General features: G+C 43.6%; 2 protein-coding genes and 1 long non-coding RNA gene across 3 annotated transcripts; 1 reads left to right on the forward strand and 2 right to left on the reverse strand.

Moving 5' to 3' along the window:
- Positions 1-33,569: 33,569 nt before the first annotated feature.
- On the reverse strand, positions 33,570-36,525 carry LOC123147613 (serine/threonine-protein kinase-like protein CCR4). Its single transcript, XM_044566877.1, has one exon. The coding sequence runs from the start codon at positions 36,325-36,327 to the stop codon at positions 33,769-33,771; it is 2,559 nt and encodes an 852-aa protein (XP_044422812.1). The 5' UTR covers positions 36,328-36,525; the 3' UTR covers positions 33,570-33,768.
- Positions 36,526-38,096: 1,571 nt separating this feature from the next.
- Positions 38,097-48,739, reverse strand: LOC123147614 (bromodomain-containing protein 4). Its single transcript, XM_044566878.1, has 8 exons — positions 48,528-48,739; positions 47,593-48,423; positions 47,405-47,482; positions 46,490-46,727; positions 45,936-46,014; positions 40,019-40,151; positions 39,276-39,560; positions 38,097-38,826 (listed from the first exon to the last, which is right to left on the reverse strand). The coding sequence occupies exons 2-8, from the start codon at positions 48,307-48,309 to the stop codon at positions 38,614-38,616; spliced, it is 1,743 nt and encodes a 580-aa protein (XP_044422813.1). The 5' UTR covers positions 48,310-48,423; positions 48,528-48,739; the 3' UTR covers positions 38,097-38,613.
- LOC123147615 (uncharacterized) lies at positions 42,730-45,186 on the forward strand. Its single transcript, XR_006473343.1, has 4 exons — positions 42,730-43,057; positions 44,165-44,277; positions 44,557-44,610; positions 44,921-45,186. It is a non-coding gene; the product is annotated as an uncharacterized lncRNA (long non-coding RNA).
- Positions 48,740-72,089: the final 23,350 nt, after the last annotated feature.

The following is a 72,089-nucleotide window of genomic DNA, read 5'->3' on the forward strand; positions in this document are numbered from 1 at the left end:
CATCAACAGGGTATATCTTCACAAATTCTTCAAGAAGACTGCATATGAACTCCTCACTGACAAGAAACCCAATGTGAGTTATTTCAAAGTCTTCGATGCTAAATGCTGGATTAGAGATCCTCATCACAGTTCTAAATTTGCACCAAAAGCACATGAAGGTTTTATGCTCGATTATGGTAAGGACTCACACACCTACAGAGTCTTCAACACCTACCACCACAAGGTTGTTGAAACTATAGATGTGTGGTTCGATGAAACTAATGGCTCGCAAAGAGAGCACCTACCTCCTGTGACAAATGAAATACCTCCTGAGGAATCTATTAAGTTCAAGGCTACTGAGGATGTCATTCCTACTGAAGAATCTGCTGAAGAAGTCGTTCCAAAACGTGAAGAACGTCATGCTGATGCACCTGAGGAAAATGGTGCTGAAGAAAATGCTGATCAAATTCCTCAACGACAACCCGCTCATCCTCGCGTTGCAAACAAAGTGCAGATTAAGAAAATCATCAGCGACATCAACATTCTAGGTCCTCTCACACGCTCTAGAGCTTCACATTTATCTAACTTTTGTGGGCACTTTGCTTTTGTCTCTATCACAGAGCCCACTAAGGTAGATGAAGCATTTCTTGAGCCTGAGTGGATTCAAGCTATGCAAGAGGAATTACATCAATTTGAGCTCAACAACGTCTGGGAACTGGTCAAACATTCAGATCCTCGCAAGCACAATATCATTGGCACAAAGTGGATCTACTGCAACAAGCAAGATGAAAATGGCCTTGTGGTGAGGAATAAGGCACGGCTTGTAGCTCAAGGCTACACACAGGTTGAAGGAATTGACTTTGATGAAACTTTTGCACCTGTTGCTAGACTTGAAGCTATTCGCATATTACTTGCTTATGCTAACCATCATGATACCATCTTATATCAAATGGATGTGAAAATTGCATTCCTTAATGGTAAGCTTGAGGAAGAAGTATATGTTGCTCAACCCCCAGGTTTTGAAGATCCAAAGCATCCTGACAAAGTCTTCAGACTCAATAAGGCCCTCTATGGCCTCAAGCAGGCCCCTTGGGCGTGGTATGATACTTTGAAGGAATTCCTCATGAAGAAAGGCTTCAAAACTGGTTCACTTGACCCAACTCTTTTCACTAAATCTTATGATGGTGAATTGTTTGTGTGCCAAATTTATGTTGATGATATCATTTTTGGCTGTACTGACCAACGTTACAGTGATTAATTTGCCTATATGATGAGTGAAGAATACCAAATGTCTATGATGGGAGAATTGAAATTCTTCTTAGGTCTTCAAATTCATCAACAATGCAATTGCATATTCATATCTTAGGAGAAATACCTCAAGGATGTATTGAGGAAATTCGGCATGCAAGATTGCAAAGGTGTCAAAATCCCTATGCCCACAAATGGCCATCTATGCACTGATGAAAATGGTATTGACTTTGATCAAAAGGTATACCGCTCCATGATTGGTTCTTTATTGTACTTATGTGCATCTAAGCCAGATATTATGCTTAGTGTTTGCATGTGTGCCCGATTTCAAGCTACACCGAAGGAATCACACCATAAGGCTGTAAAGCATATTCTTCGATATCTAGCTCACACACCAACACTTGGATTATGGTACCCCAAGGGCTCGGCTTTTGATCTCATTGGATATTCAGACTCAGACTATGCTGGTGATCGTGTGGACCGCAAGTCAACATCTCGCACATGCCATTTCCTCGGACGATCCTTGGTATGTTGGTCCTCGAAGAAACAGAACTGTGTATCACTGTCTACTGCTGAAGCTGAGTACATTGCTGCTGGTTCTTGTTGTGCTCAACTGCTATAGATGAAGCAAACTCTCAAGGACTACCGCGTCAATGTGAAGAATGTGCCACTCTACTGTAACAATGAGAGTGCCATCAAGATTGCTCATAACCTAGTTCAGCACTCGAAGACAAAGCACATTCAGATTCGTCATCATTTTCTTCGTGATCATGTGTTGAAGGGCGACATCTCTATTGAGCATGTGAAGACTGAAGAACAGCTAGCCAATATCTTCACTAAGCCCTTGTATGAGAAGAGATTTAGCAAGTTGCGGTGTGAGCTAAATATCTTAGAATCTTCAAATGTTCTTTGAAAATGACACTCATCCTAACACTTATGCAAAATTTATGACTTAGATGTGCAACACATGAAGAAATGTTTTTCTTCAATCAATGAAGACTAACACTCTAAGTGTGAAGAAATTAATGAAGAATTTGATTCTCAGAACCCTACGACAATTGTATGCGGTGTTTGAAATCATCATTCTTATACGGTGGGTCACACCACCACCAAAAGTTGAAAATCTTCAATTTGAGTTTTTCCTCAGTTTTTGAAATTCCTCAGTTGTTCAATTTCTTCAACTTTGCAATGACTTCACCATTTCCGTCATTTTTCTTCATTGGCTATATATTTACATGAGTTTATGTCCTCTACAGCATTCACTTATTGCTATTTCTTCATGTTGCCTTTTCTGCTAAGTGAATGTGATCGGACCCTTCCCCCTCTATGCTAAACTCAACCTGTTCTATTCACAAATTCTTCATGTGCGTTCTATTTGAAACTCGTTCAAAATCTTCACTATGTCCTTGTCAGCTGAAGAAATTGCGAACGGAACTTTAAAACATATATTATCTAAATTTTCGACTTTGCCGCTCAAACCGTTCCGCATTCTGTGAAATGTTTATATATTCACCCATGATTTCACAGGATCGCCACCTCTCGGTATGTGGGTGACACATGTCAAGCGAATGAGAAGGGTCAGGGGCACGTTCGTCCAATTTCTTCGGGCGAACAGTTTTTCACTTCGACTATAAATACCCCTCCCCTTCCTCACTTCGTTTTTACTCCGCTCGACCTCTCTCCTGCTCGAGCTTCCCAAAACCTAGCACCACCGCTACTTCATCGTCGCCGGTGAGGAAGAGCTTCACTGCCTCGACCTTGTCGTCGTCGTACTCGCGCTGGTTGTGGATTTCTTCACTCTGTTGCCGCCGTAGATGTCTTCCTCTGCCAAGTTAGGGCGTGGAAGATCTGAACCGACGAGCTTCACATCTACACTTCCCAGTTCGTCGTGTTCTTTGTCTAGGGTAATTAAAACTTACTTTTACTGCCCTCTTTGATTCAAACGTTTTCTACAAAATCTTCAAAAGGTGTTTATTCTTAAAATCTTCACACACTGGACACCTCCCATAACATCTGTTCTTGATCTGTTTCCCTAAGCAACATTTTTCTTCAAGATTCCTCAGTTTGTTGATTTTTCAATCTGTACAACTCTGGAACCTAAGTCAAAGAACGCTTAATGAAATTCTTCAAGACTCATCTGGTCAAATTCCTCAAACTTGCTCTTATTGCAAAACCTTCTGAGAACGCATATGACCTCTCCAAATTCCTCACAACTATACTTTGTTCACAGGTACACATGTCCGCTGCTGAATCACTAGGTTCTCATCAACTTAACTCATTTGCAGCGTTCCTTGAAGAAAAGTTGCACACCTCTTCAGAGAATTCCATTACTCAAATTCCTCAGCTAAAGAAAATGGCTGACGGTAAGAAGCCACATAAGGGAGGAAAGAGGCCTGAGGTCAATACTGCTTTCGAGATCCCTGATGACATATACAAGGATTATTGCACTCCTGATGAGGCCAAATTTGGCAAGGAGGACAAAAATCAGCGCAAGGTGCGTATACAAAGGATAGAGAGGAGATGGGCACGGGAATGGAGGGAGTGCAGATATGTTACTCCCAAGTATATGAAGAAATTCGCTCTTAATCCTCCATGCCCAAAACCTCCATAGGCACCTGGCCAAGAAGCTGATCCCACCAGCCTCAAACGTGATGAGGACTATCCTGATGAATGGGCCAAGCAGCAGGCCAAGCTAGCCAAAATAGCTAAGGAAGCAGTGAGGAAATTTAATGAAGACTCTACTGCTGCTACCACTCCTGAGGCCTGTGCAAGCAAGCCAAAGAAGGCCATGGCAAAGAAGCATGTTGTGACGCCCCGAGACCGTTGCGCCAGGTGTCTTCCAGTTATCCGTTGTTGTTGCCTTGTCATTCACTTGCGTGTTGCATCTTACCATGTCATCATGTGCATTGCATCTGCATGTTTTCAAAACTTGCATCCGTCCGGGTTCCCCCAGTCCTCTCTCTTGTCCGTTCTGAGCCTAGACACACTTGCAGGCACCCGCGGCATGTCCGAAATATTATTTTATAAGTGGCCGGAAGATGTTCTCGGAATGGGACAAAAGTTGGCGCGTGGTCTTATTATAGTGTAGATAGACTGCCTGTCAATTTTCGTCGCATTCGGAGCTCGTTTGAGAGCCCAACTGTTAAACATATAGCAGCACTATAGCCGGTCATACGTCGGACGTTTTCGGTCTCCGGAAACAGTTGCCGGGCTGCACTCCTTCCCTAGGACCGCTTTGCCTTCTTTGACCATTACAAACCAATCGGGTTCTAGCTTCCCTCTTGACCATGACCGCCTAACCCCCTTTGCGTGTGTGTCCGAAACTTCCCCGAACCTGACCCGGACAGTCATCACCATTGGATTCAGATCATGCCCAAACATCCCCTAAATATCTCTGTTTTATTATTTGGACTCCCTATGTATTTATTCTCAACCGTTCGATTTCGATCGGATGGACGGATTAACCCCTAACCTAATCCCCTACCTATATAAACCGTCCTGACCTAACCCTAGACCAACTCCCTCATTTTCCTCACCCGCCACTCTCTCCATCGGGATCCACAACCAGCCAACCCCCTCCCTCCTCTTTCAGCCACCTTCCAAATCCATCGATCCCTCCAACCACGCGTCTTGCTCCTGCTCGATCCCCTCGCGCCCGAGCCTTCCCTTGTCTAGGAGGTAGGAGCCCCAGCTCCTCGATCCCTCCTCGCCGGAAGTCCCTCGCCGGAGCACGCCGCCGCTAGCGTCCTTGACCACCAGGCCGTGCCCCTACTCCTTTCCCCGTTCCCTTTTCGCTGAAGCCCCCTCTCTTCTTCCCTCACGATCTCTCTCTCTCTCTGTTGTCTTCGCAGCACCACCACGGATGGCCTCCCGCACCTCCGCCAGGTCGATCCCTCTTGGGACTTCGCTGTTGCTCCTCCCGATGGAGCCCTCCCGCGCCGCCAAGTTTCTCGTCGGAGGACACCGTGGCCGTCGCCCTGTCAAGACCCGTCGCCATACCCCGTGGAACTCTGTCCGGCTGGATTTGTCGGGCCCGCTCGCGCCGGAGACCATCAGCGCTTCGACCTCCATCTCCCTGCATGGCTCTATCGCCGCGCCTGCATCGCCCCGAACGGCCGAGCTGCTGCCATGTTGACCGTAGCTGTAGCTCACGCCCTGCCAAGCCACCGCCTCGAACCTCTCCTGCCGCTCCGCCCAGCTGCCACAGTCCTTCTTCTTCCCAGCGAGAGCCACGCCTCTGCCTCGTCCAATTTGAGCGAACGAGACGACCAGCGCTGCCCCACATGTTGACTCGGTCCAGCGCCAGCCTGCGCAAGCCCTCCTCTGCCTCGCCTTCGCTGTGGGCGGCCACCAGATCCTTCGGCCTAACCTCTCGGCCCAGATCCGCCAGCCCAAGCCGGCCTGTTGGCCCAGTGTGAGCTTCCACCCAGCCCTTGGACCGTGCATTGTTGGGCCAGCCTGCAGATTCGGCCCACATGTGTTTTTTCCTTCTGCGAATTTAGCATTTAATCCCGAGACAACAGTTTTACAGAAAAGTCCCTAGACTTCATGCATATCATAACTCACAAATCATGCATCTTATGTAAAAACTTTAATATGAAAAATGCTTAGAATTTCATCTAGATTAATAATATCCAACTTTCAATCATGTTTAACATGTTGTTTGTGTTTATTTTGCATAATGCCATCCTAAAATGCTTTATTTCATAACTTAATAACTGTAGCTCCATTTTAGATAAACTTTATATGTAAATGGGGTAGAAAAATTCCTAGTTTAACATGGTGCACTCATCTTGCATGTTTAACAACTCTAAAATATGCTTTAGGACATAATAGTACCAAACCAAAAATATGAACATGAGGATTTTTCGGACTTGTTGCTTGTTATTCCGGCCTCATTTAAACTTGCCTAGATAGGTAGTTTTATTATGATTCATCTCTTGCCATGTTTAACAACATTTAATATTGTTGGGTACATAAACGAGAGAGAACTAAATAATTCATGTGGTGTTTCGTCAATATGCAACTCGTTCCGTATTGAGCTCCACTTAATTTGTAGTATTGTTTGTGCACTTTGCCATGCCATGCCTCATTAAACCGGACATGCATCATACTTGGTTGTGCATCATGCCATGCTTATGTGATGGTTGTTTACTATGTTGCTTGTTTCTTTCCGGGTTGCTTCTTTCGTTAGCTTCGGTTCTGTACTTGGTTGTGCATCATGCCATGCTTTTGTGATGATTGTTTACTATGTTGCTTGTTTCTTTCCGGGTTGCTTCTTTCGTTAGCTTCGGTTCCGTTCCGGTTGTGAGGATTCGTTCGACTACGCCCGTTTGTCTTCTTCATGGACTCGTTCTTCTTCCTTGCGGGGTCTCAGGCAAGATGACCATACCCTTGAAATCACTTCTATGTTTGCTTGCTAGTTGTTCGTTCTACCGTTATGTCGCGCTACCTACCACTTGTTATATCATGCCTCCCATATTGCCATGTCAAGCCTCTAACCCACCTTCCTAGAAAACCATTGTTTGGCTATGTTGCCGCTTTTGCTCAACCCCTCTTATAGCGTTGTTAGTTGCAGGGGAAGCTGAAGTTTGTTCCATGTTGGAACATGGATATGTTGGGATATCACAATATCCATTATTTTAATTAATGCATATATATATACTTGGTAAAGGGTGGAAGGCTCGACCTTATGCCTGGTGTTTTGTTCCACTCTTGCCGCCCTAGTTTCCGTCATACCGGTGTTATGTTCCTTGATTTTGCGTCTCTTACGCGGTTGGGTGTTATGGAACCCCTTGACAGTTTGCTTTGAATAGAACTCCTTCAACAAGGGCCAACCTTGGTTTTACATTTTCCTAACAACCTATTACCTTTCCCTTGGGTCGGCCAACCCGAGGGTCATCTTTATTTTATCCCCCCGGGACCAATGCTTCTCTAAGTGTTGGTCCGAACCGAGCTGCTTGCGGGGCCACCTCGGGGAAACTTGAGGTTTGATTTTACTCGTAGCTAGTCTCACCCGGTGTTGCCCTGAGAATGAGATACGTGTGACTCCTATCGGGATTGTCGGCACATCGGGTGGCTTTGTTGGTCTTGTTTTACCATTGTCGAAATGTCTTGTAACCGGGATTCCGAGACTGACCGGGTCTTCCCGGGAGAAGGAATATCCTTCGTTGACCGTGAGAGCTTGTGATGGGCTAAGTTGGGACACCCCTGCAGGGTATAAACTTTTGAGAGTCGTGCCTGCGGTTATGTGGCAGATGGGAATTTGTTAATATCCGGTTGTAGAGAACTTGACACTTGACTTAATTAAAATGCATCAACCGCGTGTGTATCCGTGATGATCTCTTTTCAGCGGTGTCCGGGAAGTGAACACGGTTCTTGTGTTATGCTTGAACGTAAGTAGTTTCAGGATCACTTCTTGATCACTTCTAGCTTCTCGACCATTGCGTTGCTTCTCTTCTCGCTCTTATTTGTGTATGCAAGCCACCATATATGCTTAGTGCTTGCTGCAGCTCCACCTCACTACCTTCTCCTACCCATAAGCTTAAATAGTCTTGATCTCGCGGGTGTGAGATTGTTGAGTCCTCGTGACTCACGGTTACTTCCAAATAGTTGCAGGTGCCGATGATACCAGTGCAGGTGACGCAACCGAGCTCAAGTGGGAGCTCGATGAAGATCTTGTTCGTTGTGTTGTGTCTTTTTTGGTTGATCAGTAGTGGTGCCCAGTTGGGACGATCGGGGATGTAGCATATGGGGTCGTCTTCTTTTATTTTGGTTCCGTAGTCGGACCTTGTTTGTACTATGGATGATGTATGTTTAACATGTTATTTGTGTGAAGTGGTGATTGTAAGCCAACTCTTTATCCCTTTCTTATTCAGTACATGGGATTGTGTGAAGATTACCCCTCTTGCGACAAAACTACCATGCGGCTATACCTCTAGGTCGTGGCCTAACACATAGGAGATATAGCCGCATTGTGGGTGTTACAAGTTGGTATCAGAGCCATCCCCGACTTAGGAGCCCCCTGCTTGATCAAATCGCTGACGTTGTCGAGTCTAGAACAAAATGTTTTGAGTCTTAGGATTATATATATCAGAGAGTAGGATTATTTTTACTCCTTAGTCCCTTCGTTGCTCTGGTGAGGCCTCCTGACATAGAAGTTTTGACTTTTCTCTCCTCAAACTTCATGAAAAAAAGATTTAGGATCACGCGGGTATCTTGGAATCGTTCTGATAGTCTTGTGACGAGAATATTGTTCTTGGTGCCTCCTGACATTTAGGGGTTGTGGTAATGTCCCGGGGAGTTGAGCTCCGAGGTGTTGTCGTCACAATTTTATCATTGCAGTTCTGGAATACCTGAGTTCGCCGACATCGAAAATCTCTTTTATGCAGTTGTTGGTGAGATAACCTCGACGCCACCCAGTACTGGGGCGGGAGTTCGGGAGTATTGCCATAACTCATATAATGGATGCTTTTCAAAGGTTGAGGTACATGATTTCCGAAGGTTTCTTGGTTATGTGTTGAGGGGTGGATACAGCTAGATGTAAGGATTGTTAGTTTGGGTGATATATTATGCTTCCCCTGTATCCCCAACACCTGATTGCATAACCAGGAAGTTTTGGGAGTTTATAGATGGGAATTCAAGTATCACGTAGGAATTCTTTCCAACACACACATGATACGATATTGGGATCTATCATATGTTTGTTTCCGGCTGATTCTGCAAGCCAATCCTTTGTTTTGTTTTGGTTTGTGGTATTCGAGTTGCTTCAATGTCAAGTGTTGATTCCATACCTTTCCTAAGCGGTATTCTCATATTTCTATGTGAATACTAATCCTTCATGATAATCAAGATTGTCATATCAATCCTTTTTTAACCGGCGTGTTTCTCCTCAAGTGGATCCAACCATTTTCCCCATTCGCAAGATAACTTCTCGGTTTTTTTTCCAACGGTGTTTGTTTCATCCATCCCCAAGTTGCCTTTGTTTTCCCGCCCTCCCAGCCATTTTTCTTCAAGGACTCAAATTTCTTAATCAATTATCCTCTTATCGATGGGAAGTCTCTCCATTCTTTTCCGTTAATGTTCTTATCTGGCGATTCTCATGAAGATGCTAAAGGAAGCTTCAAGTTATCATTCTTTGTTCTCTTATCTTCTCCGATGAACTAATTTCGAGCTTACAATGTTGATCATATTCCTTTCCTCGTGTCAAATGCCTTCTCATGTCGGTGCACCTCTTAATCATTCACCTCTCACTATTCAATTGTTCCGGAGTGCTGAAGACATCTCAGAAGATTCGCGTTTCTGTTGCTAATTCGTTCAAGATATCTCGAGGTGTTATCTCTTTCGAGCCATTTAATTCAACCGGCGCAATCTATCTTTTAAATCATTCCAACGGTGTTCCTCTTGAGTGGGCCCTAACCCACAGGTCTTTTTCCAGGATCTTACCTGACTCTTCTAATTTTCTCAGAGTTATTCTCAAATTCTTTCCAAGTTTGATGTAAGAATGGATTGTTATGAGTCATATGTCTTTCTTCAAGAGCTATCAAATTCTTTTCATCGTTGGTTCAACCTTTCTAATTTTCATTCCAGAGTATCTCAACAATTCATGGTGTTGTTTCTCGTTGTCATTCTCGGATTTTGAAGACCGAAGAAGAGTTTTTCCTCCAAATATTATCCGTTCTCTCAAAGATTCATGGTGCTAGCTTTATGCCATCATCTCATAATTGTTTTCGATTGTGAGAACTCTTTTCACCCATCCGGAGCAATTTAGGAGTCTTTCCAGTTTGATTCTCCGGAGCCCATCATCTCAGAATTATTCATTCTCAGCGTGTAGCTATCGTTCTCCAAATCTTATCGGTGCATCGTTCAAATATCCTCTAATCAGTTCATGATCTCTTTGTTCTCATGTATCTAAATTCCTTCAAGTATCTTCATTCGTTTTCCAATTCTTCCCAGTGAATTGTGCCTTTGCTACGTTCATTTTCAATTCCTACGGTGGTTCTTTCAAGAGTTCTCTTCCTTCATCATCATATAGATTCATTCGTTCTTTCCAATCCTACTGGCGGTTTGTTGAAGACCTTTTCAAGTTTGTGCTATATCTCTCTTAATCCTTTCTACGAGAATAAGTACTGTGCCAAATCCGTTGCTTGTCGTCAATCTAAATTGGTGAGGGCTACGCATAACATAATTCTTATTCTTGGCTCATCCAGGTGATTCATCTTTCTCTCTGGAGTTGTCCTTCATATCACATTCTCGGTTCGAGATGATTCATCTTTTCTTTTCCGGAGTTTCAAGTTTTCCGCTTTATCTCATCGCGAAGCTCCATCTAATCATTGCAAGGCTTCTACCGGAGTTCTTTTCAATTTTACTTTCGTTGAGTCATCCTTTTATTACCGGAGCTCGTCATGGAGGCTCTACGTGATGGTTCATCAAGGATTTAATTCCTTCTCGAAGTGTTCATTGAGATTCTTTTCAGAGGAGCTCAAGTATTCTTCATCTTGCATTTCAAAGTTCAATCCCTTCTCCCTTATCTTTTGAGGTGGTGTTATGTCATTCTTGATAATTTCCCTTCGTGTTCATGATTCACAAGTTATCAAGAATGAGGTATGTTAAATCCATTAATCTCTTCGTTGGAGTTATCTTGTGTCATATTTCACCTAAATCCTTCCCTGAGGAATGTTGCTATTGTGGTGCTTATCAATGATTCGAGTTATCTCTCTATCATCTTGGTGCAAGAAGTTTTTCATCTCTTCTTTGTTCCAGATCAATCATTGCTTTCGGTGGTAGAATTTCACCTTAGTTTTGAGATGTTTTCCATAAGCCCACTACAAGCATTTTCGTTTTATTGTTGGTTTTCCAACAACTCTGTTTTAACCTTCTTCGAAGGGTGCTTTCCAAGCTCATTTGTGGCAGGAGTTGTCATTTTATTCTTCATTTTGTTATTCCAATGATATATCTTCTATTCTTCCTTTCGGAGGCATTGGGATATTTCTCTCTTCACTCATCATCTTAGATTGTGAGGACCATGTTCTTTTCGTGCTTATCCATTCAACCGGAGTGTCGTGCCCTCTTTTCAAGTTCTTCCCATTTCGTCAAGTTTTACCTTCCTTCTCAACCGGAGTGTTGTCTGAAATCTTTCTTACCCTTTGTGCCATTCTTTCAATAGTTCTGGAGACAGTGTGTTATTGTTTTCGTCAAGTATCATCCAATCTTCCCAAGTTCATATTCTATGCCTTCCATTGTCAACCGTAGTGTTGTCGTAATTGATCCTTATCATTCCTTGTACATCTCATTTCTACCAGAGTGCTTGCTTGTACTTCTTGTCCATTGTACCCCTTGTCTTATGTCTTTCAACCTACAAGGTTCTCGTACATTCCTTGTTCCTCTTTTCTAACGGAGTGTTTTCAACTTTGTTCGTCTTCGTTGTTTTCTTTCTTTCAATTTGTCCAACTTCACAAGGTTCTTTGGTTTCACTCATTTGTCAAAGAAGCAACTTAGTTTTACCTCTTCTCTTCCTCTTCCGTTTCTCTCTGGTGCCATCCTAGATCTCGGGACGAGATCCTCTCATAGTGGTGGAGTGTTGTAACGCCCCAAGACCGTTGCGCCAGGTGTCTTCCAGTTATTCGCTGTTGTTGCCTTGTCATTCGCGTGCGTGTTGCATCTTGCCATGTCATCATGTGCATTGCATCTGCATGTTTTCAAAACTTGCATCCGTCCGGGTTCCCCCAGTCCTCTCTGTTGTCCGTTCTGAGCCTAGACACACTTGCAGGCGCCCACGGCACGTCCGAAATATTATTTTATAAGTGGCCGAAATATGTTGTCGGAATGGGACAAAAGTTGGCGCGTGGTCTTATTATAGTGTAGATAGACTGCCTGTCAATTTTCGTCGCATTTGGAGCTCGTTTGAGAGCCCAACCGTTAAACATATAGCGGCATTATAGCCGGTCATACGTCAGACGTTTTCGGTCTCCGAAAACAGTTGCCGGGCTGCACTCCTTCCCTAGGACCACTTTGCCTTCTTTGACCATTCCAGACCAATCGGGTTCTAGCTTCCCTCTTGACCATGACCGCCTAACCCCCTTTGCGTGTGTGTCCGAAACTTCCCCGAACCTGACCCGGACAGTCGTCGCCGTTGGATTCAGATCATCCCCAAACATCCCCTAAATATCTCCATTTTATTATCTCGATCGGAGGGACGGATTAATCCCTACCCTAATCCCCTACCTATATAAACCGTCCTGACCTAACCCTACACCAACTCCCTCATTTTCCTCACCCGCTACCACTCTCTCCATCGGGATCCACAACCAGCCAACCCCCTCCCTCCTCTTTCAGCCACCTTCCAAATCCATCGATCCATCCAACCACGTGTCTTGCTCCTGCTCGATCCCCTCGCGCTCGAGCCTTCTCTCGTCTAGGAGGTAGGAGCCCGAGCTCCTCGATCCCTCCTCGCCGGAAGTCCCTCGCCGGAGCACGCCGCCGCTAGCGTCCTCGACCACCAGGCCGTGCCCCTACTCCTTTCCCCGTTCCCTTCTTCGCTGAAGCCGCCTCTCCCCTTCCCTCACGATCTCTATCTCTCTCTCTCTCTCTGTTGTCTTCGCAGCACCGCCATGGATGGCCTCCTACACCTCTGCCAGGTCGATCCCTCTCGGGACTTCGCTGCTGCTCCTCCCGACAGAGCCCTGCTACGCCGCCAAGTTTCTCGCCGGAGGACGCCGTGGCCGTCGCCCTGTCAAGACCCGTTGCCAGACCCCGTGGAACTCTGTCCGACTGGATCTGCCGCGCCGGCTCGCGCCGGAGACCATCAGCGCTTCGACCTCCATCTCCCTGCATCGCTCTGTCGCCACGCCTACATCGCCCCGAGCAGCCGAGCTACTGCCATGTTGACCGCAGCTGTAGCTCACGCGCTGCCAAACCACCGCCTCGAACCTCTCCTGCCGCTCCGCCCAGCTACCGCAGTCCTGCTTCTTCCTGGCGAGAGCCATGCCTCTGCCTCGTCCAGTTCGAGCGAACGAGACGACTAGTGCTGCCCCACATGTTGACTTGGTCTAGCGCCAGCCTGCGCGAGCCCTCCTCTGCCTCGCCTTCCCTGTGGGCGGCCACCAGATCCTTCGGCCTCACCTGTTGGCCCAATGTGAGCTTCCACCCAGACCTTGGACCGTGCACTATTGGGCCAGCCTGCAGATTCGGCCCGCATGTGTTTTTTTCTTCTGCAAATTTAGCATTTAATCCCGAGACAGCAGTTTTACAAAAAAGTCCGTAGACTTCATGCATATCATAACTCACAAATCGTGCATCTTATGTAAAAACTTTATATATGAAAAATGCTTAGAATTTCATCTAGATTAATAATATCCAACTTTAAATCATGTTTAAAATGATTAAAATGTTGTTTGTGTTTATTTTGCATAATGCCATCTTAAAATGCTTTATTTTATAACTTAATAACCGTAGCTCCATTTTAAATAAACTTTATATGTAAATGGGGTAGAAAAATGCTTAGTTTAACATGGTGCACTCATCTTGCATGTTTAACAACTCTAAAACATGCTTTAGGACAGAACAGTACCAAACCAAAAATATGCACATGAGGATTTTCCGGACTTGTTGCTTGTTGTTCCGGCCTCATTTAAACTTGCCTAGATAGGTAGTTTTATTGTGCTTCATCTCTTGCCATGTTTAACAACATTTAATATTGTTGGGTACATAAACGAGAGAGAACTAAAAAAGTCATGTGGTGTTTCGTCAATATGCAACTCGTTGCATATTGAGCTCCACTTAATTTGTAGTATTGTTTGAGCACTTTGCCATGCCATGCCTCATTAAACCGGACATGCATCATACTTGGTTGTGCATCATGCCATGCTTATGTGATGGTTGTTTACTATGTTTCTTGTTTCTTTCCGGGTTGCTTCTCTCGTTAGCTTCGGTTCCGTTCCGGAGTTGTGAGGATTCGTTCGACTACGCCTGTTTGCCTACTTCATGGACACGTTCTTCTTCCTTGCAGGATCTCAGGCAAGATGGCCATACCCTCGAAATCACTTCTATCTTTGCTTGCTAGTTGTTTGTTCTGCCGCTATGTCGCGTTACCTACCACTTGTTATATCATGCCTCCCATATTGCCATGTCAAGCCTCTAACCCACCTTCCTAGCAAACCGTTGTTTGGCTATGTTACCGCTTTTGCTCAGCCCCTCTTATAGCGTTGTTAGTTGCAGGTGAAGCTAAAGTTTATTCCATGTTGGAACATGGATATGTTAGGATATCACAATATCTATTATTTTAATTAATGCATCTATATACTTGGTAAAGGGTGGAAGGCTCGGCCTTATGCCTGGTGTTTTGTTCCACTCTTGCCGCCCTAGTTTCCGTCATACTGCTACCTCTTGAGCACTGTGTTGGTTTTCCCCGAAGAGGAAGGGATGATGCAGCAACGTAGCGTAAGTATTTCCCTTAGTTTTTGAGAACCAAGGTATCAATCCAGTAGGAGGCTACGCGCTAGTACCTCGTACCTGCACAAAACAAATAAATCCTCACAACCAACGCAAATAGGGGTTGTTAATCCCTATAGGGCCACTTACGAGAGTGAGATCTGATAGATATGATAAAGATAATATTTTTGGTATTTTTATGATAAAGATGCAAAGTAAAATAAAGGCAAAGTAAATAACTAAGTAGTAGAAGATCAATATGATAAAGATAGACCCGGGGGCCATAGGTTTCACTAGTGACTTCTCTCAAGAGCATAAGTATTCTACGGTGGGTGAACAAATTACTGTTGAGCAATTGACAGAATTGAGCATAGTTATGAGAATATCTAGGTATGATCATGTATATAGGCATCACATCCGAGACAAGTAGACCGACTCCTGCCTGCATCTACTACTATTACTCCACTCATCGACCGCTATCCAGCATGCATCTAGAGTATTAAGTTAAAAACAGAGTAACGCCTTAAGCAAGATGACATGATGTAGAGGGATAGACTCATGCAATATGAAGAAAACCCCATCTTGTTATCCTCGATGGCAACAATACAATACGTGCCTTGCTTCCCTTACTATCACCAGGAAAGAACACCACAAGATTGAACCCAAAGCTAAGCACTTCTCCCAATGCAAGAAAGATCAATCTAGTAGGCCAAACCAAACTGATAATTCGAAGATACTTGCAAAGATAACCAATCATACATAAAAGAATTCAGAGAAGATTCAAATATTATTCATAGATAGACTTGATCATAAACCCACAATTCATCGGTCTCAACAAACACACTGCAAAAAGAAGATTACATCGAATAGTTCTCCACAAGAGAGGGGGAGAACATTGTATTGAGATCCAAAAAGAGAGAAGAAGCCATCTAGCTACTAACAATGGACCCGTAGGTCTGAGGTAAACTACTCACACTTCATCGGAGAGGCTATGGTGTTGATGTAGAAGCCCTCCGTGATCTATGCCCCCTCCGGTAGAGCTCCGGAACCGGCCCCAAGATGGGATCTCGTGGATACAGAAAGTTACGGCGGTGGTATTAGGGTTTTGGCTCCGTATCTGATCGTTTGGGGGTACGTGGATATATATAGGAGGAAGGAGTATGTCGATGGAGCAACAGGGGGCCCACGAGGGTGGAGGGCGTGCCTGGGGTAGGCAGGCGCGCCCCCCTACCTCGTGGCCTCCTGTTTCGTTTCTTGATGTAGGGTCCAAGTCTCCCGGGTCTTATTCGTTGAGAAAATAATGTTCCTGAAGGCTTCATTCCGTTTGGACTCCGTTTGGTATTCCTTTTCTTCGAAACCCTAAAACAGGCAAAAAAACAACAATTCTGGGTTGGGCCTCCGGTTAATAGGTTAGTCCCAAAAATAATATAAAAGTGGATAATAAAGCCCAATAATGTCCAAAATGGTAGATAATATAGCATGGAGCAATCAAAAATTATAGATACGTTGGAGACGTATCAAGCATCCCCAAGCTTAATTCCTGCTCGTCCTCGAGTAGGTAAATGATAAAAACAGAATTTTTGATGCGGAGTGCTACTTGGCATAATTTTAATGTAATTCTTATTAATTGTGGTATGAATATTCAGATCCGAAAGATTCAAGAGAAAATTTCATATTGACATAAAAATAATAATACTTCAAGCATACTAACAAAGCAATTATATCTTCTCAAAATAACATGGCTAAAGAAAGTTATCCCTACAAAATCATAGTCTGGCTATGCTCTATCTTCACCACACAAAATATTTAAATCATGCACAACCCCGATGACAAGCCAAGCAATTGTTTCATAATTTTGACATTCTCAAAACTTTTTCAATTTTCACGCAATACATGAGCGTGAGCCATGAACATAGCACTATAGGTGGAATAGAGTGGTGGTTGTGGAGAAGACAAAAAGGGAGAAGATAGTCTCACATCAACTAGGCGTATCAACGGGCTATGGAGATGCCCATCAATAGATATCAATGTGAGTGAGTAGGGATTGCCATGCAACGGATGCGCTAGAGCTATAAGTATATGAAAGCTCAAAAAGAAACTAAATGGGTGTGCATCCAACTTGCTTGCTCATGAAGACCTAGTGCAATTTGAGGAAGCCCATCATTGGAATATACAAGCCAAGTTCTATAATGAAAAATTCCCACTAGTATATGAAAATGATAACATGAGAGACTCTCTACTATGAAGATCATGGTGCTACTTTGAAGCACAAGTGTGGTAAAAGGATAGTAGCATTGTCCCTTCTCTCTTTTTCTCTCATTTTTTTATTTGGGCCTTTTCTTCTTTTTATGGCCTCTTTTCTTTCTTTCTTTCTTTTTATTATTTTTCGTCCGGAGTATCATCCCGACTTGTGGGGGAATCATAGTCTCCATCATCCTTTCCTCACTAGGACAATGCTCTAATAATGATGATCATCACACTTTTATTTTTCTTACAACTCAACAATTACAACTCGATACTTAGAACAAAATATGACTCTATATGAATGCCTCCGGCGGTGTACCGGGATATGCAATGAATCAAGAGTGACACGTATGAAAGAATTATGAATGGTGGCTTTGCCACAAATACTATGTCAACTACATGATCATGCTAAGCAATATGACAATGATGGAGTGTATCATAATAAACGGAACGGTGGAAAGTTGCATGGCAATATATCTCGGAATGGCTATGGAAATGCCATAATAGGTAGGTATGGTGGCTGTTTTGAGGAAGGTATATGGTGGGTATATGATACCGGCAAAAAGGTGCGTGGTATTAGAGAGGCTAGCAAAGGTGGAAGGGTGAGAGAAGTGCATATATCCATGGACTCAACATTAGTCATAAAGAACTCATATACTTATTGCAAAAATCTACAAGTTATCAAAGCAAAGTATTACGCGCATGCTCCTAGGGGGATATATTGGTAGGAAAAGACCATCGCTCGTCCCCGACCGCCACTCATAAGGAAGGCAATCAATAAATAAATCATGATCCGACTTCATCACATAACGGTTCACCATACGTGCATGCAACGGGAATCACAAACTTTAACACAAGTATTTCTCAAATTCACAACTACTCAACTAGCACAACTTTAATATCACCATCTTCATATCTCAAAACAATTATCAAGCATCAAACTTATCATAGTATTCAACACACTCATAAGAAAGTTTTATTATTAATCTTGTATACCAAGCATATTAGGATTTTAAGCAAATTACCGTGCTATTAAGACTCTCAAAATAATCTAAGTGAAGCATGAGAGATCAATAGTTTCTATAAAACAAATCCACCACCGTGCTCTAAAAGATATAAGTGAAGCACTAGAGCAAAATTATATGACTCAAAAGATATAAGCGAAGCACATAGAGTATTCTAACAAATTCCGAATCATGTATGGCTCTCTCAAAAGGTGTGTACAGCAAGGATGATTGTGGTAAACTAACAAATAAAGACTCAAATAATACAAGACGCTCCAAGCAAAACACATATCATGTGGCGAATAAAAAATATAGCTCCAAGTAAAGTTACCGATAGAAGTAGACAGAAGAGGGGATGCCTTCCGGGGCATCCCCAAGCTTTGGCTTTTAGGTGTCCTTAGATTATCTTGGGGGTTCCATGGGCATCCCCAATCTTAGGCTCTTGCCACTCCTTGTTCCATAATCCATCAAGTCTTTACCCAAAACTTGAAAACTACACAACACAAAACTTAAAGTAGAAAATCTCGTGAGCTCCTTAGCGAAAGAAAACAAAAGACCACTTCAAGGTACTGTAATGAAATCATTATTTATTTATATTGGTGTTATATCTACTGTATTCCAACTTATATATGGTTTATAAACTATTTTACTAGCCATAGATTCATCAAAATAAGCAAACAACACACGAAAAACAGAATCTGTCAAAAACAGAACAGTCTGTAGTAATCTGTAGCTAGCGCAAGATCTGGAACCCCAAAACTTCTAAAATAAATTTCTGGACGTGAGGAATTTATCTATTAATCATCTGCAAAAATAATTAACTAAATAGCACTTTCCAAATAAAAATGGCAGTAGTTATCGTGAGTGCTAAAGTTTCTGTTTTTTACAGCGAGTGTAACAAGACTTTCCCCAAGTCTTCCCAACGGTTGTACTTGGCACAAACACTAATTAAACACAAAAAAACAACCAAAACAGAGGCTAGATAAATTATTTATTACTAAACAGGAGCAAAAAAGCAAGGAATAAAAATAAAATTGGGTTGCCTCCCAACAAGCGCTATCGTTTAACGCCCCTAGCTAGGCATAACAAGCAAGAATAGATCTAGATATTGCCATCTTTGGTAGGCAATTCTTCAATTAGGAATCTACAATCTTTAGGAATTTATTTATTTTTATTGATTATCAAAATTTTAGGCACAAGATCTAAAAATTCATTTGTAACAAATGGTTCCTTAATGATAGCCAAAAGATTGGGATGGACACTTATAGATTTGAGATCAGCATCCTTACTGGAGGATTCATCCTTATTTTTAGGAACGTACATAAGCTTGGCAACTTCAGTGGAAGAACTTGTAGTATTCTTAATGGAAGAAAAAGCGTTTCCCAAGTTGGTAATAATATTCTCAAGTTTATCGATCCTAACGGAATCGTGATTTATTTTCTCATTAACTATGGGTTCCTTTTCTTTAATATCTTTCAAAGTAACTCCTACTTTAGATCCATATTGAGAGATTTGACTGTGGATCTTTTTATCTAAATTTTCAATTAATTCTATGGTAGCAACCTTAATTTCAAGCCTTTGCATTACATGCTCCAAAGTTAATATAGTTCCATTAACCAAGAGAGGAGGTGAGCCAAATAAATCTAACATAGCATTATAAGAATCAAAAGTATGGCTACCTAAAAAATTCCCTCCGGTAATAGTATCAAGAACATAACAGTGCCAAGGAGTAATGCCTACATAGAAATTGCGAAGAAGAACGGAAGTAGATTGCTTCCTAGTAGATCTATTTTGAGCATTGCAAATTCTATACCAAGCATCTTTTAGATTTTCTCCCTCCCTTTACTTAAAATTTATAATTTCATTCTCGGGAGACAATGGAGAAGATAAGGGACTAGCGACAAGCAAGCAAACTAACACACAAGCAAACAAAAAGCAAACGGGCAAAAAGAGGCAAATAGAGAAAGAGAGGGAGGATAGAGAGGGAGAGGGCAAATAAAACGGCAAGGGTGAAGTGGGGGAGAGGAAAATGAGAGGCAAATGGCAAATAATGTAATGCGGGAGATAAGGGTATATGATGGGTACTTGGTATGTTGACTTTTTCGAAGACCTCCCCGGCAACGGCGCCAGAAATCCTTCTTGCTACCTCTTGAGCACTGCGTTGGTTTTCCCCGAAGAGGAAGGGATGATGCAGCAAAGTAGCATAAGTATTTCCCTCGGTTTTTGAGAACCAAGGTATCAATCTAGTAGGAGGCTACCCGCTAGTCCCTCGTACATGCACAAAACAAATAAATCCTCGCAACCAACGCAAATAGGGGTTGTCAATCCCTATAGGGCCACTTACAAGAGTGAGATCTGATAGATATGATAAAGATAATATTTTTGGTATTTTTATGATAAAGATGCAAAGTAAAATAAAGGCAAAGTAAATAACTAAGTAGTAGAAGATCAATATGATAAAGATAGACCCAGGGCCATAGGTTTCACTAGTGGCTTCTCTCGAGAGCATAAGTATTCTACGGTGGGTGAACAAATTACTGTTGAGCAATTGACAGAATTGAGCATAGTTATGAGAATATCTAGGTACGATCGTGTATATAGGCATCACGTCCGAGACAAGTAGACCGACTCCTGCCTGCATCTACTACTATTACTCCACTCATCGACCGCTATCCAGCATGCATCTGAAGTATTAAGTTAAAAACAGAGTAATGCCTTAAGCAAGATGACATGATGTAGAGGGATAGACTCATGCAATATGAAGAAAACTCCATCTTGTTATCCTTGATAGCAACTATACAATACGTGCCTTGCTGCCCTTACTGTCACCGGGAAAGGACACCGCAAGATTGAACCCAAAGCTAAGCACTTCTCCCATTGCAAGAAACATCAATCTAGTAGGCCAAACCAAACTGATAATTCGAAGAGACTTGCAAAGATAACCAATCATACATAAAAGAATTCAGAGAAGATTCAAATATTATTCATAGATAGACTTGATCATAAACCCACAATTCATCGGTCTCAACAAACACATCGCAAAAAGAAGATTACATCGAATAGTTCTCCACAAGAGAGGGGGAGAACATTGTATTGAGATCCAAAAAGAGAGAAGAAGTCATCTAGCTACTAACTATGGACCCGTAGGTCTGAGGTAAACTACTCACACTTCATCGGAGAGGCTATGGTGTTGATGTAGAAGCCCTCCGTGATCGATGCCCCCTCCGGCGGAGCTCCAGAATAGGCCCCAAGATGGGATCTCATGGATACAGAAAGTTATGGCGGTGGTATTAGGGTTTTGGCTCTGTATCTGATCGTTTGGGGGTACGTGGATATATATAGGAGGAAGGAGTACGTCGGTGGAGCAATAGGGGGCCACGAGGGTGGAGGGCGCGCCTGGGGTAGGCAGGCGCGCCCCCTACCTCGTGGCCTCCTGTTTCGTTTCTTGACATAGGGTCCAAGTCTCCTGGGTCTTATTCATTGAGAAAATCACGTTCCCGAAGGTTTCATTCTGTTTGGACTTCGTTTGATATTCCTTTTCTTCGAAACCCTAAAACGGGCAAAAAAACAACAATTCTGGGTTGGACCTCCGGTTAATAGGTTAGTCCCAAAAATAATATAAAAGTGGATAATAAAGCCCAATAATGTCCAAAACAGTAGATAATATAGCATGGAGCAATCAAAAATTATAGATACGTTGGAGACGTATCACATACCGGTGTTATGTTCCTTGATTTTGCGTCCCTTACGCGGTTGGGTGTTATGGGAACCCCTTGACAGTTCACTTTGAACAAAACTCCTCCAGCAAGTCCCAACCTTGGTTTTACATTTTCCTAACAACCTATTACCTTTCCCTTGGATCGGCCAACCCGAGGGTCATCTTTATTTTAACCCCCCCCCCCCCCCCCGGGCCAGTGCTTCTTGAAGTGTTGGTCCAAACCGAGCTGCCTGCGAGACCACCTCGGGGAAACTTGAGGTTTGGTTTTATTCGTAGCTAGTCTCATCCGGTGTTGCCCTGAGAACGAGATACGTGCGACTCCTATCGGGATTGTCAGCACATCGGGTGGCTTTGCTGGTCTTGTTTTACCATTGTCGAAATGTCTTGTAACCGGGATTCCGAGACTGATCGGGTCTTCTCGGGAGAAGGAATATCCTTCGTTGACCGTGAGAGCTTGTGATGGGCTAAGTTGGGACACCCCTGCAGGGTATAAACTTTTGAGAGTCGTGCCTGCAGTTATGTGGCAGATGGGAATTTGTTAATATCCGGTTGTAGAGAACTTGACACTTGACTTAATTAAAATGTATCAACCGCGTGTGTAGCCACGATGGTCTCTTTTCGGCGGTGTCAGGGAAGTGAACACGGTTCTTGTGTTATGCTTGAACGTAAGTAGTTTCAGGATCTCTTCTTGATCACTTCTAGCTTCTCGACCATTGCGTTGCTTCTCTTCTCGCTCTTATTTGCGTATGTTAGCCACCATATATGCTTAGTGCTTGTTGCAGCTCCACCTCACTACCTTCTCCTACCCATAAGCTTAAATAGTCTTGATATCGTGGGTGTGAGATCGCTGAGTCCTTGTGACTCACGGTTACTTCCAAACAGTTGTAGGTGCCGATGATACCAGTGCAGGTGACGCAACCGAGCTCAAGTGGGAGCTCGATGAAGATCTTGTTTGTTGTGTTGTGTCTTTTCTGGTTGATCAGTAGTGGTGCCCAGTTGGGACGATCGGGGATCTAGCATTTGGGGTTGTCTTCTTTTATTTTGGTTCCGTAGTCGGACCTTGTTTGTACTCTGGATGATGTATGTTTAACATTTTATTTGTGTGAAGTGGCGATTGTAAGGCAACTCTTTATCCCTTTCTTATTGAGTACATAGGATTGTGTGAAGATTACCCCTCTTGCGACAAAACTACCATGCGGCTATTCCTCTAAGTCGTGCCCCTACATGTGGGTGATATAGCCGCATTGTGGGTGTTACACCTGCTCATAAGCCAAGTGCTTCAACCCCAATGCCCTCACGGCCAAGTTCCTCAGCAATGCCCTCACGGCCAGATTCTTCAAAGCCCTCACGGCCAATTCCTCAAAGTGCTCCAGCTCCTCCAAAGTCCTCAGCTCCTCCGTCAAAATCCTCAGCACCTGTGCATCTCGCCACGTGCCAAAGGACAACAGGCATCTCTATTGCCTCAGGAGCTTCTGCTAGTTCTTTAGCTCCACCCAATTCATCAACTGGCCCCTCTCTTCTGAAGAAAAAGGTCACTGCTGGACAAGGCTCTCGACCAAGTCCTCGCAAGAAGCAGGTCGCCTTTCAAGTACCGTTCGAAGATGATGAAGCTGATGATGAAGAACTTGTCGAAATCATCAGAGACAGGCAGCTCAAGGCCGCTAGAGCCAAAGGCAGCAATGTGCCATTGATACTGGATCCGAAGTTGATCCTAGAATTCATTGACCTATGGCACAAGGATCCCAACACACCTTTGCCGGAGATGAACCTCACTCCTGGTCAAAGTCATGTTTTGACTGCCTTCATTGATGAGGAAAAATGGAAATTTGAATAGGGAAGGAGGGTGAAGAAAGTGCAATACAAGAAAGGGCGCTTTCTGAAGCAAAATGTTCTGAAGTTTTCACCTGAAGAACTTGTTGCTCTTCAATCTAAGATCAAGCAACTAAGTGATGAATTTGATCGATACTATGCTGACTGGATTGGTGCCAAAGTCAGATTTGTCAAGATAACTGAGAAGTTCACTTCCAATGTTGCAGCCCCAACACAACAAGAAAATCCTCAGGCTAAGGCATCTGCTCAGCCTACTGAAGTGCATGCCAGCACCGCTGATGAAAATTAGGCTGCTGAAGATACTCAGAGTACCAGGGCTGATGACTACATTCCAGCCACTGAAGAAATTGTCAGGGCAACCACTAGTGTTGCGCCTGAAGAAACTGAAGAAGTCAGGGAAAGTGCATCAGTTGTGTATGAAGTTCTTGAACCAAATTCCTTTGCTCCTCCTGCACCTACCCCAACTCCGATCCTTCCATCTGCATCAGATGTGAAGAAGACCAAGGCTGCAGAGCGTGCAGCTGTGAAGAAAAGGAAGGCATCAACTGCATCAGATTCTTCAGCTCCGAAGAAGATGAAGCCGCTGACTAGCTCTTTTGACAATCAAATTGATGTTGTTCCTATCTCATCCATGCCATCAAAGGACCTTGTTCCTTTTGATGAAGAATATGAGATCCCAAGTGGATATGATGATGACATTCCTTCCGCTACTTCTTCGGAGCAGTTGGATGAAGAAATTGAAGCGGATGCAATCCCTTCAACCCCAATAGTCTCATCGCCCATGCCTCAGTTCACTGCTGAAGAGGCCGGTGTTGAGGAAAAGAGTGAAGAAGAAGATGTGGACATTGGGTGCACAACTCCAGTGTTGAACGATGACTTTTGGGAAAGTCAGCACCCCAATTCTCCTCTGTTCACACCCCTTCAACAAATTCCTCAGTCCTCTGTGACCACTGAAGTTCAAATGGGATCTGAAGAACCTCATGCCACACCATCTGTCCATGAAGAGATTCCAGCCACTAGTGTTGAAGAAAATGTTAATGAAGAATTCAAGACATAGGTTGTCACTTAAGAAGAAGCTGAAATTCCTCAGTCAATGGATCCTGAGATTGCAATTCCTGAGGTAGTGATGCAATTGACCGATACCCCTCAGCCCAAGCCAAAGGATCCCTTCTCAAAGAAGCAGAAATTCAAGGCTGATGATTTCTTCGGCGAGCATGTGTTCTTCACAGACTATAACCCTTATGACTCTGCTCGTCTTAGAAGGAAGCGCTTCTGGACTGCCAGCCAAGAATTTTTTTATTCTTCACTGCTCTTCAACAAGGACAAAGTCTTCGACCATGAGCATATTCCTCACGTGGACATGGAATCATTGCCCTGCTTCACACCAGTCCTCGGTGTGCTTCATGATGCAGGACTGCTCAACTTTTGTACAGATATTTGCGATTGGAATGAAGAGCTCATTCTTCAATTCTATGCAACTCTGCATATCACAGGCGATGCTGACGATGTAAACTCTTGGGTATTGGACTGGATGACAGAAAACACACATTTCAAAGCACCGGACTCTGAATTACTTCACTCCCTACCTGTCAGTCCTCCCCTTGAAGGCGCTCGTTGCATCTATCATGAACCTGAACTCACTGTCCATTACATGCAAGTGCTAATGAAGCCTCTGAAACCCGGTCAAGCTCCAAGGACCAAATTCCTCGTGAAGGAATTGATGTTTGTGCCTAGATCTGTCTATCGCATTCTGACGAAGACATTGAGTCCAATCAAAGGCCATGATTCAAATGATGAAGAAGTTGTTGGCTTCATGAAGAATCTGCCATTCCTATCAAATGGCATTCCTATCAAATGATGAAGAAGTTGTTGGCTTCATGAAGAAGTTGTTGGCTTCATGAGGACTCTGGCAAATGTTGCCCCCTCTCCATTTGAGTTCAAGCCTTATGCTCCTTGGATTATGAGATTCCTCAGAACAAGGTCTTCACTCAACTATAAGGCTGATTTTCAGAATCATGTCAGTTACCTGCCCCCAATAGAAGTCCTCAAGAGGAGATTTTCCTCATCTGATGAAAAGGGCAAGGCTACTGCTATTATTGATGAAGGCATTCGTTCATTGGATGGTCAGTTTCGCAAAGCTGCATCTTACTCCACCAATGATGATTCTGCTACTCATGATTCTGCCACTAATGCATCAAAGCCAAATCCTCAAGCCATGGCTCCCAGGGTGATGACTGACCATGAGCTTCTTCTTAGTCTTCACCAGAAGGTGGATCGAAACCATAAATGGGTTAAGCGTCAGTTTGGTTCTATTCTTCACAACATGACTGCTACACACAATGCAGTGAAGAAAAACCATTACTACCTCCATGAAGTCTTTGGTCGCACCTGGGTTGTTTTGTCACATTTGCATGGTGAAGATGATCTGAAGCAAATGGGTTTCAAGCAGGACTTTGAATGTTCTCAGCCGCCACCGGTAAAGAAATTCAAGAAGACTAAAGCTCCTTCCTTGGTGGCCAGCTCATATTCTTCATCACGCGAAACCGATGAGCATGAAGACTTGGACGACACTACGGCAGGTCCTACAACAACAAACGACCCCAACAACGCTGGCGCTCCTCCATCAACTTGATATTCTTCAGGGGCGTTAGTCCTCATTTTTTCGATCCTTTTGGTCATTCGATGATAAAGGGGGGAATTTGAGTTAGTCTTCAAGCGGGTCTATCTTTGTGGGCGTTTTTTTGCAAAGTTACAACTCTCGTTCTTTTGAGACTTTATTCGATCGAGTTGTAAAGTTAAACTCTATGGTGGTCTGATTTTTTTTGCTGAGTTTTTCTGCATGCTTATTCCTCATTAATGTTAATGCACACATGCTGAATTACATCAGTCACCATATTTCATCATGCATTTCAAATTCTTCATATTATATGTTAAATGCGTGTATGGATTACAAGATATAGGGGGATATCTCCATGATTCTACTCTTCAAAGTGTGCATTGCTTCAAAAGCTAATTCCTCACTATGCACATCTTCAGGGGGAGTTCTTCTGTATCTTGCAATCAAATTCCTCAATATCAGTATTTACACTTCATATGTTTATCCCCATTGAAAACTTAACCTATATTGTCATCAATCACCAAAAAGGGGGAGATTGTAAGTGCATCTAGTGCCCCTTAGTGATTTTGGTGTATTGAAGACTTATAGGTTAAGGGACTAGTGCGTTTGTGAGTGTACACATGTCTATAAGTCTATGAGGAGTTTGATATTTACAGAGAAAGTCGGCCCCTAAAAATGAAGTTCTTCGACTGAAGACTTTGGATTTGTGAAGACTTTGAAAGTGAAGAAATTGGTGTGATCCTGAAGACTTGGCATTCATTCAAGGAACATGAAGCATGAAGACTTTTGTTCTCATAGTTTCATTTTCTCTTTCTTGAGTCATAGGAAGCACCGTACTGTTAAAGGGGGTCGAGGAAATACTAAGGAAAATTTTCCAAGTGATGCACAACTCAAATCCTACACCTACCAATCCCTTCGAGTGAAGCCATTGGAAATCTCATACAGCTCAGTCAATTTCTTCAGTGACAGAGACGAAGTTCGTCTGGTCTCTGAGGAATTTGTTCTGACTGAGGAGTTAGGAATTCGCCGGTGCGGATTGCCTACACAGTGAGGAACATGATAGCCCTGAGGAAATTGATACTCAAAATTCCGATCATTGTTGTGCTATGCGCCAGCTGTCCCAAAATATCTACCCACCTAACGGTCATATCATTGAAGGGCATTTATGTCTTATCATGTCAGGCTGCTCCCTAGGCTATAAATAGTCGTCCCCTACAACCACTAGCTGGTTGGCTGCTCTGAGAGAAACTGACACTTGTTATTTGAGAGCATCCCATCCTCCGAGGACTTTGAGTGAAAATCATCAAGTGAGGAAAACCCAAACCCAAACACCTACAAACCCAAAGTGATTGAGCATCACTGAAGAGATTGATCCTGCATGGATCCGACGCTTGTTACCTTTGAAGACTGTGCATCTTCCAGACGGTTAGGCGTCATGGTCTAGAGCATCCAAGAGGAAATTGTGGATCGCCGAGTGACCGAGTCTGTGAAGGTTTGGAAGTCACCTGAAGACTTATCACAAGTTATTAGGTGAGTTCTGTGTGACCTTTGCTCAAGGGGAATACAGTGAGGACTGAGTGTTCTGGACTGTGTGTTCAGGACTGCGTGTCCGGGACTGTGCGTCCTTAGGTTTAAATACCTAGCCACCCTAACTAGACGTACAAGTGTCACAGCAGTTGGAACTGGTCTACCAAATCATTGTCTTCACCGAGCTAACTGGTTCCATTTTCTCAACCCTTCCATTTCCTCATTTCTGTGTTGTGAGCTTGTTCATATCTGTTTGAAGACTTTGACTAAAGACTTTCTCTATTTCCTCAGCTCAATTTCTTCAGTCTGTTTGTCTTCATTCTGTTTTGTCCTGTGTTTATGCTTTCTGTACTCTGTGCTTGTTTTCATTTCATCATGAAGACCATGCTTATGTTCTGTTATGTTTACATCTGAGTACTTATTCCGCTGCAAGTAGTTCTTCACTTAGGAATTTCCTCACCCGCAAATTCCTCAGTGAAGAATTCATAAAAATCGCCTATTCACCCCCCTCTAGTCGATATAACGCACTTTCAACTGTGTAGGGGCATCCCGCATGGGCTCACCATGCGGTGGCCTAGGGGATCCCCCTCCAGAGCCCCTAATGATGGTTGGCTTCGTCCTCTTCTGAAACTTTCTCACATATTTTTACTTTACTTTAGTGGTCCCCAAAAACTTCATTTCCCTGAAAAGTCCAGAAACAATAACTGGCACTAGGCACTAGATTAATAGGTTTAGTCCAAAAAAATGATAAATTGATGGTAACACTATGCAAATATGATATAAATATGACATAAAACAAGATAAAAATTATAGACACGATTGAAACATATCGGTATGTGATGAAGCCGGCTCCATAAGTCAACATACTGGACCATCGTGGTAGGACCAAGTGCGCCCTAGATGTCCTAAACCCATGACCGGAGGTGCTGACACTCACAGATTGTGCGGCCTTTTCAGCGACGACGTGGAACTAGGGCAAAGACTAGGGGAGCCAACTCCGGGATGAGCTTCCCGTCAGTCAATGGATTTGGCCTAAGAGGCAAGAGCTACCACCCCTTAGACAACATGAAGTAGAGGCACGTAAGATGCTCTGGATCTAGGTTTGCATGGCACATGTAGACGCCGCCAATGGCGGGATGGATCAATCTTCTAAAGCCACAACCAGAAAGCTTATAGGGCAATGTCGGAGCTTTGGAGATCTCGAATCTCGAGCTAGCCCAACGAGGCTGGACGACACACACACTGTTAGTTAAGGAGGCACCGGCTGCCACACTCGTCCCTGCGACTATCCCAAACGAAGTTGCGAATGGCATGATTCACCAAGTTCATGATCGCTTTGTTGAAGGCGATAACGATGAGGTAGTGAAATGGATGTCACATAGGATGTGTCAAGCAAGAGCGATCCTACCTTCATGAGAGAGCATTGAAGCCCATCAAGTGGAGAGCTTCTTCTCGAGCTTGTGAAGTAGTGGCAAGAGTGACAAAGTGGGGCACCTTCCTGGTAGAAAGTGGTAGGCCAAGGTATCACGCCGGGGGGGTAATGGCACACACCATCTCCTATGTGGCAATAGGAAAGTGCTCGTGTGTGGCTGCTGCTCCGGCCGTGGAGGGTTCCACGGTAGCTTGGCAAGTCGGAGGCGGCGGCTGACATGTTTCGGCGTCGGTTCGTCCGTAGGTGGCGTGCGGCGGCCTTCAATTCCTCTCCCCGTCGCCCGCGCACCACTTCCGTCGAAGGACTGGGCTTTTCCCAGCCGTGGTCCATCGCCCGTCTCACGCCCGGCAGCAGGACCGCGCTCGTCACGCCCGGTAGCAGGACCGCGCCCGTCTCGCGCCCGGCAGCAGGACCGCGCTAGTCTCGCGCCCGGCAGTAGGACGGGCCGATGGCGGCCGGTTGGGGGCAGCTCAGGGGTGCGAAAGGCGGGGCCTTTCCACCCGTCTCTATAGGTGACATGGCGCTGGGTAACTGGTGGGGTGGCGTCGAGGTCTTGGATACCGGGGCGGCGGCCCTGGTGGTGGTGTCGCGGTGCTCATGGGCAAAGCCCATGCCTGGGTGCTGCCCTATGACCATGGTCGTGTGGGCAGCATGGACGCCGGGGTGTGGCGTTCGGTGGCGGTGAGTATTGGCCAGGGTGAAAACATGTTCTATCTTCGGACGGACCGGCGGCGGCGAAGCTCGCTCCCTTCCTGAAGGCGTCGTCGCGGCCATCATTGCATGTCGTGGTGCTCCAGGGGAAACTCTGACTCTCGGGTCATGTGGTGGCGGCGCTCCGGTGTCGTATCCTTCCTGAAGGCACCGCCTTGGAGCCCATGGTTCGTCATATGCGGCTTCATCTCTTCGCGGTGGCGTGTTCACAGTCGAGGACCCGACTGCTCTTGTAGTGCTTGGGATGGTGTTGTTGCGCTCAGCGCTTATGTATCTTGCCTCAGGTGTGTGCGTGTGTTGTGGTGGCGTGCGTTTGTACCGGGTTGTTGTTGGTCGATGCTTTATATATAAAGCGGGGCGAAAGCCTTTTTCGGTAATAGGAAAGTGCTCGTCGTAGCACTGGTAGTTTTGTTGGAGCACTTGGAGAAGTTCGTGTGGAGATCTAAGACCCAACAAAGATATGGAGAAGCTACTCAAAACTGCAATTCGAGATTATTGAAAGACAAATATGAAGAACATATTTCACATGAATTTTATGTTTTATACACTGCATAATCTTTCAATATTTTGTTGCGATAGAATGTTGTTTTCAATGGGATACTAGCAATGTGCTCATGTATTGCAACGCATTCAAAATAGAATAATACATGCTCACAAACTTAAAAGAGAAACAATCTAGTTTTGGTGCGTATATCTCTAAAAATATGTTAGGTTTCACTCAAAATGTATTTCTCATGGCAGTTTGGATGACGTGAGGGGTGTGTGGTTGGTTTCAAGAGACTAAGGAGTTTTCTGAAAATTGGAGCAGGGAGGTGGGGTCTTGTTTGCAAAAATGGCACAACTTACCTCACATGGGTTAGTTGCAGATCCGATGGTCAGATTGACGAATGACAGACACACCATCATAACCAACCGAGTCTTTTATAGAAGTAAAGAAACTGTGGGAAGTAAATCTACATCTTATACTCTCTTTTTTGCGAGAAAACTTTCAATCTATTTATCAACCGTTAAGGTAGTACAAAGAACACCAGAAGTAAAAATTACATCTAGGTCTGTAGACCACCTAGCGACGACTGCAAGCATTGGAGCAAGCCAAAGACGCGTCGCCGTCATCACCCCTCCCCTATCGAAATTGGGCAAACCTTGTTGTAGTAGACAATCAGAAAGTCGTCGTGCTAAGACCCCATAGGACCAGTGCACCAGAACGGTAACCACCGCCGATGAAAAGAAGCATAGATCGAAAGGATCTAACCTGCAGACACACAAACCCAGATGAACGAAGATCGGATCCATGCAGATCCATCTAAGATAAATGGTCGACCGAATCCCACGAGATCCACCGGAGACACACATCCACACGTCCTCTGAAGATGCTAGAAGCACCACCAGGACATGGGTTGGGCGGGGAAAACCTTATTACATCTTCAGGGAGTCGCACCCGCCTCGGTTTTCTAAGCATGACACAAATCCAAATAAAACTGGAAAAAAAGCACCTAAACACGGAGCCCTCTCGTCGGCAAGTGCCGGGATCCACCATGCCTCCATGGTCCTAGGACCATAGGAGATGAAGTGGCCAACGGCGGCGGCGGTGAGAGGCTAAGGATACCCTAGGCGAGTTGCCTTACATCTTATACTTGATGCATATGTGGCTCCAAGATTAATAATTTGAACGTAGTAAAATGTGGTTTGTGGGTATTTATTTTTTAGATTGTGGTTTGTGGGTATTTGGTGGTACTTTTCGCTATTCATGCACACATGCAAGATGCACGTGTGCCTTAATGGTCCATACAGTAGTGTGAGAAATGTGGTACAATAATACTACACGCCTGCAGCTGCATTGGATAGTTCGTCCAGCCTATGCGTGGTAGCAAAAACTGATGTCGGCCACTTCGCACCGACTTTAACTCACGCTGCCGGTGCAGCACCGAGGACCGGGAAGGCAGAAAAGAAGGAAGCAACGGAGAAGCGAGCGCCTTGTACCGGCCGGCCGGAAAGGCTCCTTCACTCATTTGGCAGCTAGCCTAGCAACCGCTCTGAAAACGACCGCAGCAGCAGCAGCATCAGATTCAGAAGAGACGTGAAACTGAACGAAGAAAACACCTCCCGGCCGGCCTGGCATAGGATTCTGAGAAAATCCCGGCTGCTAATGTGAATGAAACGAGGTGCTACGTTATAAATCAACCTACGTAGAGTACGTACGTAGAGAGCAGGGCAAGGGTGGGAGGGAGGGACCCAGAAGCTTCCTACTCCTATACGTGTAGTGGGAGAGTATCTCCATCGATCGATGATCACCCGGCAAAGCAGCCAAAAAAAAGGAGGAAAAATAATTAAAGCAGCAGCTTGGCGGAAAGAAGCCCGCGAGTCGATTGCGATCACTTGTTGCTTGATGCGCACACTAGCTAGACCAGCCACAGCGAGCACACGTCAAATCGCGCCCCCCACCCCCATCCATCGCATACGCGGCAGCGGCAACTGTATATATTGTGTGACCGCCGCCAGTCAGTCAGCCGGGCGCCGACCTTGAGGAGCCACCAAATCAACGAACAGCTGGAAAAGCCTCCTCTTTTCCCTTCCCTGCTTGAAAGTTGAAACGATTCTTGTTTTATCCTTGGGTTTTTGGCTGGTGTCCAGACTGCAAAAGCACAAAAAACCAAAACCAAAGCGCGTGGAACGGACGGTCCAGGGATATGGTCCGAGCAGAAGGGTTCCGTTCTCCAAACACAGCTGTGGACCTGCAAATGGCGTGTGTGGAGCTGACCTCCCGGAGCCGGATCCCATTTCAGTTTCAAGGGGTTGACCTTGAAAAATACTTTTATTTACATGCCGCGCCAGCAGCAAGAATGGCTTTTCTTTCTTGTTCTCTTCTCTTTGTTTGTTTGGGTGGAAATGGAAATGGAAACGGTCTGCCCACCCTACAATACAGCTAGTCTGGATGGAATCCAGCTCCCTCTACTTGGTGGAGTGGTGGCCACCTTCTTCTCTTCATATTCATATATTCATTCATATTGCCTTTCTCAACAGCACATATTTCATATTGCCTAGTCGACTGTTGCCTATAAGATGCCAGTTTTAATTAACCTTGGTTGGTTGGTTGCTGCCTGATGAATGAAATCATCCTACGTATCGGATGATTTACCGCTCAAATTACAACTATAAATCAAAATACTATCCCCTCCTTTTCATAATGTAAGACTTTTTTTTGACACTAGTATACATTATGCGACGGAGTAGTATGTATGTATGTATGTGTCGATATCTTTGACAGTTTACATACACCAGTGGGTAGAGGAGGGCTTAGTAACTCCTATGGGTCTATTTATTTTTCATTGATGTGTTTCCTTGTTTGTTTGGTGAGCTACCAGAGACTTCACCAAATTATTTGTACCACTTGTAACAGTTGTTCATCTCATCAAGTTACCTACCAACAGCAACTGTCCTTGAAATGGTCTTTAAATTTCGACGTAAGCCACAAGAAAAACACACCTAGCCTTTGCTTAGTGGTACACTATGCATATGCATATTCATATTCATATTCATGTGGACGTTCAAGTGTTCGTACAACAACTACTTGCAGAGAATGAAACGAGAGATAACAAATCAGCAACGCACATTATTGTACTACCAGCACAAGACGGTAGAGAATCAAATCATGGTAGTAGTATGACTTATAGTTGCATCCATGTACCATGTTTTTATTTTATGTACGTATAAATATAATCAACAGCTGTTTGTTGAGCTTTTAAGTATAGCTCTACCTGCAACCTACCAAGTACAAACCCACCACTACTAAAATTTCAACTAAATCTACATGCTCTGTGGTTTCATTTCATCTTCTCGACGAATCACAACGTTAAATTAACCGCCACAATTTACAGCAAACCCATTGATGCATCCATCTCTTGCAAAATTATGAGAACTTGTTCTGATTTCTCACTGTATTTTTTTCCTGTAAAATTTTTATGGACAAGAACTAATTCACCCTTCCTACACAGAAACTGTAAAAGAAGAAGAGAAAAAAAAAATCAAATCTTTACATGGTTGAGTAGGATCTGGCATGTCCGACGCCGGCGACCCGGCCGGACCCGAAGCTGAACTCGCGCGTGTGGTACGGGCTCCGGTCCTCCGACTCCGATCTCGACCTCGACCGCGACATGTCGGAGCCGCCGTTCCGGGAGCTGCTGTTCCGCCCGCCGCTCGCCGACCGGACCACGCACTCCTCGCACAGCGTCACGGCCCACTCCAGCTCCGCCACCACCTCCGACATGACCGGCCGCCCGCGCCCGCGCGGCCGGACGCACTCGGCGCCGATCTTGGCCACGCGCGCCACCGCCTCCACCTCGTGCCCCCGCGGCGCGGGCACCCGGCTGTCGAGGATCTTGTCGATGTTCCCGGCCTCCACGGCCGGCACCGCGAACTCGATCACGTTCCTCGGCGACCCGCTCCCTTCCTGGCTCTGGTCCCGGTGGATCGCCTTCCTTCCGGTCACCAGCTCCAGCAGCACCACGCCGAAGCTGTACACGTCGCTCCGCTCCGTCAGCTCCTGGAGACGGTAGTACTCCGGGTCCATGTACCCCACCGTGCCGGCCGTCCCCGACGTCGTCGTCGGGCTCGCCGACGCCGAGGCGCCGCTCACGAGGGAGAGGCCAAAGTCGGACACCTTCGCCGTCCAGTCGTCGTCGAGCAGGATGTTGGAAGGCTTGATGTCGCGGTGGATGATGGGCGGCACGGCGTAGCAATGCAGGTACTCGACGCCGCGGGCGGCGTCCAGCGCCACGCGGAGCCGCGCCTCCCATGACGAGAAGAGCGGGGAGTGGCCGGACCCGGCGTCCTCGCCGTGGAGGTGGTCGTGGAGCGCGCCGTGCGGCATGAACTCGAACACGAGGATGCGCTCGCCGCGCTCCTCGCAGAAGCCCAGGAGGGACACCAGGTTGCGGTGGTTGACGCGGGACAGCAGCCTCAGCTCCGACCGGAACGCCCGCTCCGCGTCGAACCGCCGCCGCCGCCGCGCGCCGGTGGACGCGCGCTCGGCCCGCTTGATGGCGACCTCCCGCCCGTCGGGGAGCTTCGCGCGGTACACGGACCCGAAGCTGCCGCTCCCGATCTTGGCCTCCTCCGCGAACGCGTTCGTCAGCCGCGAGAGATCCTTGAGCGTGAACTCCTCGCACCCGAGCGGTCGCGCAGGCTGCGAAGCCGAGCGCTCCCGCGCCGGCATGACCATGATCTCCACGTCGCCGTCGCGGCAGAGCCGCCTGGACGACGACTCCCCGAGCCGGACGGTGGCGTGCGCCTTCTTCTCCGACTTCCTGGACGCCAGCACGTAGAACGTCAGCCCTGCTACGATGATCACCAAGACGCCGGCGCTGGCCACGCCGAGCCCCACGAAGAGCGTCTTCTTCTTCTTCGCATCACCAGCCCCGTCACCGAGCCGGGCCGTACTCCCATTGCTGACGACGATCCTGGACGCGTTCAGTGGCTGCTTGCACGGGCTGCACACGGCGAGTTCTTCGCCGCCCAATCCGCCGCCGGTGCCGCAGAGCCTCCCTGAGTCGGGTACGATGTTGCAGGAGCAGTTACTCTTAGGGGCGCAGGCTCCCGGCATGGTGTTGTTGTAGACGAGGTGCCTCCCGTCGAAGCGGCCGTCGTTCCCCCAGCAGACGACGGAGTAGTTGCTGGTCATGACGGCACACACCGTGTCGCCGTCGGCCTCGATGGAGACGAAGGTGGTGTGCGTGTACTCCTCCGGCACCTTCACGCCCCAGCACCTGACCGTGCCGTTCCCGGCGAGTATGCAGGTGGTGTTGCGGCCGAGCGCCATGGCCATCATGTCGGCCGGCAGCTCGTCGAGACGGACCGTGGGGTTTCCGTCGCCCCAGCACACGAGGCCGCCCAGCTTGTCCACGGCGCAGGCGTGGCGGCGCCCAGCGGCGACCGTCTGGAACGTGACATCAACCCCGTCGGCCGTGAACTGGGGCGTCGACGGCATGGCGCCGCCGTAGCACCTCATGGCGGTGTCGTCGCCTTTCACGATGCCGCAGAGGAAGTCCTGGCCGAGGGCGATGAGGGAGAAGTCGAGGCCCTTGGGCAGGTCGAGGCCGGGCCACTCCCAGCAGGTGGGGTCGTGGTCGTCGGAGAGGCCGCACACGTGCGGGCCGCCGGCGGACATGGAGCGGAGCGAGGGGCCCCAGTAGATGCGCCGGCCTACGGGGCGAGACCGCCTGGCCTCCTCCTCCTCGGTGAAGGACCACCAGCGCATGGCGGCGTGGCCGCCGACGGGCGCCATGAGGCCGCAGAGGAAGTCCTTGCCGGCGGCGATGGCGTTGAAGGGGATGTCGGCGGAGGGGTAGGAGGTGAGGCGGCCGTCGGGCATGGACTTGCACTGGAGCTTGGAGTTGCCGCCGCCATCCTCGTTGACCCTGTCGATGATGAGCGCGCAGACGAGCGTGCTGTTGCGGGTGTGGGAGATGGCGACGGTGGAGAACTGGCGCGGCGACGGCGGCGCGGCGGCCGCGGCGACGGCGAGGAGGAAGGCGATCACGACGAGGAGGCGCGTTGTGCTGGTGGCGAGGCCGGGGCGGCGAGACATTAGCATTGGGAACGAGAGGGAGGAGACGACATGGGTGTATGGATGGAGGGACGGAGGGAGCTCCGGTTTGGCTCGGCTCGCTTGGATTTGATTTCTCGCTTGGTGGCTTGGCTTTCTGTTTCGGGGTTGTAGGTGGGTGGATCGACCGATGGAGAACGAGTCGAGGACACCGCGTCCGCGTTGGGTTTCGTTGCTCGTTGGGTTGGGTTGGGTTGGTTTTACTTTTATATTTTAGTCATGCTACTATACGGAGTAGATTAATTCAGAAATAAGTGTGTGTGATTGTGATGATGGATCGATGATGAGGTGAGGGAGGTTGTTTTGGTTTGGTTTGGTAGACTTGACTAGGTCCGTTGAAATTCAAGTGTCAATGCTTAGCTTGTGAATTAATTTCTCCGACCTCACTTTGCTGCCTGGCTTCTCAGCTAGCTTAGCTCTCTAGCTGCTGCTTAGCTCCAAAACCACAATGATTGCCGGATTATCGGTTGCTAGGAGGCAAATTAGTGCATAACCACTTAGCAGGGCATCTTTTATTTTTTTTGGGGGGGGGGGGGGGGGGAATTATCAGAGCATCTCTAACAGCAGAGAAGCCTTTACCATTCTCTCCTTTTTTACCATTCTCTTGTGCTTTCCGCATTTATACTTAAAAACTTTATTTTTTGCAAAATATACTGAAAACTTGTACTAGTAGGTTATCACTCGGTGTGGTTTCTAATAATCAGTGGTTGTATTAATCCTGAACATGTTCTAGTTACAAAGGCATTGGAAAAAAAATGATAAATGCAGATGGCATACTGAAGATGGAATCAATCTCTCGGTCATGGACATGCAGAGATCATACTTTCATTCACCAAGAGAAACCCAGCAAGAGCAACTGTCATATACTCATATCCAAAAATGCTAGACATACAAAGATTTACAAGCTTTTACAAGCTCTTTTCATCTAACAACCAATTACAAGCCTCTCCCTCCCACCTGATTTTCAGGAGGGTGGGCCATCCCCCTCACTTGTTGACCAATAAAAACTAACCCACCTATAAAAGCCAAACGTGTAGCATTGCCGACTCATATCTCCCATACAGCAACAAACAAATTTATTTTGTTTTGTTTTAGGGTTTCCAGGCATCTGATTCTGCACTGCGCAGTGCCGCAGTCCGTGGAAACGACTGAATCTCCCTCGCAAAAAGGAAAAGAAAGAAATAAACAAACGACTGACTCTACCCTCAGAATCAAGAGCCCGGCCCAGTCTGTACAGTCCCTGCAGAATTGCGGCCAAGTCGGAAGAAGTTAGTGGTGGTTTACTGTTTTTTAAAACTTTTGACATTTACTCTTAAGTTGACAAAAACCCACGCCGGACGAGGTTTCAATCCAAATTACGTGGGCTTGGAAACTTTCCTTCTCTTCTTCAAGCAAAAGGCTGAAAGTTACTACTTTGTCTGTACTATCGCGCAAGTATTACCTGGGTGATTTTCTACATATATGTATGTACTTATAGGGAATGCCCGGTCTTTCCAGAGAACTTGTACACCCCCTTTGTTTATTTATAGTATCAAGAAAACAAGTGCTGTTATGGAGGACAGAAAATGCAGCAGATCTTCAAGCAAGAAAAAAGACGTGCAAGACGGCAAAGAGTTTACTCCAAAACTCTGCTGCTGGCAAAGGCCAAGCAGAGAGAGACCTTATCAGCAAAACAGCAGAAACCCCATAAAAGCGCCACTTGTCTGCATACTATCCTTACTATAGTGTCAAGTCTGCTCCAGGGAGTAGGTGACAGGTTTATGACAACCGATGAGAGAATGTATGTATAAATCTTCACTCATAATATTCAATCATGAAGCATGTATGCATCCCAATCCCAATCCCAATCAAACCTTTCTAGTATTTTGTTTTGGGCCTGAGCAAGCAAGCTCAGGAAGAGTCAGGTAGCAGTTGGCCGGAAGAATCGGCTCAAAACACTACTTTAAAAGCCTCCCTTGGGAATGAAATGAATTATAGCCTTGAGGACAACCCTATGCCAGGCCGGCAAGCAATGAGAGAGAGAGAGAGAGAGAGAGAGAGAGAGAGAGAGACTGACGACATGTGCATACTCGCATACAAAATTCAAGTCTGCACCAAGAGAATTCTTCCAGACAGGTATCCTCCAACTAATTCCGTACCCACATCACACCCGAGCGAGCCTCATCAGCGTTATTCCAACCAGCTTCCATGTCTTCAGGGAAGAGATTTCCCCCCAAGTCATGACGCCGCTGCCTGGAGCTTCTCTGACAAGGAACCGCTCATGGAATTTCTTTTCTACCGTTTCATTATCGCTGTCAGGGCGACGTGTAGGGGGCTCTCCTTTGGTGCCACCAAACGGCGCTGCTGACGGAACAGAGAATGGCGACCCCTGAAAACGGAGCCCTGCTTGCTGGGGAAAAGGCGCGCGCAGACTTGCAAGAATGACTCGTTCTCCTGTTGAATGGGCAACTCCTCCATTTCCACCTCCTGCCCAATTTCGGTCTGTGCCTGCAGTCAGATTACGAAAAGCACAGTTTACAAAACAAAATCCGAAAATATACAGGCATACGGAAATGACTTTTACCCAATATGGTTGATGCCTATTGATCTTGATCCGGTTACTTGATCTTGATCCGGTTACTAACATCTGATGTGGGTGCACTAGAAAAGGGAAACAGCGCAATGTGCACTAATAGAAGAATCGACAAAGCATGTGAGTGGGACAAAAGGCACATTGCAATACAAGTCAATGTTATATTTCCATATATTACTAGTTGCCCGGAACAATTTGATGGTTCAGCTACCAAAGGTAGGAATACAGGCTGAAAAACCAACCACTTAACAAGACAATTATGAACCTTTTTGCCCATGTTGGTCCTAGCAACATTGTCAAATACCGCCATACCATAGACAAAAAGAAGTTGAAATTTCCAGGATACCAGCCTGGCTAAAATTACCTTCTGTTCATGATGTCCAGCTACTGAGTCATCATTAGGCTGAGTGGAAGTATGTTCGTCCTGACTGTTCAGATCTTTATACTCCTCTTCCTTATCCTCGGAATACTGTCTGGAGACCTCATCTTCATAGTCAGGAGATGGATTATTGAGGGATTTTCCAGGATCTTCCATCTGAGTCTGCGCATCATCTGCTTCCATTGTTGTTTTAAACACATCAATATGGCGTGGTTGCTCCTTACTAGAGGCTGTGTCATGACTACCAGGATTATTATCACCGAAGTTTACCTAGCGTGCAAAAGCTCAAGTTAGTTCAAGCATTCAAGGTGAAGACGATCCACATAGCAGGTGATACAGATTTACATCTGAGAATAAGCAAGCCAAGTGTCTATGAAGTAAAAGCACACCTTCCACTACGACAACTGAATGAATGATGAGAAAAACTTATGACTACAGTTATGGAGTTACTTAAACGACACCAGGAACATTTGTGTCCCCGATATGGTGAAGAGTTCTTTAGTGTGTACAAACACACAAACACAGATAACAGAAGCATGTCAATTCTACTGAGCATGGTGTGGTATTACTCAAATATAAAAGGAAGCAACTAGATTAACAGATCCGGTGTACATTACACAACACAACAGCCTCACCTCAAAAGGTAATAGATGAAAAATTCATATATATGCATACAAACACAAGGAATGCATGACACTGAAACCAACGATTTAGATGTTGATTCTAACCTCCATGTTGCGCTCTTCAGAAATGTTCACTACAGTGACTTCATTATCAACAGATAAAATTTCATCCCTTTCCTTCTTACGCCGTGTAACTTGACAAACAGCACATGCACAATCATTTTTGTGTCGATCATTCCTGTATTCAAACACACATAAGAATATAGAATAATATCTCCTGCAGTAGCATAGAGAGCCAAAAATTCAGCAGCTGGACATATTGGGATAATGTGCTTTCTGTTTGTTAGGAAGTCCACGTGGTCTGCCGTCCTGTTAAATAGTATTAATCTAACAAAATTAATCAAGGAAAAATATGTGAGCCTGACATAAACCCACCATGCCTATGTGTTATATCCAGTCTCACGAACATGACACGGTTAGATAAGCTACCATGAATAACCAAGGAACATATGTCCATTGGTGGTAATTCATCACTTAGCTAACTATTTGAGGGAACAACGATGCAATGCCCCTCAACTAAAATGTTGCAACACAAACAGAATAGCCACATAGGTTAAAAAAAAAGTTGCAACACAAACATGGCCACATAGGTCAGGAAAGTATTACCTGCTCGGTTACTCCATTCCAAAATACAAACAGAATAGCATAATAGCCCCTACACAATTGTAAGAACTTAAAAGGAAGTATGCATATCTCTGTTATGATCCTAAACAAATTTACACTTATGTTTTAATCCTGAAATAAGCTAATAATAATAATAATAATAAAAGTCAGTATCGCCAGTAGATAAAAGTCGAGAGAATTCCTTATTTGACCCTTTCTTAAAATTTGCTTCCCTATTTGGCCCTACACAAAATGTTCTTCCCTTTTTGACACTATTTACAATTTTTTCCCTATACTACATTTCCGTCAAATCTGGTACAATTCCGTCTATTTGGCCTGTCAGTATTTTCTTCCATGGACCAATCTGCCCCTGTACGCTAAACACCAGAGAGGAAAAAAGGGGAAGAGATGGATCACGATAGAACTTGCTCTCCCCCCCCCCCCACCCCCCACCCCCCACCAGAGCACATAGCGGCGGCGGCGCAAGGCTGCGGATGGTGGCCAAAGTGGAAGGGGACAATGCGTCTGCAGAGGCCGCGAACCAAAGATGGTAGCTGCCGAAGGCCTTGGTGCGGCTTGGCCGTCGGCGAACACCACCGCAGAGGGGTCAGCCCACTGCACTGGGGCGAGCACGGCCACGGCGCGTCTGCACAGGCTCCAGTGGTGCCACAAGGTGTGAACAGCTTCTCCTGTCTTCTAGGATCGTCCTCTCCTGTCACAGCTGGCCGTCCGTGCAAAGCTCCACTTCGAGGAAAAGAACCAACTCAAATTCTTCGGCACGACCAATAACTCGTTGATGTTCCAAAAAAATAACAGAGACGGCCTTTCTTGTGATCCTTTCCTTAATCACCACCTAGACTAACTCAAATTCCATCTCACTAGACCAGGCGTGCTCCTGAAGCTGCTGGAAGAAATGAAGACGGGCGTGGCGAAGCCGGTGGGTGAGCACCGGACAGTGCTGCTGCAGGTGACGGACATCGTCCCAGTGGACATGGACGAGGTGGACCTGTTCCCGTGCCACGACCGGAGAGGAGGCTAATGTCAAGATGAGACGACCGGTGGCGGCGACTGCCTCAGTCCAGGCGAACACGTGGTCTCCGGCTGCGTGTGGCTGGCTGGCGGCGTTCCCCTGGTCCTCCGCTACCGGCTGTGTGCGTGGTCTCCGGCTGGTCGTGGCCAGCAGGAGGCATTCTCGTCTGCCGACAGTGCGCTTGGTCTACGACTAAATATGTGTACTAGTTCCGACCGTGGGCTGTTTAGAGGATTTAATAGTGCATAATACTTTTGGAACGTGATGAACAAACCAGTATGGTACTGATCTTAGATATGGTATTACATGTTTTACAGACGTTTCCTAAGGCTTTTATACACACAGATAAGTTCAGCTAAGGACCAAATTATTGGAGTGCAACATTCATGAACATCTGTAGAATATCGGTGAACTGATTGCTTCTTTTTTTGTGTGTGGAACTGATTGATTGTTTACTTAGATATCCAGTATAGTCGCACAATGCGCTAGGGGCAAAAAAGGTCTTCTCATCTCACACTTTAACATCGTTACTGCTTAAATGGAAGCAAAAGTTACATTGAGCGTCAAATAGGGAAGAAAATTGTATTTTGGGCTAAAAGAAATAGGGAAGGAGATTTTAAGGAAGGGCCAAATAAGGAATTCTCTGATAGAAGTCGACAGGACACTATACCTGGCCAAATAGGTCTTATCACTACTAGAAACTATGAGTTTACCACTTTACCTAGAGCTTATGACTCCCCTCAAGGGAAACAAAAGCTATGAACAGTCAGCTCTAGGAAAAGATGATTTTTGGGTGAAAATAAATGAGTAAAACTTTACCTACAGTTAAGTTTGGCCCCTAGGTAATGAAGACCACGCAGACACCATGTTGATTAGAAAAATAGGAAGAAGGTTCGGTGATACCACGTGAAAGCTATATTTTGGTGGGCAACTATTTTTTTTGTTATTCCCACGCTAGCACCGCGTGTTTTATTTCGGCCCACGCTGTTGGGCCCACTAGGCAGTGACTATGGGCCAAAGGAGCTTGGCACTAGTGGACAAAAAGTTTCACCAAGTCTAGGTCTTCCATGTCCGGCCATCTCACTTTCCCCCATCTCTCCAGATCCAGCGCCGCCGCCTCTCCTTCTCTTCTCCCCTTCCGTCACAAATCAAGCACCGCCGGTTGTGATTCCGCTGCATGCCAACCTCTTTCTCTCTGAAGGTCGTCGCCCCTCGTCCCTACCCCTTCCTCGCGCACCGACAGATATTGGCACCGGCACACCATAGGCACTGCAAGGTGAGCCCATGCGGCATGGGACAAGAGGAAACATGTGGCTACTCGGTTCCATGGTGTATAGGGAGATTGAGCGACGGCGGTGAGCAGGGACTTGGGCTAGCGCCGATGAGCAGGGAACAACAGCAGCGGCGCCTGCAAGCACCATCCTCCATTGACAAATCTCCCTCTATTGAAGGTGTATACCCATGCTCAATAACTTGCAAGTTGCTGGTGATTACTTATTGGTTACTGGAACTGATGAATTTTGATGAATCTAGGTACTTATGACATTTGTTTTCTGGATATGTTGCTACATGTTTCCTATCCGAATTAATGTTGATGATTTTTGGTGCGTATAACAGTACATACTCCCTCTGTAAACTAATATAGGACGCTTTAGATCACTATAAGGAGTACATGAACATGAGGAGTGTTACTTCTACTTCCATTGATGTCTCCCTGAATCAGGCAGAACTTTTTATCAAGAAAGAGAGAGGCAAAAAATCAGAACGAAAATAAATTACATGCCCAGTGAGTCACTAGCCAATAACCATGTGTACTTCCATATTGCACAAATAGGGACAAAAAAATGATCTGCAATTAATCATCTAGGCAATCAGGTTAACACGTTGGTACTATTTTTCTTTTTCATCCAAAACAGGTCCATGATGTACTGAGCTTCCTAAACAGCAGTAGACAAGCATAAGAATCCTAGTACTAATTAACATGCTCAGTGCAAAGATAGTGATAGTGTTGGCAAACAAATCATGAGAATACTGAACAAGATTTTTTGTTAGTTCGACAAGTTTAGTGTTTAGGTAACATGTTTTGTAGAGTGTTTTTGGAATTGTAAATGGTGTCTGTCTCATGGCATAATATCCTGGATTTATCAGAACTACTATGCAGCTCCTATGCCATCAACTACTCATTGAAAGGAATTCAGACAGAAAGCAATTATTAACAGCTGCATATTTGGAAAACAATAGCAGTTGCAAGGTGTATGTCGGTATTGGCACACTCGTGCATACCATTATTTCTTAAGTAGCTCAATGCGGCAAGACCAAGTTTGTCATGAGTTTGCCAGAGATAATTTTCATATTCATATAAATAATTTGTTAGTTATTTATGGTCTTTTCAAAGAGTCGCTATTCTCTAGATATGTCTTGAATTAATTTCTGCATTTTTTAGTTATGCATGGCCTTCTTCACAAATATTTGAACTTACATTGGCTCTTGAAGCTTGGGGATCTTACGACGACCAATATCTGCGGCTAACGAACAAATTATAAATGACTGCTCTTCAGGGAAGCCCCATGGATAATTGGCTCTCTTCAATGGGTCTACTACTGTGTTATTACCGGCAAGACATCATTGCACCGTCCTCATCCAAGAACTTCATATTTAATCTCATGTTCATGTATGTACTGTTCGTGTCTCACATCAACTCTGCATTGTTTTTGTTTGTGGCTTGACCATGTAATTTTGATTTGATTTCAATCTCTAGTTATATGCAAACTTGTGTAGTGTCAATTGAAATGAGCTAAGCATGAACCTTAGTTGTATGCGTTCATGAAAAACTGAACCAAGAACCAGAAATCACTTTATGCCATCAAGCACTTATCATACTAGCTAGCAAGTCGCTATACATTTGAAGCATGATCGTGTATGTTTTCACATCTGAGCTCTTCTCTTGCAGATTTTGGAAACTAATCAAGAACCGCCAGCTTTGTGTGCGCAGCAACACTCAGATGTAAGTTTTCTGGAACTAACTTGAAATGATACAAACTATGTATGCCTCTAGGGTGTTAATGTTAAAATGCATGCTTCAGTGATGTGCACAGCTTTATGTGTGGTGATCTGCACTGTTGTGATTATATGCATGCTTCTGTGCAAAGCATGATCATGGATTTTTTTTATGCAGGGGCTATGTGTAGTGTGGGGAGCGATTAAATCCTCTTGTCTTATGCCCATATTGTCCAAATTACGTTCATTATGCTGCCTACCAGAATATTCAAGTCTTTGAACTACGTGCTAAACTGCCTGCCATCACTAATTTTCAGGATCACAATCTCACTTGGATGCTTCTGCCCCAGATTTGGAGCTTAACGCTGCAAAGATGTTTTCTATCCAGTGCATCTCGAACTTAACTCACTCGCTTGTCCCTCCACGGCAGCCAACCTCTTGATCCTTGCTTTTCTGGGTCTTGAAGTCTATCGAGCATAGATAACATGTTGTTGCAAGTTATTTGCAGTAGCAGATACTTAGCCTGACCAACAATGCTTGTACATGCTGATTTAGGTATTCTGCTAGCTGTAGAAATTTTAGATGTGGTGTATTTTTTTTAATTCTGGCTTGAAATCAACCATGAGTCCGATGTATGTGTCATTGTATGTTGAATTTTGGCTACAATTTATAAATTGGAATTATGGCTCGGGATTGAATTGTTTGAATTATGGCTGGTATGAATTTAAATTCAAGTTGCATATTTTTATATGGCAGATAAAAATATGATGTATCCCTAGGGTATTATTTGAACATATGGGGGAAATAGCTGTAGGGCAAGTTGTGACGTGGCATAATTCAAAAGGACCCCACCATCTCTCCCTAGAGCCAAACATGCTTGTAGGTGAACTACCTTTCCACGTTGGACAAGCAGCCAGGTTGAATTATTTCCCTACAGCTTACGGCTCTAGGTAAAGAAATGGTTCCCAAGAGCTTGACAAGGGCACTCTAGGGAAAGAGCTCCTTACCGACTATTCTTCACCTAGGGCAAGCTCTAGGTAAAGCCTTTAGCTATGGTTTTTTGCCTTTTACCTTAGGATATATGGCTCTAGGTAAAATCGTAGTTTCTAGTAGTGTATAGATGCTATCCTGCTCAAATCATTTTGCAAAGTAAAATATGTTACTTAGTTCATTTGAATCTCACTACTTCAATGTTCTAAACTTCTAGTCGATATGATTTCTGAAGAGCATGGCCCACAGCACATAAGACATGATATCATATGATAGTCTAGCCTCTAATTGAATAGATAAAGAAAACTTGTAGGTGGCCACAAGACAACATTAACTACATACCCTGGGCGACGCCGTTTTTGCTTAGACTTGCTTTTTGAACTAACTTTGGTATCCTCATCGCCAGTATTGTAATTGCCACCTAAAATTTTGGGAAATACTGATCATATATATGAACACGCGTATTCTATCAGGTAAAGAAAACTATATACAGCTAAATAAATGATCATGCAGTGTACAACATTGCTAAACTTCTAATACAATGAAATGCAAAAGCCTGGAAGGGAGGTGGTATAACAGCATTACTATATATTAGAAGTCATTTTTTTTCACTTGTTATGTTATGCAATACATAAGTACAATAACAGAAAAAAATTCACTATGTCAAATAACTTATCGGTAAATTCATAAATACTGATGGTATAAGTGACTTGATAATAAAGATGTCTTATAGTATAGAAAATGTTTCCTTTGTTCCTTGGTATGGACTCATTTGAGGTACATATATAGTAGTACGTGAAACAGGAACTACTGAAAAGAACTCATATGCAAGTTAAATGTTAGATAAAAGTATTAACTAAGGACAAGTTCGGAGCTATCATCTGTTCAATACTTACCATTCTCGTGCACATCAGAATACAAGCCTGCTGCCAGCCAATTTTTCATGAAGGCCTTCTTTACCCGTTTCATAAGCTCTATTATGTAATCACCTTTACTGTTATACTTGGTACAATTATCCCATATAAACTGCACGTCCTTATAGACATCCTCTGAGTTCATATATTTGCTTCCACGTTCTAAATCTTGACATATTGTGCCAAAATCCATAGGAGTGTCGATAACATCAAGATAATCCTACACAATTTGCAAGTGTGAGGGGAATAAAAAAATCACATGAAAATAAAGTGAATTATTTTCCATAAGAAATTGATTTAGGAGCTTGCATGCATATAATTAGTTTCTTAGGTAATTAGAACAATGGTCACAAGACATGCAGCTAGAGAAGTCTGTCTGAGACACTGCTGTGGAAGTGGTCTGCATTTGTAATTACTGTTTCTTACTATTAGTATGTTCAAGAAAAACAAATAGACTGGGGTTCAGAACTTGATCTTGTGAGCAAGGAAAGCTTGACTAGGTTTTAGCCAAATTAATCATATAATTAGGCAGAGCTTTCACGTATGCCATAGATCAATAGCCCTATCATAACCATCAGTTTTATTTACTCGGCCATAGAATTAAAGATGGGGCAGCAACCTACTTGAAAATAGAGTTACCCCAGAAAAATTGCAGAAAAAAAATGAGGGCATGGGAAATGGAAACCTGCATACTCATAGCAAGTAGATGTCTGAACCAATTCAGTGGAAGTGATCGATACTACACCACTGAAGACATTTTGTGGAAGTGACTATACGACACCGAGACTTATGAGGGGCTGACTCAACTAAGTGTTTAAGATCAATATATTTATGTGTGAAGCCTACCAAAGTTCCAGGTGATTTGAAAAGAAAGAAGAGGCACCACAAAATACTCACAGGTATTCCCAAAGCAATAGGATCCACTGGGGTGTTAAATGGCTCAGCTGCGTCGACCTTCATAACCTTCTTAATAGCCTGAGAGCAAAAGAGAATTTCAGTAAAGGTTTCATTTATTTCAGGTCTTTACCATGTGATATTTGGAGAATCAAAAGACGCCAAATAAAGTTGAGCCAAATTGTACTCACTTCAAGTGCAGCAGCTAACTCTTTCTCATCACGCTGAGATTCCAGGGTAGACTGCTTTATCTCTGACCCTTGTGAGTTCTTTGGCTCCGATGCACTCTCACTTTCCTCGGTTACTAGAACAGTTTCCTGCTTACTTGGAAGAGGTTCATGTACTTCATCAACTTCCCTGTCCTGGGTGTTATCTTGTACTGAAGAAGATAATCCCGCCGAGACGATCTTTATGCTTCCTGCTTTCTTTGCCACCTTGTCCTTATCAGAACCACTCAACTCCGACTCCTGCCCATCAGTTGTCTGGCCAGTTGACGATGCAGTGATACCTTTTTCGGCAGTAGCTTGCTTGCTCACTTCAGGAGCGGCAGTCTGAGATTTACCAGCATCAGCGGATGCCTGAGCTACAGACGAACTATTGTTGAGCTCTACCACCTTGGAGGTTTTGAACTTCAGCTTCACACGACCGTATACCGCCCCCACCTTCGGCTTGGCGTACGGTATATCAGCGGTGGGATGAGCCGGAGCTGGGGCAGGGAGGATCGGCTTCTCTGGTTCAGGAGGAGGAGATGGTTCAGGCACTGCCGGAGTGGACCTCGAGACAGGCGCATTCTCCGCTGGGATGTTCTCCTCGGTGCTTGGGCTGGACGGAGATGCAGACGAAGAGTCTCCCCCGGTGGTATTCGAAGAACTCTTCTTGCCCGGCGTGTGGCCGCGCTTGCGCTTCATCTTATCCGTCTCTTGCTAGCACCCAAAGATAAAATTCTTGGAAATAAGCCGCTCCGGCACCTGCGCGCCGCGCCCTGAGGGGATCGATCTCGTGCCGGAGTGAATTAGGAGGACCTAATCGAAGCAGCCATGAATGGACGGATGGATGGGTTAGATTACCAGAGGCACCGGACATCCAAGAAAATCAGGCAGCGAAGAGAGAAGCTAGGGTTCCTTACCGGCAGAAGAAGAAGAAGGGTCGACCCACGGCAGTGCGGTACCGGTGGAGCTGGCTTGTTGCGTCCTGTTGGTGCCACGAACTTGTGAGGAATAAAAGACCGGGAACTGGTAGGCGACGAATTTGGGGGAGGGATCGGGGAAGAAGAGGGGTAGGCTGGAGGAGGAAGAAGAAGAGGATTAGAAATCTCGGGAGCCTTTGTGGGTTTGTCAACTGGGCTGCGTGTCTTTAAAATAGTTCATGTGGGCCGGGCTGATTCTTATGGCGCTGCCGGGCTGTCTAAGGTTGTTTATGTCATACCCGAGATCTCTCAAAACTTTCTCAAAAAAAAAAAAAAAAAGAGATCTCTCAAAAGAAAAATGTGAGCGGCACAGAAGAAAAGCTCCAAGTTCCCTAGGTGATTAGGGTTTTGACCAACTCTGCTGGGATGCGATCGGTGTTGAGTATTTACTACCGGTAGCTTTTTTTTGATTTTTTTAGGCAACATCACAAAGCTTTTATTAAGTCGTCACAATGTTTACAGAGACGGATGGTAAATTCCCGGGATGACCAAACCAAACATGGCGGCCACCACCGAGAGATAAAGCATGCTTCGCTAAATTGTGAGTTTCAAAATTTGAGCTCCTAAATTCATGACTGAAATTACAGAAGTCAAAAGCTAAAGAACGTTCGACTATCTCATGAATGACTGCTCCATAGCTTGCCAAATTCTCCTTGTGTATGTCCTGCAGCACCGTTTTGCAGTCCGATGCCACTTGGATGCGCCTCAGGTAGAGATCATCTGCCAGTGCAAGTGCCTCTCTAATAGCAAGTGCTTCCAAAGTCGAAGGATCCACAATGTATCTAAAAGAGAGAGTCGAGGCTCCCATAAACATACCCCTGTCGTCTCTACAGATCACCCCCACTGTCCCACCGTTTCTGGTTACCGCTGCATCGGCGTTAAACTTCGCGTAACCTGATGGTGGTGCAAGCCACCACGCTGGTCGGGCGCTGGTAGAAGGGGGCAAGGAAGGATGCCTCTGCTAGGTCACTCGTAGTTCAGCCAAATATTTTGATATGAAGCTGTTGACAGAGTATGGTGCCTGAAATATATTCTCGTGAATTGCTTTACGCCTCGCATACCAAAGTGCCCAGAGCGTCACCACCAGGCGATCGAAAAGGTCATTCGTCAATATTTCATGTAGTGCAAACAGCCACTCCTTCGGACCATCCTCCTCGCGCTCAACCATATGCTGGACCAAGTCATCCGGCGCCAAAGCCCAAACACTTGCTGCCATCGGACATGCAATGAGGGCACGTTTCCATGTATCAGTCGCCCCACATAGCGAACAAAGTGTCCTCTGTTGCCATATGACGACGTTTGAGGACCGATCCCGTGGGCATGGAATGACGGGCTAGCCGCCACATGAACACCTTCAGTTTGGATGGTACTTGCATGCGTCAGATCATGGACCACTTCTTGGTGTCTTGATGCTCATAAGATGTACCGTCCTCCTCAGCTAACCAAGCCTCCCTGCTGTGTTTCATTTTTAGAATCATTCGGTAAGCAGAACGAACGCTGAAATTACCTCGAGGCTCTTCATGCCAGGCCCAGAAATCTCCCACCCGGCAAGTGCAAAGCGGGATCCATAGAATCTCTTCCGCGTCAAAGTGGGTGAACACCGAACGTACCAGGTTTTCATTCCACGTTGTCGATGTTGGATCTATAAGCTGCGCCACTCTCGCCAGAGGGTTCTGAGCTAGAGAGCATATGGGACGCTTAAGACCATCACGCGGGATCCAGTTGTGCCGCCAAATATTGGTCGTCTCCCCATCACCAATTCTCCTGATGACCCCTTGCGCCAGGATGTCACGACCATCCAAAATTGCCCGCCATATCTGGGATGGGTGCGATCCTAGTTCTGCTTGAAGGAGAGAGCAATGTGGGAAGTAAACTGCCTTGAGGATTCTGGCACTGAGTGAGTTGCTATCTGTTAGGGTGCGCCATGCCTGCCTTGCCAGTAGGGCGAGGTTGAAAATCTCCATGTCACGGAAACCTAGCCCCCCAAGTGCTTCGACATAGTCATTATGTCCCACGCTACCCAACTGGGCTTTCTCTTTCCATGCTTGGAACCCCACCAGAATTGTCGAATGATAGACATGATGCTCTCACACAGGCCTCATGGTAATCTGAAGCACGCCATGGAGTAAACTGGTATAGCTTGTGCAACAGATTTGTTCAAAACTTCTTTAACAGCAGCAGAAAGTAACTTCTCCATCCACCCCTTAATCTTCTCCCACACTCGATCCCAAAGATATTTGAACGTACCGTTTTTAGAGTGGCCAACATCTATAGGCATTCCTAGGTAGCGTTCACTCAAAGACTCGTTCTGTACTTGCAAATTGTTCTTGACAACTTCTCTTGTCTGTACTAGGCAACCCTTGCTGAAGAAAATAGAGGATTTTTCATTGTTGATCCGTTGTCTAGAAGCAGAACAATAAGTATCAAGCAGGTTTGATACCGGTAGCTGCAGTGTGCCCCTGCTCCGTGCGCTTGCGCGTACTCTCGGGCTGATACCTTGGAGTTCTGCTCCAGAATAGGAATGAAGTCACGTAACTCATTTGTTGTTTTTTTGCTGAGATCGGCCAGATGGCCTAGATAATAATGCATGGCGGTCTTAGTGGGACGACATAGGAAAAGGGGAGCTCCTAACCGGCGCCTTCAGCGCTGGTTGGAGTTTCTGGCACCCACGCGCCTGCTAGTATGGGCCAGGCCCACGAACACACAGGTAGTAGCGCGAAAAAAGAAAACTCAGACATACATGGCACTGCACGTGGAATTGGACTCGCGATCAATACCTCCAGTAAGTGGTTGGCTGACCACTCGAGCTAATACGAGTATATGAAACATTGCAGCGCGACGATACATAAGAACAGTAGCTGCGTAGATATTTAAATTATATGAAAACATTTTAGAAAAGCATGATTTCTTTTGACAAAAATGTGTTTTTTTTCTCGGAAGTCCACAGATTTTAGAAAAAATCAGAATTAGAAAAAATTTCATCAATTTTCCAAAAAGTTCACAAAAATCTGAAAAGGTTCATCGATTTTTAAAAACTTCCAGAAAATCAGAAAAAAGTTCATTGATTTTGAACAAAAACTTCATCTATTCTCAAAAAGAGCTTATCAATTTTCAAAAAAAGTTCATCAATTCTCAAAAAGAGTTTATCAATTTCAGAAAAGTTCATCGATTTAAATTTTTTTACGAAAATCAATTTCGAAAATTAGTTCACAAATATGAAAAACGTTCATCAATTTTGGAAAAGAGTTCGTCGAATTTGAAAAAAACTTCATCGAATTTGAAAAAAGTTCATCGATTTGGGAAAAAAGTTCATCGAATTTGAAAAAAGTTCATCAATTTTGAAAAGGAGTTCATCGATTTTGGAAAAAAGTTCACCGAATTCGAAGAAAGTTCATCGAATTTTAAAAAAAGTTCATCGAATTTGAAAAAAGTTCGTCAAGTTTGGAAAAAAAAGTTCATCCAATTCAAAAAAATGTTCATCGAATTTGGAACAAAGTTCTTCGATTTCGAAAAACATTCATTGATTTTGGAAAAGTTCATTAATTTGAAAAATAGTTTATTGAAATGAACAAAAGAAAAAAAACACCGAACAAAACCCTTTCGAATAAACAAGAAAAACAAAAAAAATAGACATGAGAAGAAAACAGTGAAGAAGATATTTTCGAACACATGAGGTAAGAGTGGTGCGGTGGTTAGCGTATGGTGCGAAAGAAGATGAGGTCGCGGGTTCGATTTCCACCAGACGCATTTGCATTTTTGTGCTTTACAACAGAAAAAAAGGAATGGTGGGCCAGCCCAAGAAGACGCGTGAAGGAGGGAGAGGTGTGCACCCGTTTGCGCGGTTGCCTGCAGCTGGCGCCGTTTAGGGAATGCCTAGGAAAAGAGGGTTGAGTCAGGGGTCGATCTGAAGCAGGCGACGCTTGACATATCTGCAAGAGGGCGAATTGGATGATGTGTACGTCGGAGAGGAAGAGAATGGAAACTGAAAAAGGCGGCGTGCTGGATGGTGGTGGCAAAAGTGAACATGAAGAAAACTTTTAGTAGTGCATCACTCAAGCAGGCGTTGAAAATTATAGGAAGTCTAGCTCATGATCCAAAGATTCGAGAGGTGGATGACAACCTCTTTGTGATTCACGTGTGCTGCTTGGGTGACTGGAAGATGCTGATGTTCTAGGTCCGTGGATCTTCCGAGGATTGATGGTTTTGATAGAGGAGTATGATGGCAGGACGTCGTCGGAATTAGTTAAGCTTCAGCATGTTGTCTTGTGGGCGCGTATCCATAAGATTCATGATCTTTACGTGAATGAAGCGATAGTTGATCAACTCACAAGGTGGGTCGGGACTGTGAGGAGTGTGGAGATGAACTCAACACGGTACTTTGAAGGACTTATGTCAGGGTCAAAGCGACTATCGAAGTAGCAAAAAAGTTGACCCATTGGACTCCACTAATCTAGCTGGGGAGGGACATTTTTTTGGGTGTCAAATATGAAAAGATCTGGTACTTCTGTGAGGTTTGTGGCTTACTTGGGCATGATAAGCAGGAATGTGGGGATGGTATTCACCCATCGGAAAAATGCAACGGGGCAAGTGGTTAGTGGCCAAAAAGAGAGTCACACAAATGGCTCAAAGCAAAGCTATGAGCGGCAAGACCTTCAGGAGCTTCATGGGTTCTTTGCATATATGATGCCGCATAAGAGGATGTCTAATGATACATGACTGGGGAAATGAAGTTCTTGATGACACTATCGAAGGTCCTTTGAAGCAGAAGGAGGCTGATGATGATGATGATGATGATGATGATGATGATGGCTCTGATCGGATAGAGGGAAAAGTTTTGCGACAAGAAAACTTAACTTGGATTTAACTAGCCAGGGCATGAGTGGTGATGAGGGTAATGCTTCCGATGACGAAGATAATTGGGGTGATGGGGTTGTAGGAGTTTTGAGAAGGGTGGGTTCTATTCCACTGCTTCCACCATGGTACCACTGGGGTGTTGTTTTTGTGCTCTCCATGTATTTAGCCTTAATGTATATGCATGCCGGATTTAGATCCAAAACGGTTATGGCATATGAAATCACTCATAAAAAATCAAAGTGTTCATCTCCTTCTTATGCAAAAAAAGTTGTGCTTACAAAAGACTTTAAGCTCATGTGCCAGCAGTGTTCAAGCGGGTGGGGTGGATGACTGTGTGGGGAGCACATCTATTTCACATAATTGACATTGATTACATAAGTAATTTAGTTTCATAATTTTTTGGTGATATGACCATACCTTTTGTTGTGAATAGGAAACTATCCAACATCTTTTCTTTGATTGTATTTTGCCATTTATTGCTGAAAGGATCAAGAAGAGGGGTCTAGAGGGGGTGATTAGACCCTCAACAAGTAAAAGTGTCAATTTTTAAGTCCTTCAAGTTAAGTTGGAGTTTTAGCACAAGTTTAAGCATTCACAATATATTTCAAGCACGCATGGCAAGAGTATGAGCAGCGGAAAGAGTAAAGCATGCTAATTGCAAGAAAGTAAAGGGATGGGATTGGAGTGTGCAAACGCAATAAAGACACGGAGATTTTTGGCATGGTTCCGATAGGTGGTGCTATCGTACATCCAAGTTGATGGAGACTTCAACCCACGAAGGGTAACGATTGTGCGAGTCCACGGAGGGCTCCACCCACGAAGGGTCCACGAAGAAGCAACCTTGTCTATCTCACCATGGCCATTGCCCACGAAGGACTTGCCTCACTCGAGTGGATCTTCACGAAGTAGGCGATCTCCTTGCCCTTACAAACTTCTTGGTTCAACTCCACAATCTTGTCGGAGGCTCCCAAGCGACACCTAACTAATCTAGGAGACACCACTCTCCAAAAGGTAATATATGGTGTATTGATGATGATCTCCTTGCTCTTGTGCTTCAAATGATAGTCTCCCCAACACTCAACTCTCTCACATAGATTTGGCTATGGAGGAAAGATGATTTGAGTGGAAAGCAACTTGGGAAAGGCTAGAGATCAAGATTCTTGTGGTAGGATTGGAATATCTTGGTCTCAACACATGAATAGGTGGTTCTCTCTCAGAAAATGAGTAGTGGAAGTGTAGGAACATTTTGATGGTTCTCTCTCATATGGAGAAGGGGTGGAGGGGTATATATAGCCTCCACACAAAATCCAACCATTACACGCATTTGACCCAACTCGGTCAGGACGAATAGAAAAACTCGGTGAGACCGATTTAGTTCAAAATGTGAACATTAGGAATCTCGATTGGACCGACTGGAACAACTCAGTGGGACCAATGTGCTAGGGCTAGGACAAAACCTCATCTCGATGAAGCCGATTGCTTGAACTCGGTGGGACCGATTTCAGCAAAGAGCAAATAGAGAGTTGGTCAAGCAAACTCGGTGGGACCGATTGCACATTTTGGTGAGACCGAAATAATTACAACATGCAACAGAGAGTTTGCAGGGCCATCTCGGTGAGACCGAGATCCTTATCGGTGTAACCGAATTGCTAGGGTTTCTGGCAGTGGCTATGTCAACTGAACTCGGTGGCGCCGGATGGATCATTTCGTGGGGCTGAGTTTGACTTTGAGTTTTGGACATATTTGGAAGAGAAAGTGGTTGAGGGTTTTGGAGCAATATCACCAAGCACTTTGAGCAAGTAGACCATTAAGCAACACCTCATCCCTTTTAATAGTATTGGCTTTCCTATGGACTCAACGTGATCTTGGATCACTAAAATATAAATGAAGAGTCTTGAGCTTTTGCCAACATGTGTCTTGACACCTTGAAGGGGTTCCGCACCTCTAGTCCTTACCACGCCATTGTTGAACTTATCTAAATATACTAGATAAAAGTATTAGTCCAACAAGAGATACGTCGACATTAATTACCAAAATCACCCATGGAGCACTTTTGCTTTCAATCTCCCCCTTTTTGGTAATTGCTGAAAACATACATCAAAGCTTTAGATCAAAGATAGAAAGAGTAGCAAGTAAAGCTTTGGAAAGACATGTAACATGCATAGGCTCCCCCTACATGTATGCAATCATGTGAAGTTAGAATATAGGAACATGTGAATGCATAAGCATGATATAGCAAGCGATGAGTTACATGTATCTTGGCTATATGCATCAGAGCAAATGATGTGAATAAGAAGTGTACCTACATGTTTATGAATCCCTCTTGCAAACAACATGTACATCAGCAAGAGATCATCATGCACATGAGTGTGATGCATATATATACTTACCTTGTGGTCTTGAGCTGGCTTTGGAAGGAGTGGACTCGAGAAAACATGGTTAGATAACACAAGAACACTCTAAGTAAAGCAATTTCAGGAAACCACAAGAGTACCAAGACTAGGATGACATGTAATGAGTGAGTACTAAGTACTTCATTTGGATATTGACATGTCCCCCAAGATTTTAAAGATGTGCAATGAATTCCAAAGATTATCTTCCCTAGATATGGACTCTTTCTCCCCCTGAATCTGATATTAGATAATGGGAGAAAGTAGGGTAAGAGAAAATCAGAGCAAGAAAAGATCAGAGCAAGAAAGGGTAATATTAACCACAGTTAGAGCAACAATGATATGCAAAAACAATAACTAAGGTCAAATATATCGACATGTCTTTCCCCTCTAAAAGACATGTGACTTCTCTCCTCTTTGTTTTACTAGCATCTGGAAGAGCTTAGATGTGCTCATATGATAAGCTTTGATGTGCTCTCTCTCCCCCTTTGACATCAATTCCCAAGAAGGGCACTTCTGGAGCATGAGTCAAATAGGTGTGGTCCTTGAGACACACTACAAAGCAGTATGTAGTTTAAGATGCGGGTAGAGGATAAGAATCATTGAGTGGAGCTGAAGGAAAAATGTGCAGAATATAATGGCAAAACAATTTCTGAAGTGAAATCGGTAACGCCGATCTATTTCCATCAGTGACGCCGAGTTAGCTGTGTCATGGATGATGCATATCAGACAGACTGGGTTAATCCATGTCGGTTGTACCGACGAACTGTCTAGAGGATATCCTTGTAGTTCAGTCTAGTCGATAGGCTTGGACCGGTGAGTCCGAGTTCAATGTAGAGGAGAAATTTTGTCAACTCAGCTCACTTGGCAAGTTAAATTTCACAAAGATTTGCAAGGAATTAACTGAAGGATTTGCAATGAATTAAACATAGAAGTTACAGGAATAAGAAAAGAGATCTAGATGAAGTTTTTTTTAATTTAGAGGGAGACAAAATAGCAAGAAACATATGCAAGAACACAATGTAAATGAGCAAAGGAACACTAGAGCTTCATGTAGAAGGGGTCGGTGATAGAGTCACCTATGTTAGAGTATATTGACTGAGGAGTCAAGTGATAACACTTGATCGTAGGTCATACTCATCGTTTAAGCTCAAAATGGGGTTACCATTTTTCATTTAAGCATTTTGATGTGTTCACATCTTGTTGAGTTGCTTTGACTCATGTCTTGGGTCAAAGCTTCTCTAAGATGAAGTGACATACCTTGGGTTGTGATGTTGATCTTGATCATGTAGTCGAACTTGTGTTGGATGCTCAGGTTGATGTAGTTCATCAAGAGTTGGGAGCACCACTTGTAGTTTGAGTTCATCTTCCTACACGGGTTAGTCTTGCAAGGAAGAGCACTTGTGTATCCAAAATGACAATCATGAAACTTGATACCAAATGAATTTGATATATTGAAATTGTCAAAGGATATGTCGAGTGAGTTCATGCTTCCTTGTCTTCAACATCCATATAGTGGGGACTTGGTGATGTAAAGATTGCTCAAAATGTGAGTGACTTGCGATCTCATAGATTTGCGTTTATCCAAGTACCTACAAGGGTTAGATAGCATGCAAGGGTACAAGTATAGATCCAAGACATATGATCATCATTATAAGAGAAATATCGAGGATTAGATGTAAAAGGCTCATGCCTTGCATGTATCCAAATGGAATTTCTACTCCAAGTTTGAGGCATCAATGATATTCAATTCACCTCTCAAACAGCAAAATACTTTCTCATTCAAACGGTTTGGTGAATATATCCGCCAATTGCTTATCGGTACGGACATGCTTAAGATTGATGTCTCCTTTAGCAACATGATATCGAATGAAATGATGATGAACTTTGATATGCTTAGTTCAAGAATGTTGCACGAGATTGTGAGCAATCTTAATAGCGCTCTCATTATCACAAAGTAATGGAACATGTTTCACATGTATCCCATAATCCTTAAGGGTTTGGGTCATCCAAAGTAATTGAGCACAACATGATCCGGCAACAATGTATTCCACTTTGGTGGTGGATAAGGATACCGAGTTTTGTTTCTTGGAGGACCAAGACACAAGGGATCTACCAAGAAATTGACAATTACCCGAAGTGGACTTTTTATAAACCTTGTCACCGGCATAGTCCAAATCTGAGTAGCCAACAAGATCAAAAGATGACCTCTTAGGATACCAAATGCCAAAGTTTGGTGTATGAATTAAATATCTCACTATCCTTTTCACGGCCTTAAGATGGCATTCTTTAGGGGCCGCTTGATATCATGCACACATGCACACACTTAGCATAATATCGGGACGGGGGGCACATAGATATAACAATGAACCAATCATAGAGCGGTAAACCTTTTAGTCAACCGGTTTGCCATCCTTAGTCAAGTCAAGATGTCCACTAGTAGGCATGGGTGTTTTCGTACATTTGCTTTCTTGCATGTTGAACTTCTTGAAAAGATCCTTGGTATACTTTGTTTGAGAAACAAAGGTACCTTCCTTAGTTTGCTTGATTTGCAAACCAAGGAGAAATTTGAGTTCACTCATCATAGACATCTCAAACTTCTCCAACATTAGCCTTCCAAACTTTTCACTAAAATGGGGGTTAGTAGAACCAAATATGATATCATCCACATAAATTTGGCACACGAATAATTCACCATTAACCCTTTTAGTAAAAAGTGTAGACTCAATCTTCCCGATTTCGAAGCCTTCTTCAATAAGAAACTTGGTCAAGCATTTATACCATGCTCTAGGAGCTTGTTTAAGACCATAAAGAGCTTTGTGAAGTTTGTAAACATGATTAGGTTTCTTAGGATTAACAAAACCGGGAGGTTGTTTAACATAAACTTCCTCCTCAATTTCACCATTTAGAAAAGCACTTTTAATGTCCATTTGGTATAAAGTGATATCATGGTGATTGGCATAAGCAAGTAAGATGCATATGGACTCAAGTCTAGCAATGGGGGCATAAGTCTCACTGATGACCCACAAGTATAGGGGGTCTATCGTAGTCCTTTCGATAAGTAAGAGTGTCAAACCCAACGAGGAGCAAAAGGAAATGATAAGCGGTTTCCAGCAAGGTATTCTCTGCAAGTACTGAAATAAGTGGTAACAGATAGTTTTGTGATAGGATAATTTGTAACGAGCAACAAGTAACAAAAGTAAATAAAGTGCAGCAAGGTGGCCCAATCCTTTTTGTAGCAAAGGACAAGCCTGGACAAACTCTTTTATAGAGAAAAGCTCTCCCGAGGACACATGGGAATATCGTCAAGCTAGTTTTCATCACGCTCATATGATTTGCGTTCGGTACTTTGATAATCTGATATGTGGGTGGACCGGTGCTTGGGTACTGTCCTTACTTGGACAAGCATCCCACTTATGATTAACCTCTATTGCAAGCATCCGCAACTACAACAAAAGTATTAAGGTAAACCTAACCATAACATGAAACATATGGATCCAAATCAGCCCCTTACGAAGCAACGCATAAACTAGGGTTTAAGCTTCTGTCACTCTAGCAACCCATCATCTACTTATTACTTCCCAATGCCTTCTTCTAGGCCCGAATAATGGTGAAGTGTTATATAGTCGACGTTCACATAACACCACTAGAGGAGAGACAACATACATCTCATCAAAATATCGAACGAATACCAAATTCACATGACTACTAATAGCAAGACTTCTCCCATGTCCTCAGGAACAAACGTAACTACTCACAAAGCATATTCATGTTCATAATCAGAGGGTATTAATATGAATATAGGATCTGAACATATGATGTTCCACCAATTAAACCAACTAGCATCAACTACAAGGAGTAATTAACACTACTAGCAACCCACATGTACCAATCCCGGACTTGGAGACAAGAATTGGATACAAGAGATGAACTAGGGTTTTGGGAGGAGATGGTGCTGGTGAAGATGTTGATGGAGATTGCCCTCTCCTGATGAGAGAAGCGTTGGTGATGACGATGGCGACGATTTCCCCCTCCCGGAGGGAAGTTTCCCCGGCAGAACAGCTCCGCCAGAGCCCTAGATTGGTTCTGCCAAGGTTCCGCCTCGTGGCGGCGGAGTTCCGTCCAAGAAGATGGCTTATGATTTTTTTCCCATCGAAAGACTTCATATAGCAGAAGATGGTCATCGGAGGGCCACCAGGGGGCCCACGAGGTAGGGGGCGCGCCAAGGGGGTAGGGCGCGCCCCCACCCTCGTGGGCTGGGTGTGGCCCCCTGGTGAACTTCTTACGCTCAATATTTTTTATATATTATGAAATTGACTTCCGTGAAGTTTCAGGACTTTGGGAGTTGTGTAGAATAGGTCTCTAATATTTGCTCCTTTTCCAGCCTAGAATCCCAGCTGTCGGCATTCTCCCTCTTTATGTAAACCTTGTAAAATAAGAAAGAATAGGCATAAGTATTGTGACATAATGTGTAATAATAGCCCGTAATACAATAAATATCGATATAAAAGCATGATGCAAAATGGATGTATCAACTCCCCCAAGCTTAGACCTCGCTTGTCCTTAAGCGAAAGCCAAAATCGAAAAATATGTCCACATGTTTAGAGATAGAGGTGTCGATAAAAATAAAATACAGACATGAGGGCATCATGATCATTCTTAGAACAACAACTTATATAATTCTTCTCATATGATTTCTTATGCTAGAGTAATAATTTCAATCACAATTCCAAGTATGAATCGTAAACTTCATTAAAAACTAACAAACTATAATCTCGGTCATTGGAGCAATTGCAATTTATCATAACATAGGAAAGAGTCAATATATAAGAGCTTTTCAGCAAGTCCACATACTCAACTATCATATAGTCTTTCACAATTGCTGATACTCAGCAATACTTATGGGTATGGAGTTTTAATCGGACACAGAGAAAGATAGGGGCTTATAGTTTTGCCTCCCAACGTTTTACCTCAAGGGTAATGTCAACAATAATAGTTCATGAAAACTCACATCCAATTAGCCATATATACCAGGATCTTTCCAACATACTGTGCTTTCCAAAGGATAAAATGTAAAAAGGAAGGATGAAGATCACCATGACTCTTATGCAAGGTAGGAGATAAAAGTAAAAGATAGGCCCTTCGCAGAGGGAAGCAGAGGTTGTCATGCGCTTTTATGGTTGGATGCACAAAATCTTAATGCGAAAGAATGTCACTTTATATTGCCACTTGTGATATGGACCTTTATTATGCAGTCTGTCGCTTTTATTTCTTCCATATCACACGATCATATAAAGTTTATTTTCTCCCACACTAATAAGTCATACATATTTAAAGAGCAATTTTTATTGCTTGCACCGATGACAACTTACTTGAAGGATCTTATTCAATCCATAGGTAGATATGGTGGACTCTCATGGCAAAACTGATTTAAGGGTATTTGGAAGCACAAGTAGTATCTCTACTTGGTGCAATGAATTTGGCTAGCATGAGGGGGAAAGGAAAGCTCAACCATGTTGGATGATCCATGACAATATAATTTATCTCAGATGTAAGAAAACATAACCCATTACGTTGTCTTCCTTGTCCAATGTCAACTCTTTAGCATTTCATATTTTAATGAGTGCTCACAATCATAAAAGATGTCCAAGATAGTATATCTATATGTGAAGACCTCTCTTTCTTTATTACTTCCTATTAATTGCAATGATGACCAAAACTATGTTTGTCAACTCTCAACAACTTTTATTCATCATACCTTTTTCTAGGTGAGCTCATTACTCTCCATAAAGATCCATACGATCTCTTTTGTTTGTTTTTTTCTTTCTCTTTTCTCTTATTCACTTAGGATCATGGCAAAAGAATCAAGCCCTTGACTCAATACTAATCTTTATTATATAGCTCATGGACTCGATTACATAGAAGGATCACAAAGCAAAACTCGCAACTAGATCATACTAAGAACTTTTATTCTACTAGATCAAGATATTACCAAAAGGATCGAACTAATAAAAATGGTAAAGATAAAAATGATGGTGATATGATACCGGGGCACTCCCCCAAGCTTGGCAGTTGCCAAGGGGAGTGCCCATACCCATGTGATTATGTCTCTCTTTTCGGGGATGGTGATGTGATATTCTTGGCGATGATGCCCCTCAGGATACAATTCTCCTCCTCGAGCTTGTTAACTTGCTCCTTGAGGTCCATTATTTCCTTTCGGAGTTTTCCTGTAACAGCCAAAGCTCCCTGCACCCAAGGGTGCTGCATAGCTGCGGGAGAACCAGTGACACTCTTTTTCATATTCTCATAAGAAAGAAATATAACATTGGAAGGGATAACCTAGTTTGGAATAGCCGAGCTCTGCAGTTCCCCCTTTGTGAATCCAGCTCGGCAGCGGGAAGTGACTTCTTGATCCTCTTCCATGGCATCTATCCTCTTCAATTCAGCCTCCATCTCTTCCTCCTTTGCTGGACCAAACAGGTCAACATTGTTGTTTGTCATTGATCTCGGTGCCGGATGAGACACCCGGCTCTCCCTGACTGACTCTTGCGAAGACATCTTGCTCTAATCTGCAGCAGGACAGCTCGAAACAAAGACAGGAAATATTTGCGTGATACGGGAGTCAAAACCTCCGGGAGATTATATAATGAATTTTTACCGACCAAAATACGTGTAGTGTAAGAAAATGGAGTCCGGAAAGCGCATGAGGTGCCCACGAGGTAGGGGGGCACGCCCAGGGGGGTAGGGCGCGCCCTCCACCCTCGTGGAGGCCTCGTGTCCTTCCCGGACTGCTACTTATTTTTCTATTTTTCTAAATATTCCAAAACAGAGAAATATTGACTTAAAAACTATTTTGGAGTCGGTTTACTTACCGTACCACATACCTATTCCTTTTTGGAGTCTGAAACATTCCGAAAAGTGTCCCTTATGTATTCCTCCGAGGTTACGGTTTCAATAACATTGGTTTCAACATTTATGGGATTACCTGAGATATAATGTTTGATTCTTTGACCGTTCACCACCTTCGGATTTGTACCTCCGAAGTTGTTGATTTTTATGGCACCAGAACAATAGACCTCCTCGATAACGTAAGGACCTTCCCATTTAGAGAGAAGTTTTCCTGCAAAAAATCTTAAATGAGAGTTGTATAGCAATACATAATCACCTACATTAAACTCACGCTTTTGTATTCTTTTATCATGCCATCTTTTAACTTTTTCTTTAAACAACTTGGCATTTTCATAGGCTTGGATTCTCCATTCATCGAGTGAGCTAATATCACATAACCTCTTCTCACCGGCAAGTTTAAAATCATAATTGAGCTCTTTAGTAGCCCAATATGCCTTGTGTTCTAGTTCGAGAGGTAAGTGACATGCTTTTCCATAAACCATTTTATAAGGATACATACCCATAGGATTTTTATATGCAGTTCTATAGGCCCATAATGCATCATCAAGTTTCTTGGACCAATTCTTTCTAGATCTATTAACAGTCTTTTGCAAAATTAATTTGAGTTCTCTATTACTCAATTCTACTTGACCACTAGACTGCGGGTGATAAGGAGATGCAATTCTATGATTAACATCATATTTAGCAAGCATTTTACGGAAAGCACCATGAATAAAATCACCACCAGTCATCAAATATCCAGGGACTCCAAATCTTGGAAAAATAACTTCTTTAAGCATCTTAATAGAGGTGTTATGATCAGCAATACTAGTTGGAATAACTTCTACCCACTTAGTAACTAATCAACAACAACTAAAATATGTGTATATCCATTAGAGGAAGGAAATGGTCCCATATAATCCAAGCCCCAAACATCAAATGGTTCAATAACGAGTGAATAATTCATAGGAATTTCTTGACGTCTACTAATATTACCGATTCTTTGACATTCATCACATGATAAGACAAACTTACGAGCATCTTTGAAGAGAATAGGCCAATAAAAACCTGATTGCAATACCTTATGTGCAGTTCTATCTCCAGCATGGTGTCCTCCATAAGCTTCAAAGTGACACTTGCGTAGGATCTGTTCCTGTTCATGCTCAGGTACACAACGTCTAATAACACCATCTACTCCTTCTTTATAAAGATGTGGGTCATCCCAAAAGTAATGCCTCAAATAATAGCAGAACCTTTTCTTTTGCTGGTATGTGAAACTAGGTGGTATGAATTTGGCAACAATGTAATTAGCATAATCAGCATACCATGGAGCAGTATGAGAAGCATTTATGACATTTAGTTGCTCATCAGGAAAGCTATCATCAATAGATAGTGGGCCATCAAGCACATTTTCCAACCTAGACAAGTTGTCTGCAACGGGGTTCTCAGCTCCCTTCCTATCAACAATATGTAAATAAAATTCTTGTAGCAAGAGAACCCATCTAATAAGTCTAGGTTTAGCATCTTTCTTTTCCATTAGATATTTAATAGCATCATGATCAGTGTGAATAGTTACTTTAGGATCAACAATTTAAGGTCTGAACTTATCACAAGCAAATACAACTGCTAAGAATTCTTTTTCAGTAGTAGCATAATTTCTTTGAGCATTATCTAGGGTTTTACTAGCATATTGAATAACATTTAATTTCTTATCAACTCTTTGTCCTAGAACAACACCTATAGCATAATCACTAGCATCACACATATTTTCAAAAGGTAAATTCCAATCAGGTGGCTGAATAATAGGTGCAGAGATCAATGCTTTCTTAAGTATTTCAAATGCTTCTACACAGCCGTCATCAAAGACAAATGGTATATCTTTTTGTAATAAATTAGTCAGAGGCTGAGAAATTTTTGAGAAGCCCTTAATGAACCTCCTATAAAATCCGGCGTGACCAAGGAAACTTCTTATACCTTTGATGTCCTTGGGACATGGCATCTTTTCAATAGCATCAACCTTGGCTTTATCAACCTCAATACCTCTTTCAGAAACTTTATGCCCCAAGACAATACCTTCAATAACCATAAAGTGGCACTTTTCCCAATTCAAGACAAGATTTGTTTCTTCACATCTCTGTAAAACTCGATCAAGGTTGCTCAAGCAATCATCAAAAGAAGATCCATAGACGGAGAAATCGTCCATGAAAACCTCACAAATCTTTTCACAAAAGTCAGAGAATATAGCCATCATGCATCTTTGAAAGGTAGCAGGTGCATTACATAAACCAAAAGGCATGCGTCTATAAGCAAAAGTACCAAAAGGACAAGTAAAATTAGTCTTTGATTGATCCTTGGCTGACACAGGTATTTGAGAGAAACCAGAATAACCATCTAGAAAGCAAAAATGTGTATGTTTGGATAATCTTTCTAGCATTTGATCAATAAAAGGTAAGGGGTAATGATCCTTTTTAGTGGCCTTATTTAATTTACGGAAATCAATTACCATCCTGTAACCTATAATAATTCTTTGAGGAATCAATTCATCTTTATCATTAGGAACAACAGTAATACCTCCCTTCTTAGGGACACAATGGACATGACTTACCCACTGACTATCAGCAATGAGATAGATTATACCTGCCTCAAGGAGCTTTAGTATTTCCTTTCTTACCACCTCTTTCATTTTAGGATTCAGCTGTCGTTGATGATCACGAACTGGTTTAGCATCTTCTTCCAAATTTATTTTATGTTGACATAGAGTGGGACTAATGCCCTTAAGATCATCAAGAGTATACCCAATAGCAGCACGATGCTTCTTCAGAGTTTTCAATAATCTCTCTTCCTCGTGCTCTGAAAGGTTAGCACTAATAATAACAGGATATATCTTTTTCTCATCAAGATAAGCATATTTAAGAGTATCAAGCAACGGTTTAAGCTCAAACACGGGATCACCCTTGGGTGGAGGAGGATCCCCTAGGATTTCAATAGGTAAATTGTTTTTCAGAATAGGTTCCTATTTAAAGAATACTTCATCTATTTCCCTTCTTTCATTCATAAACATATCATTTTCATGGTCTAGCAAATATTGTTCTAAAGGATCACTAGGAGGTACGACAATAGAAGCAAGACCAATAATTTCATCCTTTTTAGATAATTATTCTTCATGGTGTTGTCTACTAAATTTAGAGAAATTAAATTCATGAGACATATCATCTAAACCGATAGTAACAACATCCTTTTTGCAATCTAGCTTAGCATTAACAGTGCTCAAGAAGGGTCTACCAAATATAATGGGACAAAAGTTATCTTGTGGGGAACCAAGAACAAGAAAATCAGCAGGATATTTAGTTTTCCCACACAAGACTTCAACATATCTAACAATTCCCATTGGTGAAATAGTATCTCTATTGGCAAGTTTAATTGTGACATCAATGTCTTCTAACTCAACAGGTGCAATATCATGCATAATTTCTCTATATAGGCCAATAGGTATTGCACTAGCACTGGCACCCATATCACATAAGCCATGATAACAATGATCTCCTATTTTAACAGAAATAACAGGCATGCCTACCACAGGTCTAGGTTTATCTTTAGCACAAGGTTTAGCAATTCTAGCAGTTTCATCACAAAAATAAATAACATGCCCATCAATATTATCAAACAAGAGATCTTTAACAATAGCAATATTAGGTTCAACTTTAACTTGCTCAGGAGGTGTATATGTTCTAATATTGCTTTTTCGAACCACAATTGAAGCTTTAGCATGATCCTTTATCCTAACAGGGAAAGGTGGTTTCTCAACATAAGAAGTAGGAACAATAGGATCATTATAAGTGATAATCTTTTCTTCAACTTTAATAGGTGCAGCTACTTTTACTTCTATGGGAGGATGATATTTAAACCACTTCTCCTTGGGGAGATCAACATAAGTAGCAAAAGATTCACAGAAAGAGGCTACTATCTCAGAGTCAAGTCCATATTTAGTGCTAAATTTACAGAAAACATCGGTATCCATAAAAGATTTAACACAATCAAACTTAGGTGTCATACCTGACTCCTTACCTTCGCCGAGGTCCCAATCTTCAGAGTTGCGTTTAATTCTTTCCAATAAATTCCATTTGAATTCAATAGTCTTCATCATAAAAGAGCCAGCACAAGAAGTATCGAGCATGGTGCGATTGTTATCAGAAAGCCGAGCATATAAATTTTGAATAATCATCTCTCTTGAGAGCTCATGATTGGGACATGAATATAACATTGATTTAAGCCTCCCCCAAGCTTGAGCGATGCTTTCTCCTTCGTGAGGCCAAAAATTATATATATAATTGCGATCACGATGAACAAGATGCATAGGATAAAACTTCTGATGAAATTCCAATTTCAATCGTTTGTAATTCCAAGACCCCATATCATCACATAGCCTATACCATGTCGATGCATCTCCCTTCAAAGATAAAGGGAAGACCTTCTTCTTAACAACATCTCCAGGTACACCTGCAAGCTTAAATAATCCACAAACTTCATCCACATATATTAGATTCTCATCAGGATGCTTTGTTCCATCTCCTACAGAAGGATTAGCTAGCAGTTTTTCTATCATACCCGAAGGAATTTCAAAGCAGGCATTTTCATTTTTAGTAGGTTCAGTAGGTTGAGGAGTAGCTCTTTGCTCTACTGGTCGGGGTGAAGATACCCCGAACAAGCCCCTCACAGGATTACTTTCCATAGTAACAAGTGATAGTAAATTTTAGCACACTATATAAATATTTCCTTACCAAATTCCACCTACCAAAGGCGCTTCACTCCCCGGCAACAGCGCCAGAAAAGAGTCTTGATGACCCACAAGTATAGGGGATCTATCGTAGTCCTTTCGATAAGTAAGAGTGTCGAACCCAACGAGGAGCAAAAGGAAATGATAAGCGGAAGTTTGGAACTCCGTGAGGCAGCCACGAGGGAGGAGGGCGCGCCCCCACACTCGTGGGCCCCACGTAGCTCCACTGGCGTACTTCTTTCGCATATATACTCTTATACCCTAGATCGATCTCAAAGAGCCACGAAAGCACTTTTCCACCGCCGCAACCTTCTATACCCATGAGATCCCATCTTAGGGCCTTTTCTGGCAATCTGCCAGAGGGGGAATCGATCACAGAGGGATTCTAGATCAACACCATAGACTCTCCGATGAAGCGTGAGTAGTTTACCACAGACCTTCGGGTCCATAGTTATTAGCTAGATGGCTTCTTCTCTCTCTCTTTTATTCTCAATACAAAATTCTCCTCGATGTTCTTGGAGATCTATTCAATGTAATATTCTTTTGTGGTGTGTTTGCCGAGATCCGATGAATTGTGGGTTTATGAACAAGATTATCTATGAATATTATTTGGTTCTTCTCTGAATTCTTATATGCATGATTTGATATCTTTGCAAGTCTCTTTGAATTATCGGTTCAGTTTGGCCTACTAGATTGATCTTTCTTGCAATGGGAGAAGTGCTTAGCTTTGGTTTCAATCTTGTGTTGTCCTTTCCAAGTGACAATAGGGGCAGCAATGCACGTATTGTATTGTTGCCATCGAGGATAAAAATATGGGGCTTATATCATATTACTTGAGTTTATCCCTCTACATCATGTCATCTTGCTTAATGCGTTAGTCTGTTCTTACGAATTTAATACTCTAGATGCATGCTGGATAGCGGTCGATGTGTGGAGTGACAGTAGTGGATGCAGAATCGTTTTGATCTACTTGACACGGACGTGATGCCTATATTCATAATCATTGCCTAGATATTCTCATAACTATGCGCTTTTCTATCAATTGCTCGGCATTAATTTGTTCACCCACTGTAATACATGCTATCCTGAGAGAAGCCAGTAGTGAAACCTATGGCCCCCGGGTCTCTTTCTTATTATATTGCATCTCTTTTATTTACATCGCATCTCGTTTACTATTTTGCAATCTTTACTTTCCAATCTATATAACAAAAATACCAAAAATATTTACGTTACTATCTTTATCAGATCTCACTTTTGCGAATGACCGTGAAGGGATTGACAACTCCTTTATCGCGTTGGTTGCAAGGTTCTTGATTTTATGTGCAGGTACTAGGTGACTTGTGCGTTGTCTCCTACTGGATCGATACCTTGGTTCTCAAAAACTGAGGGAAATACTTACGCTACTTTGCTGCATCACCCTTTCTTCTTCAAGGGAAAACCAATGCATGCTCAAGAGGTAGCAGATATGCACGAGTAGAACACAAAGAGTTCTGGGCAATCATAGTCATACTGCTTACCACCAACGTCTTATTTTGATTCGGTGGTATTGTTGGATGAAGCGGCCCAGACCAACCTTACATGACCATGTTCATGAGACCAGTTCCACCGACAGACATGCAACTTGTTTTGCATAAAGGTGGCTGGCAGGTGTCTGTTTCTCCAACTTTAGTTGAATCAAATTTTTTCTACAGCCGGTCCTTGTTGAAGGTTAAAACAACACACTTGATGAAAAATCGTTGTGGTTTTGATGCGTAGGTAAGAACGGTTCTTGCTAGAAGCCCGTAGCAGCACATAAAACTTGCAACAACAAAGTAGAGGATGTCTAACTTGTTTTTGCAGGGCATGTTGTGATGTGATATGGTCAAGACATGATGTGATGTGATATATATTATTGTATGAGATGATCATGTTTTGTAAAAGTTATTGGCAACTGGCAGGAGCCTTATGGTTGTCGCTTTATTGTATGAAATGCAATCGCCATGTACTTGCTTTACTTTATCACTATGCGGCAGCGATAGTTGTAGAAGCAATAGTTGGCGAGACGACAACGACGCTACGATGGAGATCAAGGTGTCAAGCCGGTGACGATGGCGATCATGACAGTGCTTTGGAGATGCAAATCAAAGGCACAAGATGATGATGGCCATATCATGTCACATATTTTGATTGCATGTGAGGTTTATCTTTTATGAATCTTATTTTGCTTAGTATGGCGGTAGCATTATAAGATGATCCCTCACTAAATTTCAAGGTATAAGTGTTCTCCCTGGGTATGCACCATTGCAACAGTTCGTCGTGCCGAGACACCACGTGATGACCGGGTGTGATAAGCTCTACGTTCACATACAACGGGTGCAAGACAGTTTTGCATGTGCAAAATACTCGGGTTAAACTTGATGAGCCTAGCATGTACAGACATGGCCTCAGAACACTGGAGACCGAAAGGTCGAACGTGAATCATATAGTAGATATGATCAACATAGAGATGTTCACCATTGAAGACTACTCCATCTCACGTGATGATCGGACATGGTTTGGTTGATATGGATCACGTGATCATTTAGATGACTCGAGGTATGTCTATCTAAGTGGGAGTTCTTAAGTAATATGATTAATTGAACTTAAATTTATCATGAACTTAGTCCTGATAGTTTTTGCATATCTATGTTGTAGATCAATGGCCCGTGCTACCGTTCCCTTGAATTTTAATGCGTTCCTAGAGAAAGCTAAGTTGAAAGATGATGGTAGCAACTACATGGAGTGGGTCCGTAACATGAGGATTATCCTCATTGCTGCACAGAAGAATTAAGTCCTTGATGCACTGCTAGGTGCAATGCCTGCTACAGGAGCAACTTCGGATGTTATGAACGTCTCGCAAGCTAAATCTGATGACTACACGATAGTTCAGTGTGCCATGCTTTACGGCTTAGAATCAGGACTTCAAAGTCGTTTTGAACATCATGGAGCATACGAATGTTCCAAGAGTTGAAGTTAATATTTCAAGAAAATGGCCGAGTTGAGAGATATGAAGTCTCCAACAAGTTCTATAGCTGCAAAATGGAGGAGAACAGTTCTGTCAGTGAACACATACTCAGAATGTCTGGGTACCATAACCACTTGACTAAGTTGGGAGTTAATCTTTCGGATGATAGTGTCATTGAAAAAGTTCTTCAATCACTGCCACCAAGCTATAAAGGCTTCATTATGAACAATAATATGCAAGGGATGGAAAATATAATTCCTGAGCTCTTCGCGATGCTTAAGGCTGCAGAGGTAGAAATCAAGAAGGAGCATCAAGTTTTGATGGTTAACAAGACCACTAGTTTCAAGAAAAAGGGCAAAGGGAAGAAGGGGAACTTCAAGAAGAATAGCAAGCAAGTTGCTACTCCCGGGAAGAAGCCCAAGTCTAGACCTTAGCTTGAAACTGGCGCTTCTACCGCAAAGAGTCCGTGAGTTATATAATAAAGATTAGTGTTGAGTCAAGGGCTTGATTCTTTAGCCATGATCCTAAGTGAATAAAAGAAAAGAGAAAGAAATAAAAAGAAACAAAGAGATCATGTGGATCTGTTGGAGAATAATGAGCTCACATAGAAAAATTATGATGAATAAAAGTTGTTGAGGGTTGACAAGCATAGTTTTGGTCATCGTTGCAATTAATAGTAAGTAATAAAGCCTTATGAATCATGTATGGATCCCATTGATAGCTTTGAAGATAAACTATAAAAAAATTTGGACTTAGGTTCTATTAAAAATACAGTCGACAATTTCACATGGCCCATCAAAACAGACAAGTTTTTTGTTAAACCCCTAATTAGTTTTCAAACATACATATCACTTGTTAGTGGAGGTAAATTAAATGCTATCCATATAATATAACATAGACCATCTTCAAATTGCTGGTGATGAGGATTCATCCACAATCATCATTGTTGCGCAAGTTGACGACCATCATTTCTCATTAAGTGTGATTGCTTCCTTCCATGATTTTGCCACCTTGCATATGTGGCCGAGAGTGCAGCCTGGGTGGGGTGGTAGAAGCTCTGGGCCATATTCTTCATCATGTTTGGTTGCCCACAAAGCCCATGATGGATTAGGGCATCAACTTTCCCCCAACGTTTGATTGCCCATGTTTCATGATTTTTTGTTGGGCTCATGCACTAAGTTGGTGTTTGGTTGCATATGTTAGGCTCGATGTAGTTACCATGCACCCTAATGTGGTCAGCTTACTATCTACCATCCTAAGGAGTGTTACCATTGCATGTTACATACGATCACAAGAGCACAAACAAAACCACAATGGAGGCAAAATGGACCAAGATTATGAAGTTCTTCAGCCCACTTAACATGATCTGACCTACACCCTTGCCTACTCCATGATTGCTCTTCTCTTTGCTAGAAAACTTGGAGTAATCATCCTCTGCCTCCTCTCTAGTCTCAGACCCTCTATATCATATGTTATTATAACATTTCACTTGTTCATGGTAGAAATGGCATATCTGCCATGAATTGTAGACTCTTGAAACTGAAGGAAATATGCCCTAGAGGCAATAATAAAGTTGTTATTTATATTTCCTTATATCATGATAAATGTTAATT

Source organism: Triticum aestivum, chromosome 7A (genome assembly GCF_018294505.1).
Source record: "Triticum aestivum cultivar Chinese Spring chromosome 7A, IWGSC CS RefSeq v2.1, whole genome shotgun sequence".
NCBI lineage: Eukaryota > Viridiplantae > Streptophyta > Magnoliopsida > Poales > Poaceae > Triticum > Triticum aestivum.

Excerpts from the sequence above, each read along its gene's own strand:
- LOC123147613 (XM_044566877.1), bottom strand. The coding sequence starts at position 36,327 with ATGCTAATGTCTCGCCGCCCCGGCCTCGCCACCAGCACAACGCGCCTC.
- LOC123147614 (XM_044566878.1), bottom strand. The coding sequence starts at position 48,309 with ATGAAGCGCAAGCGCGGCCACACGCCGGGCAAGAAGAGTTCTTCGAAT. Across the intron at positions 46,728-47,404 it reads CTATTGCTTTGGGAATACCT|GATTATCTTGATGTTATCGA; the intron begins GTGAGTATTTTG and ends CAAATTGTGTAG. Across the intron at positions 40,152-45,935 it reads CAAAAACGGCGTCGCCCAGG|GAATGATCGACACAAAAATG; the intron begins GTATGTAGTTAA and ends GTTTGAATACAG.